The sequence below is a fragment of the Lonchura striata genome, chromosome 1 (assembly GCF_050655825.1).
Source record: "Lonchura striata isolate lonStrDom1 chromosome 1, ASM5065582v1, whole genome shotgun sequence".
Classification (NCBI taxonomy): domain Eukaryota; kingdom Metazoa; phylum Chordata; class Aves; order Passeriformes; family Estrildidae; genus Lonchura; species Lonchura striata.
Genome location: NC_140703.1, coordinates 44,052,655 through 44,106,664, shown reverse-complemented (window position 1 = coordinate 44,106,664; position 54,010 = coordinate 44,052,655). Strand labels below are relative to the sequence as shown.

Sequence of the window (54,010 nt, the reverse complement as noted above, 5' to 3'; positions counted from 1 at the left end):
GCTTTTTATTAAGTCAAGAAACATTTTGAAATTATGTTCCAAGGCAGTTTAATGTGTTAACTGTGGTATTTGATTACTTGAACTGGTATTCAAAATAAAAATATTCTTTGGTATGCAGGAGTAAAAGAGATGTAGAAAAACAATTACTTACTTTTAGCTTAGCATTTCCACAAATACACAATGACAGCACCTGCACTAGTCAGCATCTTCAAAGAAGTGATTTGAGATATTGACTAACCTTTTTTTTTTACAAGAGTTTAAATGAAATAAATATTTTTCATCTTTTAGACATACAATTAGTATTCAATCCTTTTGGCTTGTGTTTGGCAATTGCCCTCTGTTCTGTGGGTTCATGTCCTAGAATATCACTAAAACATTTAATTGTCAATTTCATTACAAAGCTGATAAATTAGACCCTGGTCTTCTATGCAAGCACCTAAAGATTTCCCTATTCATCCCATCGTTCAAAGACCTCCTTCTGCTAAGTGAAACCTTTGTGGGTGCAGGTTTGCTCAGAGCAGACACAGCTCCAAGGTGGGTATGGCCACTTTATTTTATTCATCAAAAAAGGAAAAATAAGGAAAGGATTGATTGCACAAATGATCTTGGTCTCCAGATAAAGAAGATAAGTAATGGAGGTAAAGCAAACGGTGCTCATGCTCTACTGGCAGCTACTTAAGGATCAACGCAGACCTCTACATAAAATGACTGCCAGTGGTTGATTACATAAGTCTCAAATGATGACCATGACATGTGAGAGCAGGATGGCAGACTGTTTCCTAGAATGCTTCCTCACTTTCCTTACTCAGGTCTTTTTATGGACAGAGAGCTCAAGGCAGTGTCTTTTTATTTTTTTTTTATGTATTGATAGTATGCTAGCTAAATATCTTAGGGCTTGCAAGACAAATTATAAAAGCTATCAGCTTTTTCCAGTCCACATCAAAAGGAATTTCAGAAAAGTTAGGAGATTCTTTACATGGCAAAGTTCCCTATCTTTTCCTAATATTTATTTCAAAGCATTGCAGTCAAGTTCATAAAAGTTCGTATTAGCATGAAATATTTTAACAATATGGCTAATGGACATAGCAAAGTCAAACAGTTTTTAAGAGATGGGATGAGCAACCACACATCAAAAATCATCTTCTGTGGATTTGTCTTCTGATCTACACAACTAAAAAACTACAATAGATCTTGAGTCTAAAAACCCATCACCTTAAGTAACAACCAGAGATCTGGCAGCTTATTCATATCCTTTATAAGAGAATAAGAATCATACAGGTCCTTGACCATAAAAGTCTGTGCATAGGAGGAGAGAGAAGTACAACATTTTACTGACCATCACCTTCAGAAGGAAAGGCAGAGGAAACAGTGAATTAATTGTGTATCACAACCACAGTGCTTCCTGTCACACCCATTGCTCAGGCCATGTCCAAATTCAGAGTATGACCCCAATACATTGCCACATATGAAATAAGGGTGCTATTATTTCCAGCTTTCATATTCCAGTTTAGTTCCTGCAACCCCCAGAGCTCTTGGGCATTGGATTCTGTCACATCTCTTATTCACTGATGGATAATGTAACACCAATGCAATCATTCTGTGACCTTGCCTTCTAAGCTACCAAGTCAGACATTACTGAGAGGAAATGACATGCAGCTTAAAAAACATGTTTATATACAAAATACAAATATGGAAGTGATTTAAGCTTTGTTATTGCTGATAATACTCAAGAATACAGATATCAAAAATATCTAAATTCCTGTTTAACTAAGATCAGCTATTGAGTCTACCTCTACATGCCATCTCTCAGTTTGCAATGGAACTTGGACAAAATGCTTAGATGAAGTAGAAAAGTCACAGATATTATTACTATTAGAAGGTGTATATTAGAAAAGCAGGATGAAGAGATTCCACTGATAAATGGAAGTACATGGATATACAGGAAAAAACATGGAATTCAAGTCAATACCTCTTTCAGACTCAGTTTCAATACTCCCAAAATACTATCTTGAAAGAGATTGAATGTATCATTTTCAGTAAGTATTTTCTGATTTTTCTGGGTCTTTTAATAGTAGACCTACATTTTTCCATGTCACAAATTTTCTGCTTGCCTACTTCCCCTGACCACTTACATGCTATGATTCAGCTGTTATTTCTTAAAGACTGGCTCATAATGTAAAGGGTTTGTGTCTTTTTCTTTTCAGTTATTGTTCCTAAAGTCTCAGAATCTCTTTGTATGAATTTATCTCCCAATTCCATTCAAGTGAAAGAAACCAGCATCTTCTTCCATGTCCAGGCATGTTCAACACTTTTATAACACATCTTGCTTCTTTAGCACAAGGAGGGAGAGTTTAGAAACAGCGTGAGTGAAGGGGAGGTGGAAAAACAGATATCTACAGATCCTGCTAAAAAGTTTAGGAGGTGAAATCATAGTGTGTGTGTGTGTGTGTGTGTGTGTGTGTGTATGTGTGCGTGTGTGTGTGGTTAGTTCAAGCTTCTTTTGACTTAATTTTCTGTTGTTTAAAGGGTTAATGATAATTGTTTACAAGACTGTGTTAAGTATCCTTAAGTATCCTTCCACTTCTTTCCTTAAGTCAAAAGTGCCAAGCACTTAAAAAAAAGAAAAAAAAAAAAAAAAAAAGAAATGGCAAAATTCCCAGGTAGAAGTTTGACAAATCCTCTAAAAACCCTGGCACTTGGACTAGACCCCACAGAATAACACAAATTGCACTGCCAAAGGACAAACAGTTCTGTGGTTGAAGAATATTAGCCTTGATGTTGGCAGGCTTTCTGTGAAATGCTCTGTCCTACTTCAGGGGTCTTCCTGGGAAAGCACCCACTCTTGTCCCTGGGTGCGTAGTTAATGTAGTTAACTGCTAGCAATGAGGGACGAATGAGTCTGAGTGCTGCTGAGCTGAGGGAAGAAATGAGCAGGATTCCTGGACCCATTCTGGCTGCTTCACTGGTGCTTGAGCTGGCAAGTCACCTCTGACGTCTACATGGTCTCCAACCCAGAGGAAGGACAACAATGACTTCAGGGCACATCAGGGATCAGTTTCACAGGACTGGGATGGGAATACCAGCATCTGTTTACCTATGGGATTAAGGCATGAAACAGGCATCTGACCTGCTTCATGCCTTGTCAAGGATTAAGTGATTCTGGGAATCCCTGAAGCAGAAGTCATCAACTAGTTGACCTATAGGTAAGCAAGAATGCCACGTAAGGTACCAGCTCAGTTCGCTCCATTCAAATTTAAGCTGCGTCTTTGCCAGTAAATCTTCACTGTGTCCCCTGGTAGTGTAATTTTCAAACAGTTTAAACTTCTGATTAAAGCCACAACACAGCTTCTGCTTTTATCCTGCAATACTTAAACACAAGACTGAATACTCAGGTTAGTTTGAACACTAAGACTGCTGTCTTAGGGTTCAGTATAAGAAGGCAAGTCACTTCTTGGATCCATATGTAAGTATCACAATTGCTCACACATCTCAGAGCCATGCAGACTGCTCAGCAGTGAATTTGCATCACTTGTGCTGCCAAGCACAAAGCAAGATACAGCTCTTCCTCCCAACACTCACCAGCCACTCCATAAATGTCAGCTTGAGCATGCAGGCAACAGTATCTGGAAAGGGAAACCAACAGCTGGAGCTGCAGCATGCCTATTGGCAGCCATGTTAAAGTCACTGAAAGAAAATAAAAGCTTCCTAAGTATCCAAAAGGCTCACTAAAATATTTTCCAACTGGGTGTGCTGCATCTCATGCTCTGACTGCTTCGCCCCCGGACACAGCAAACGAGGTGTTTACAAAACATTCAGCTGAAAGCAGAGGATAAGTGTCATATGCAAGCTGCTGCTGCCAGGCAGCAGTATTTAGAATGTCCCTGCTTTGTGTCTGGATTCCTATGTGGAAATGCAAACATCATAACCTACAAATGCAGCTTGGGATGCTGTTCCATGACCAGCAGAGAAACCCTGCCGCTGCCAAAGGAAAGGTCCTAGCTTCCCAGCCTTCCTGGCTGCCTTCCTGCATCACTGTTCCCATCCATGACATCCCACCCCTCCTTTGCACCCCTTAGGGTGCCAGTGCATTTTCTAACTTCAGAATCAAGCAATTTTTAGTGGGGTTAGGGTTATTTTTATGGGCTGTTTCCTGTACCTCCAGCCCTCTGAATTGGTTTATTGAAAACATACTTGGTAACAGAAGGGCACAGGAAAGCAGCAAGAGCACTGGCCAGGCTGGGAGGAGCAGGAGGACCCCGTTACAGCAGCAGAGGGCTATTGGCAAAGCAACCCTCATCCTGCTGCAGCCTTAGATGTAAACATTTGTACCACTTCACTCACTGGTTCAGGGCCCTGGTCTCTGACCTGGGTCACACACACAGTGTGACCTGACTCCAGCCAGGCAGTTCAACTCCAGTTTCCTTTGGAAGAAGGCCATGCCTTTCCCCAGGCCACCTTGCAGACTGCAGAGCTCAGCTGCTGTGGTGCTAGGATTGTTTTTATGAAGTTTCCAATATGTTTTTTCTCACTGGAGAAGCGGTTCCTTTTTTCATGTTTTTCTTATGTTCAAAGAGAAGTAGACTATTTTTAGCTCATATTTCTTCTTTTGAACTTGCATGTGGGTATTAAGTCAACACAGGAGAATTTTGTTTCAAAGGTGAATGTCTAGGAAATGACAGTCAATAGTCACCAAGTGACAGTCACCGGGTGACAGGAGTTCTGCAATCCCTCCATAAACTGCATTGCACCAGGTTCAGAGAAGGGCATAGGAACTGAAAGTAGGACTTCTGGCAAAATGGGAAGCTTGGAGTGTATGGCACAAATCCTCATTACCTTCCACCTGGTGTTGGAGAAGTTTATTAAAAGGTTCTGCTGAAGACCCTTTATCCCAAAGGCGCCTGTAGTTGTGTAGGGCAATTTCTGCTGTTTCTTCTTTAGTTGTGAAACCACCCTTGGCTAACAGGCCATGCAGACCAGGATATATGATCTCTGGTAGTCTACTGAGACTTTTGCTTTGTGGTGTGAGGGAGAAAGGGGATGAATTCATAGATCCATGATTACCTGTGCCAGGTAGCAGCACAAATAATGGTTCTATAACAATGCTGGGATTTCAGAGTCAAGAAAAGAAAAATGGGCTTTTTGTATAATTTACTATGTCACTAAAATTATCAGGTACAACATGGGTGAAAGGAAGAGATTTTTTTTCCTGGCATGCTGAGGTCCTGAATGCAAGCCACTTTGAGAAAACTAAAAACAGTTTCTGGAGGTCCCTTCTCAAGTGCTTTGAGGAATTACATATTGTTGACCCTCACAAAGAACCAGGTCATTTCAGCACCTCTGAAAAATGGAGTAGTTTTTGTCCAGCCCAATTTAGGAATAAAGAAAAAAAACAACATACTGTCCAGTAATATGATTGCAAAATCAGGGGGTTTTGGGCAAGGTAAACTGTCATGTGTTTGCTTGCCTCTAAACCCAAATTTGTTTTCTGCATTTCTGTGGAAAATCAGAGGATGTTATACGCTGAGTCATCCATTATTGACTTTAGTAAGCACAGCACTGATATAAATAGTGAAACACTGGTGCGTCTTAGACAGAGGAAAAAGAGATTGAGAGGTCTTCTAGCAAGGGCTGGTAGGACAGGGAGACAAAGATGAAGACAAAGATCCTTCTTCTCCTTGAGTTATTATATTTTATATGTTCCTCTGCTTTTCCAGTGGCTCCAGAAAAGGAAAAAAAAGATATGCAATTTGCCAAGGTAAGGACTATGGACAGAACCCATGAAATAATTTATTAAGAAAATGAACACAGTGATGTATTAGCAAAGTATTTTATTACCAGATCTCTGCACTTGAAAATAAAGTTTTATATTCTAAACTGTTGCTTTTTCTTCCCTATCAGAAGTATCTTGAAAACTTCTATGATTTTAAAGAAGAGAAACATTCTCTGTTTAAAGCAAAGGACCTCAACCACATGGCTGACAAAATACGAGAGATGCAGTCATTCTTTGGGCTGGAGGTGACTGGGGAGCTGAATCAGAAGACACTGGACATGATGAAGCAGCCTAGATGTGGAATACCAGACATCCGTTCATACAGCGCCTTCCCACGCAGCCCCACATGGATGAAAGAAGATGTGACCTATCGGTAACATACATTAGAGCAGGATTTTCTCCGCACCACTGGGAAGCTTTGTGAATGATAGGCAGAAGTAAAGTAAATGGTTTCTTTACTAATTATTTCTGTATTTATCCATATAAAAGCTTCATTCAGGATGAAAGGGAGAGGAATGTGGAAAATATTCAGGCTACCAAATAGTGATGAGAACTCCTACAAAATAGGAGTTTACATTAGTTAGTTAATAGCCTACTAAATAATAAACTCAGTGAATAGAAGGAATACAGCTGAGTATAAATGTTAGGCTTTCTGAAAGGTATAAAAGAAAGCTATGAAATCTTTATCTGTTATGTAAGCAAATATTTTGAAAATAAACCACTTGAGACACATAAATAATTGTAACAACTGATTACAATATTTGACCTTGATACCATGTGACCCAGTCACATGTGATCTGGTTGCCTTTAATTCCTTTTGTCTTTAATTCACAGGATTCTGAACTACACTCCAGACATGCTGCAAGCTGATGTAGAGGAAGCAATTGCAAGAGCCTTCCAGCTCTGGAGCAGTGTCACTCCTCTGAGGTTCACCAGAGTCTATGGTGGCCAAGCAGATATAATGATTTCCTTTGCAGCTAGATGTAAGGAAACTCTCTTGCCAGGGAATCATAGTACTTGTCACTTTTTCTTACCAAGATAATGAAAAGCATCCCTTTTTCCCCCTCCTTATTTTTAGTTCACGGTGACTTCTATTCCTTTGATGGTCCAGGAGGAACTCTGGCTCATGCCTACCCCCCTGGCAGTGGGATAGGAGGAGATGCCCATTTTGATGAAGATGAAAACTGGACCAAATTTACAACCTATAGTGGTAGGCAAACTTAAACATAATGTTGACTGTTATTTTATTAGAAAGTGTTGTCTTGAAGATGCTGTAAAGTCACATATCCCATGGCAGCAGTTCCAGTATTTACTGAGATGTAAAATGTCAGTGTAATTTAGTAAAACAGTTCTGCATATTTTGATCTGGGATGCAGTCACAACAGTCCCTTGAAGTTAATGCAGACTGCAGTTGCCCGTCCAGTGAAGGAAATGAAGTTAACATGGAATAGTTGAGTTATCATGAACATCAAAAGACAGGGAATTTTCACCCTCAAATAATGACCTTAAAAGCAATAATATAACCTCTCACATTTGTTTGTTTGCTTGAGTTTGGGTTTTTTTCTGATTTAAAGTCATGCTCATCTTTAACTTCTGGAAAGGAAAAAGCATCCTGAATTTATTGGCAAATAAAATTAAATATAATAGTGAATTGTTCTGGTTTCCAGCAATGTCCAGGGATTATGCTATATGTTCCTGGCTTTGTGAGGTCCTCAGGCAAATTCCATGTCATTTACTATTCCCAAAATCTGATCAGGTGACTAAAACCTTCTCACCTGCTTTTCAATTGTTATTAATGTTAAAGAAACCTTGATTTGTTGTTGGAAAATTTCTGCAACATGGGCAAAAATTGTTCCCAAAGTGGTTTTCCAGTAAGAAATCAATGCCTATGATTCAAAACTCATTTCTTCTCCAGGAGGCCAGAGAGCTCTTACTTGAGCATAGTTAGATTCTGCCTTTTTTTAAGACTGTAAGTGATATATCTTACACCAGAGAATGGCACCTGCATCCTGTTGTCATGCAAAAAAATTGTTTAGTGTTTGTTCTTTGTGCTGTATCTTTTTTAGGATACAACTTATTTCTCGTTGCTGCTCATGAATTGGGCCACTCACTAGGTCTCAGTCATTCCAACGTTTTTGGTGCTTTGATGTATCCCATATATATGGCTGTGGATACAAGGAACTACCAACTTCATCAGGATGACATTGATGGCATTCAAGCCCTCTATGGTAAGCAAGAAACATAATTTTCTGATGAACGATGGATAACAGTTTATAATTCATTTTACCTAACAGATGAGTCCACACTGCAAAATGGAATCTGTAGGCTATATTCATTCCAGTTAGTCAAAAGATCCAAGAGCCTTTCCCCAATGATACCAGAGGAACAGCCCATGTCTGTAGCATTAAACCCTCTTATTTTCCACAGAAGGGTAGTCATGTGCACAGCTGCCTAAAAACTTGGCTTCCCATGGTACAGCCTGAAATGCTGTGTCATTAACTACTCTGATTCACCTTCCATTTCCACACTTACTTATTTTCCAAAGGACCCCCCAAGGAATCTCCTGCACTTCCAACAAAAGCTTTTCCCCCACAAGAACCAACTGAAATGGTACTTGCAGAAGCATCAACTCCAATGTCTCCCAGGGAAGAACCAACAGAAGTGACACCCTCCATGCCACCCCAAAGACCAGACGACTGTGACCCTCATCTGACTTTTGATGCTGTCACTACTCTCCGTGGGGAAACACTGTTCTTCAAAGACAGGTAAACACTTTTATTTCCAGCAACATATTTTTGTGAGACTTACAAAGTCAAAGCATAAAGTTTAGTTCAAAGGATTTATCCTTGCTTGGTTACAAAAAAACTATTTCTTTCTGTAAGTGTTAAGGAAACTTTGAAAAAGTTTATTAGCCCACCTGCGCTGGGTGAGTAACATGGTTTACTAACAAGTGAGTATAATGTTTTAATCCATCATACATGATTGTCCTTGTCTATTAAAATTGTGCAAGGCTGAACAATTCCTGTGTCACTCCTCAGCCTGCAGCTGCTTCACATGCAGCACTGTCCTGATCACACCATCCTGTGTGTGGGCCAGGGAGCTGTAGAAAATGTCACTGGTGATTTTTAGTGTCACTCTGACCTAGGATTCTGCACTAGACCAGTAATGTCTACAGACACCCCCTGCTGTTACAGGGTGGCCTTGTTTTGGGCACACTCTGACACTCACTGTAGTGATTTCTAGCTGGGCGCATCCAACCTGGTGAGAGCAAACAGCAGGACTTCCCCCCGTTCTTGGCTTGGTAGTTGTGTTTTGATTGAACAATCTTCCTTTGATGATGTAGGTCTGATTTTCCTTCTAAAATGTATGAAGAATTGTAGCTTAATAGTTTTCAAGGAGAAGGGGGCAAGAACAATTCTTCCTTAAACTGTGCTTTAACATGTTTCTTAAGAATGGGTTGTGCCTACTTACGTGGGTCATGATGGAGAGAAAGCTGCAATTCTCAGCACTACCACAAATATCCTAAGTTGTCCTGGACAAACCATTATGGCACAAATGCAGAAGTCCACAGGGCCACTAGCTGTAGGTGACCCTGGTTGAACCAGGGGGTTGGACAAGATGAGCTTCAGAGGTCCCTTCCCAGCTCAACTATTCTGTAGCAAAGGGCACAGATCTGTGAGGGAGCAGGGCAGAGTGAAGGACTGCATCCCAAAAGGGGTGGTACCTCTGCCTCATTGGGAGCACTGGTTCCAGCGCCCAGACAGTAGGATTTTGAGTACATTTACAGGCCCTTGATCTCCTAATGAAGTACAGACAATGAAGCACTGCTGGTTTTGTTTCTATCAGCTATGTCTGGCGCAAAAGTCCGTATTTCTCAGAAATCGAGCATGACACCATCTTCTCCTTCTGGCCATCACTGACAGCTGGCTTTGATGCTGCCTATGAGGTTGACAAGAAGGATCGAGTGCTATTTTTTAAAGGTACTTATCTTACATTTCCAACAGTTTTTTATGCATACATGAAGTTACAGCAATACTACTAATGTTATTTAATCATAATGGAAGATATATTATGGTAATATTAATACTAACTCTAATACTAGTACTACCACTAAGAGAGAATATTCTTAATATTTAAATCCATTTAAATTTTGCAAATTACACTACTACCAGTAACTAATGCTGCTTCACAATGGTCCTACACAGACTTCTCTTGGTCAGTGAGAGCAAAGACCATAGCTGACAAATGTGGCAAAGACCAATGTAGCAAAATTGATTGCTACATTACATTATATTATCTAAATACATTTTTAAAGATGACAAACACACCTAAAAATATATTGACTTTTAATTATTGAGTATCTAATACTCTTAATGACTATAAAAAGTAGAAAATCCAGCAGCTGTGAGATATTCAAACTTCTCTGTGCCCTAAGTGGATAATGTTTTCAGCTGGACATCTGTGATGTTTGGTAGCATTTACTACACAGAAAGCTCTGGGGCTTTGACAAAAAGGAGATCAGACTCCTCAAGAATCCTTACAACGTTTCTGTTTTCCTGTAGATGGCCAGTACTGGGCTGTCAGTGGCTACAGAATAGAGTCAGGGTTCCCCAAGCCCATTCAGAACCTGGGCTTCCCCAGCAGTGTTGGGAAAATCGATGCAGCCGTCCATGACCAAAGTACCAAGAGAACCTATTTCTTTGTCGGCAACAAGTACTGGAGGTAAGGTTCTTCTCTCTTCTGTAGAAGAGATAATAAAAACAGCTTTTTTAATCAAGTGATGTGAGTATTTGAACAGGAAGTTCATGTCCTCTCTTTATCAGCCTTCTCAGCTGCTTAAAGCTGAAATGCAATTACTCAGGTGTTTTTATAAAACAAAGTCTTTTACACCTGAGTGTTCACTTACTCTTATCAGGTTGTGATTAAGGGGCAAATGAGTTTTGTTTATTGATTAGGAAGCAGTGTGAGCTAGTATAAAAATATAATGTAATATAATTAGCATAAAAATATAAATTGAGTGGACTTTGCCATCATGTCAGGTATTCATTCAGTAGTTACTAAGAAGCAGAAGTGCTTCATGAAATTTATAAATGATAAATCAAGAAAGTTATAGAAGAAGATTAAAATATTTGCTTCCTAAGAAACAGTTCAGCTAAGCAGTAATCTTAGCCTAATAATTAGTCTGTAATACTATCTTGAAAGAGTGTTATTACACCTGAAGTTTGCATTTCTCTTATGGGGTCACTTCATAGATTGTGTGCTGTAAAATTAAAATTATTATGCTTGATTAATTATTTAAGATTGTTACTCAGTATAAGCCCCATTCAGCCTTATTGTCAGTCTCAGGGAATAAAAGTAAATGTTCTAATCTGATATTCTGAAAACAGACTTACCGAGGGTACTAAAAATGTAAATACTCACACAGCCAGGATTTATACAACTCTGTGAGATCACAGGTGTTGGATTTTCAGCTGAGAGTAGCAATATTTGTAAAAAATCAATCCAGTTTCAACTTTGAATGTCACATGCTTGTTTTCTGTTTCCACAATTTCTTTATTTAGTTTCAATGAAAATAATCAATCAATGGAAAGAGGCTATCCAAGAAAAATATATGTGGACTTCCAAGGGATCGGCCATCCAATTGATGCTGCCCTTCAGAAAAATGGTAAAGAAATTAAAATGTAATTTAAAAAATCCCAAAGACCACCTGCCAAATGCAAAAAAAAAAAAAAAAAAAAAAAAGCATGTTTCAATACATATATTAAATTTTTGGTTTGATTTTTTTTAAGTCATCCAAGGAAATAGTGAGCTTGTAACAACAGATATACAAAAATTAAATACTAATTTTTCCATATTTTTCCTCCCAATTCTAGGATATTTCTACTTTTTCCATGGATCGAACCAGTATGAAGTTGACATCAAGAGGAAGAAACTCATCCGTATAATGAAAAGCAACAGCTGGTTTAATTGCTAGAAATTTTAAGTGATGGTGCAGGATTGTATTTGTACCAGAGAGAATTTTTCATGTTTCTTGATTTTAGACAGTGTTATTCACCTGTTCCTATGCAACTGAGTCTGAAATTATGGCCTTTGGCAATTCTAATTTAAAACTTTTAAAATGTAAAACCTAATGTACAGCTTTAATTTATTTTTGTCCTCCAATTATTTATTAATCAAGTTGTTTTTGAGTAATAAAGTATTTTGCTTGAGTTTGGCAGTTCTTGTGTTCTGACTCAGTCCACTGGAGACAAGGCATCTGCTACAACACGCAAGCTGAATGGCACCAAGACCCATCAGCATTTTCAGCAGGGCTCAGTGCCTGTGGGAGGAAAGTTAAAGAGAAGTAAAGGGGCAGTTCTTGCAGGCAATTAGAAATTATCCAGGTGACAAACGAGGGAAACAAGGCACTCAGGAACAATGTGGGAGAGGCATAAAAGGAGCTCCTTCACAAGAGTGTGTGAAGGGAGAGATTGGAGTCTATGGCCTCAGCTGCCATGGCCTCTGGCACAGGGACAGAGGGGTCAAGGCAGGCGTGGGGACAGGTAGATGGGAACGTGGCAGTAGCTGAGAGGACCAGTGTGCCAGCACCACTGAGCGTGGTTTTAATGGGCAGAGTCATCGGTACAGCAGGACATGAGCTACTAGAGAGAAGGGCAAGTGCCCAGTTTGGGGATGGAGGTGCCATGCAGGCAGGGTGGGAAATGATGGAGATATGATCACAGGGTCACAGGGACTCAGTGGATTAGCCCTCCTGAGCTATAACCATGTGCCATGGAAATGGAGTCAGGGCTGGCAGTCTACCACACAATCCTTGACAACAAACCAGAAACAAGAACATTTTTCCAGAGCACACAAGCCAAAATAATAAGAAAAAAAATCTAAGGATTTTTATGGAGCTACCACAGATGAATCCTCCAGAGGATGCATGGTGAAACATAGAGAAAAGCACACCTGCTTCCTCCTTGTTTGGGTCCTGCTCACAGGGCAATATCTCAGTGAGTTTAAATACCCCTTGGGTTTAAGAGAGCTTGGCTGTAGTCCATCCTCTATTTGAAGGAATTTGGTCCCATCTCTTGCAACACTGATGTGATGATGCGATTGTGCAAGGAAGTCAACTGGCTATTAATCTTTGTCTAACAGAACTGGCAAAGGCAAAAAGAGAGGACTGGAATGGCTGACAAGGACACTATTCCATTTAACACAGCTCAAACCCCATTAGGAAGAGGTAAAATTTGCTCCTCATCTTCTGCACAGGGCAATTGCCTCAGACATCTGATCAAAGACATACTATCACCTGTCCCCCCCATCCATCGGGGCCAGAGGAAGCCATGTGTCTCCCAGTGCACCCACAGGCCCACTGTGCTCACAGCCCAGATCTAAGAAAGGCAGCAGAGATGATGCTATGCCAGAGGGGGCTTTGAGCAACCTGGTCTAGTGGAAGGTGTCCAAGGCTGTCACAGGTGGGCTGGAACCAGATTGTCCTTTAAGTCCTTTCTACCCCAAAAAGCCTATAATTTTATGATCTTGGAAAATCTCATCTCTGCTGTGTTCTCCTCATTAATGTTTGATGCCATGCTAGATATGCTCTAAGTACCTCTAAAGCCAGGTTTAAAACCAACTTATATTACAAATCAGGCCATGCCTTAAAAGTTGTTTTTAACTTTAACAACAGTCCCTACTGTTGTGTCAAATAGGGACACAACAGCTCAGCATTGCCACAAGAGCAGTGGATCACTGTGGTGAAGTCATGGACTGAAAAGTGGGTGAGCTCACCTGGCAGCAGTCCAGGCAGGGCAGAGACATAGGAATGCTGGTGCTGCCCAAACATCTCCCAGTGTCTTTCTCAGTAGCTCTTGCTCTGTACATAGCCTATCCTGAACAAACTTCAATCTGAGGACTTTACATGCCTCCAGGCTTAGGCAGGGTGCTTGCGAGTACTGTTTGTGCATAACTAATGGAGTTATTTCTCTTTGTTTTTAAAAACACCTACATACTTTGATATCCTAAATAGATGCCTTCTTGTATGTGAAGGCTACCTTCAGAAATCAGGCCTTTAGGCTCTGTTTGCTGTCTGAGACTTGAAAGTGGTTTAGGAGGAACCAAAAGGAACATTTCAGCAACAGTGAAGCAGAACACTGTTGGTGTTTACACTGACTCACGCTAGATTAAAGTATCTCTCCTGCATAAAGTTAGTACTACTTTTTGAGCTATGACATCCAGGAAACAGCAAAATTAAAATACTCCCTCCACCTTGAGCATTAATTAGCTAAAACTCACAATATCTGAAAAATGAGTGATATTTACTTAGCTATGAAGAAAAATGTAGCCCAGAGCAGAAACGGATGACAACATGCCATGGATTTCACGTAGACAAGGGGACCAGTGAGATGTGCTAATCACGGAATTTCTGTCTGTATTTTTGCTTTGGTAATGTCTTAAACTTTGAAATGAAGCAGCACTACTTCATTTTAGGAAAAGCAATGAAATTCCTGGCAAATGGAAGATGTAGCTGAGATGACGTTGGAAACATTGAAAGTGGGAATGCTGGAGCTGTCTGTCTATACTCAGTGAACAAGGGAATATTTCCTGTAACCATGATTTTGTTATAACTCATAAATTATTGCTGGAATTAAAGGACTCTTGGGTGCCAACAGGGGAAATTTATCCACAAACAGAATTTCAAGTACTTGTCATGTATGAATAGAAACTTTCCTTGGAATCCAAAAGCAGGCATGCAAATTAGAGTCACAAAATATAACCTGTTACATCTAAAATTCTTGACTGCAACAACAGTTGACCTGGACCAAATCTCTCGCACATAAAATCTCAAAAATCCCTCAATGACTTCACTGACAGAGAGCAAGGGTGGTCTGTGCACAAGCTGACTGGAACTGGAACACTGAATGCTGCCAGGGAATCAGCATTACCATGCTAGAGACCCATAACTGTTATATAAAAGCCAGAAGTAGGTCACACATTCATCTTTGTCAGCAATAAGAAATTTTTGAGTCTAGGTTTGCGCTGCCAGGTCTGAGGGTTTGCAGCACAGCCAGGAAGGAGGTGCTGAAGGCACTGAGTTAAGCAATGTTCATGGCACTGAACATGGCACAGGTTAAAGCTGCAGTTTTACAGCTCAGAAGTTTCCCCTGCACAGATCTGATCCCCAGGGTTTAGCATGGGGTCCTACACTACCAGAGTTCAGCCTGGCCAGACACAGAGGCAGCAGAGAGGAGCAGTTTCAAGCTCTGAGTAATTAAGCCCTTGGCTTTGTGCAACAACCCAACTTAGTTTCATCCTATGAGGCTCTATGAGATATTATTTTCTTTTGTCTATACTACATTATTAGTTAGTTTTAAAATATGAATTAGCAATTTTTAAAATGTGAATTAGCAATAACTTTTGTGTTAAGGTTAATAATAATAATAACAATAAATATGTTGTGTTATACATTATATGTCTTCTGTTATATGTCTTAGGGTGGGGCGATGGGAATGCATCCAAGGCAGAAGATTAATTCAAGAAGAGGAAGAGATAAAGGCAATCCTAGGAGTTTACCCAGACGATTTCACAGGTTGTAAAAACAAGAACATAGTAGTTTTCACAATGGCTTTTTTAATATAAAACCAGAGATTGACATTATATATTGTGCCATTTGTGGGTAAAGTCACCTCAAAGAGGTGACAAACATCAAAGAAGGTCTATGTGATTATCTCTCAAGATAAATGGGGAATAGTATCAAGAAAAGTGAGAAAGCTTGACAGAGTAGCAAAAGTATGTACTTGAGAAAGCTGATAACCAGAAAACTATATAAATTTCATTCATATCTTCCTAGATGGTTTTGATGCCTTTTAGTAGCCCTCTTATTAGAAAGAAAGATGAGTAATGAAAATTTAAGTCCTGGAAAGTTACTTCTTCCTTCTAGTACAGATGGAGACACTGAGGGATGAGAAAAAAAGAGTTGGAAGGCTGTGGGGGCTGTAAGTTCCAGAAACTAGTTCTGCAGAGAGGTGCTGTCAGTGTGCAAACTGCACAGGAGAATGCTACACCAATTTTTTGGATCCATCTGGTACACCTCACATAACTCTGTGAATGAAGTCATTACCAAAATCTCCCTCAGGGGATTGCTTCCCCTTGACTCAGCTGGCCCATTTCTGGGTCATTCCCTGAGCCTGTCCATCTCCTTCCAGGACAAGGGAGGGGTTCTCTCCCTGGTGGAAATGCCTCAGGTAAATATCTGTTCTTAGGGTAAGAATTCAGTCCTCATTTATCAGATAATCCTTGTGGAATCCCATCAGCCTTGCTTCAGCTGCCCAGACCCAGCAATCCCTCATGTCCTGCCTGTGGAAGGCTACAGGGATGCTGTGCTCTGGAGATCCTTCTGGTACCAACACAGTGCTCTTCAGCAGGATATAATTTCAGCAAATACCTCAAGTGTACAATATATTGCTAAACTCTCCTTTCACATCTCTATTATCCTGGAAGGTCTGTGGAAGGGAGTTTATCTCCCTGCACATTCCAAGTCTCACCTGCTCCTCAGCGCTGCTGGCTTACCCAAAATCCTGTGTCAGCCCCACAGAGAAATCTCAGATATGTAAGAAAGAACATCTCTTTTCAGGACTCCCATCCCCACGGCTTTGTCCTTGTCTGTGGAAGTGCATGGAGGTTGTGACTGGGCATGGAGGAAAAGTGGGCCCAATGTAGAGTGGGTCTGCTGTTGAGTCTCAGCAGTTCTTACACCAATGGCAGGAAGGGACAACGTAGGAATCTCTCTCTGACAAGAACAGCCATCAAAGAGTTTGATCAGTGCTTTTTAAAACCTGAGTGCTTTTTAAAACCTTACGGTATGTATCAAAGGAAGACAATGTGAAATAAAGTGTTTTGGCAATAAGAATAGTGTAAAAACTGCTGAATAAAAATAGCATGAAAATATCTTGGCTCAATTTTTATAAGTTTTACATATGCTGGGGAAAGTGCTTTCATTTATTTGTGTTAATTTCACATTTTTCTGCAGAAAAAAAGGATCGTTTCATCCAAGTGCAAGCTGCTTTTAAAAAATTGCATAAACAAAGCATTGACTCATTAAGCAAGGAGTTATAGCACTGACAGGACTCTACCAAAGGGAACAATGGTGGCACAAAAATAGCCCCCCCCTCCCCCCACAAAAAAAAAAAGGTAGAAAACTAATTTCTGTTTGTAGTCTACAGTCCTGTAACATTCTGTGAATATTTATCCCTTTAGGCACATCAACAACCTTTCTGAAATCAATAATATCTTTGAATGGAAAGCATTAAAGAGATATGCTTTAAGTTTTGGAGAGTAAGATCACATTTTAACAATTAAAAGGTTAGTAAGCTCATTAAAAATATTTACAGGTCTATTATTTTCTCATTAATCATATTTCCATGTTGCAAAACCTGCACAAGGGTGGAACCGGATGAAAGACAGCACTGATCTGTTTTATGGTAAAACTCTTGTTTTGCATGTTCTGTTGCTAACTAGACATTGTGAGAATCAATGAGTCAGGGATTGGAAAGCTTTATAAAGCAAAAAAAAACACTATATAAAGGTGAACCAGGTGTGTGGCAGACTACAAAAAAGACTTCCATGAAGGCTAGTGGAAATGAAAGTGGGAAATCTCCCATTTCTCCTATTATCATGTGCAGCACTTTCTTGTGCTTTTCCTGCAAATAGAAGGCAGACAAAGGAAGAAGGCTTGCAGCTTATCCAGGTGAGGAAGGCAGAGCTCTGGGGAGATGTTTAGGTACTGTTGCACATCCATGGCAGTCTGTGTAACTGGTATCGAGCAGCCAAAGAGCAAGTAGAATAAATAACTGATTGAATATTTCTCAAAATAGGTGTGTGGTGAGAAAGACTACTTTAGCACCATGTTATTTTACTTTTTTTTAGTGACCAATTAAATTCGATGATGAATTCTTCTGTGTTAGTTTTACAAATAATTAAATTTCTGTGTCAGGGGTTGGTTTGTAGTTCAGGTAAAAATGTGGTTATTTATATGACTTGTGATATTATGAAACATATCTCCTCATGAGGTAAGTTTAGTATATTTTCCTGAACTAATACTGTCTAAAATGTGGGGAAACAGGATACAACTACTGAAAATTTATATTCAGTTATGTATTTCAAATTGCTTCCTTTAAAGGATTCCAGGTAACCTTGGGGGCAGGGTAAGTGAAGGACACACTATCAGAAAATAATCTATTAAACAAATGCTAATTTTAAATGTATTTTGATAACTACAAAATGTTTATAATGATAATACAATGGAAAAAAGCTACCATTAAGAGAAAAATATTCATGCAGGCTTTAACAAACTATTATCCATGCTGCCATAAAACAGAAAGATAAGTAGCAAAGAATACATGACTGACTGGTGTTAATTTAATGTCTTAAAAGCTTCAAAAGCAAACATCATTGATTGTTCTAAGCTTTGGGTTTGTTTGGGTTTTTTCCATTAGAATTACCTGGAAAATTATTATGGCTTTAAGAAAGATGGAGAACCTTTTGTTTGGAAAAGTAATAATGCAATGACCCAAAAACTAAAAGAAATGCAGGAATTCTTTGGACTGGAGGTGACAGGAAAATTGGATTCTGGCACTTTGGACTTGGTACAGAAACACCGCTGCGGAGTCCCTGATGTAGCTGGGTTCTCCACCTTTGCAGGAGAGCCAAAATGGACAAAACATGTCCTGACATACAGGTAATCACAATGGAATTCTTCATGTCAAGACAGTGTGAAGTACAGGGTGAGTGGCAACAACACAACTTGTTCTCTCCTGTATTTCAAAGGATAGTAAACTACACACCAGACCTGCGTCCAGCAGATGTCAACGCAGCGATCGAGAAAGCGTTACGTGTCTGGAGCAGAGTGACCCCGCTAAGATTCATCAAGAAGGACAGAGGAGATGCAGACATAATGATCTCCTTTGCAGCCAGAGGTAAATCTCTATGTGACCATTAGGAGTTATTGCCAAGTTACTGCCTACATGGAGCAGCTCACCTGGAATGATTTCTCCTGCACATAGCACATGTGGAGATCAATGTCCAGTTGAACAAGCAGACAGAAAAATACAGCCCTTGCTCAAGGTGCTATGGTTACAACTCTTGACAGGCTTTGGGGGAGGGCATAGAGGCAGATGAAGAGGAAGAGGAAGAAAATTTAGGGAGCTGCCAGTAGTTCACTGAGTCTATACCTGCTGTGTGCTGCTCAATGTGTGCACCTTAGTCAGCTGTGTTTGGGGTTTGCTTCTCAGGTCACAATGACTTCATCCCCTTTGATGGCCCAGGAGGCTCCCTGGCCCATGCCTATGCACCTGGCAAGGACTTTGGTGGAGATGCTCACTTTGATGAGGATGAAACATGGACCAAAAGCACAGAAGGTAGGTAATTCAGTTCTCCAAGCCCTTCCTGAAGCAAATTGCACATGGAATCAAGGGTGCAGTGTCTGTCTCCTCTCTTTCTTAAGAAGTGTTTAAATTGCCACTGATTTGAAGGAGCATATGGTTTGCATAGTTATAAAAAGCCTCTGAATCTCTGTTTTAAGAAGTTAAGGCCCCAGCTCAGCTTCTGCCATGCACTGGGGGGAGCTTTATTTGTAAGGGTGGCCCACTTTTTCCCACTCCTCAAACCTCTTCCTCCACAGTTACCTCACTTGCACTGGCCCAGGATCCTTCTTCTACATTGAGTTCTGCAGGATATACACACTATTTCCCCTATAATGATTCCATTATTTTTACTTCTGACCAGAATTTCATCTCCAACCAAATTTCCCACAATAAGTTTGTTTGCTTGGGCAAGCAGTTTTGAAAGCTTCTGCCCTACCTTATGCTCTTCATGTTTTTCAGGACAAATACAAAGACAGCTCTCCTGTTATGTGTTTTGTTTGATGTTTTCAGGCACGAACCTATTTTATGTTGCTGCGCATGAGTTTGGTCATTCACTGGGACTTTCCCATTCCAAAGACCCCAATGCTCTGATGTATCCAGTTTACAGGAAATTTGACCCATCAGTACTCCTTCTTAATCAGGATGATATTACTGGCATACAGTACCTCTATGGTAATTCAAAATTTTTCATCAACTTCTGCCTGTAATTTCAATGACTTCAGATACCTTTCTGTACTGGACATACGTCAATGAGTCCACACTATAATTTCTTCCATAAACTGCTTCTTTTAGGATCATCTCCCAACACAAACAATGATCAAACAGAATCTACTGGGATAAAAGACCCAGCTGAATCAAAAGATCCTGCATTGCCAAATAGCTGCAGCTCTAATTTGACGTTTGATGCTGTCACCAGTTTCCGTGGAGAAATAATGTTCTTTAAAGACAAGTAAGTCAGATTCTGAAAGTAAAATACCTGAGTGCCACTTTTTAAATTATGCCCCACAGCACAGAAGTATAACTTTAATTAGAATATCAGCCATTTCAGACAGGAAGACAAGACAAGGAATCAGAAAAAAAGATGGAAAATAAAAACAAAGATGGTGGTGGAGAAATGAAGAGAGATAAGTATAAGGAGGAGGATGACCTTTGGAACAGGGGATGCTATAAATAGAGTGGGAGAAAATGACTCCTCTGCAAACATGTGCTGTTTTCACTTCAGGCTATAAGCAAGTATCAAGTGTTCAGCATTTGGGAGAGTTCAGCTTTGGCAAAACACATCACAAACTCTGGGACACTTCAGAGCCTCTTTGCTGTCCTTGCTTTGAGAGACCTGAGGGCTTACCAGCCCTGATAAAACACCTGCTTGAAGAGCCCCTGTAGTGAGGATTTAGTATATGAATAAAAGCAAAGGAAAATTGGGGTTTTGTTACCCAAGTCATACCACGTATCAGCCTTGTGAAACAGGTCTTTCTAAGCTCCACTTCTGCATAAGGGGAAATAAATGTTTTGACAAAACAGTTCATCTGACCTATTTTAGATGTCTACATCAAGAAGAGAGCTATCCCACCATGGAAATAACAGTCTTTACATTAAGTTTACAGGGAATGTAGTGTGACTAACTCAGGCACATAGCTGGATTTGATCAGATAAAAATTGCCCTGGTTTCATCATGTGGTTTCATGCATTAGTGAGTGTGAACATCCAATTTTATTTAAAACCTGTTCTGTACTTACACAAGGCATATTTGGCGCAAACATCCAGCAGTCAGAACAGCTGATTTTGAGTTGATATCTTCATTCTGGCCACGGCTGCCACCTGGTGTTGATGCTGCATATGAAATTGCTGAAAAAGATGAAATGGTCATTTTTAAAGGTAAAATGTTGTCTTTTTATTTTCCTGTGTTGTCTTCCCCAGTAGCCTAGAGAGTTTGCGTCTGGCTTCAAAAACACTTAAGTTCTTTCTGTAGGATTCTGCAATCTTGGATTTAGTCCAATAAATTGGTGTGTTTCAATCACAGAAATAATAAAATTATTGTCCAAGTAAAAGAACACATATCTTATTTTTTAATATCCACATTGAAAATTTTCCCTGCCAAAATAAATTTCATTATTTTTTCTTCTGGTAAATTTTCCATTGAATTTAAGAATGATACTAGTATTAATATGAAGAAAGACTGAAATTTCAGTTTTCAGAAAAAGTAATGTGGAGGACTATTGCTTTTGTTTTTTTCTTTTTTGTCTCTAGAGCTATTTTCAGTTTCAAGTAACCATCAGTTTTCATGAAAAGATTGTGTCATTTTCAGAAGAAGATTCTCACAACATGTTACCAACTTTTGTTAATAGGGAATGAATTCTGGGTTGTGAGAGGAGATACCATACTTCCTGGATACCCCCAAAACCTCTACAACCTGGGTTTTTCAAAGGATGTTTCCAAAATTGATGCTGCTTTTCATAATGGAATTGAGGGGACAACATATTACTTCATAGCAGACAAATTTTGGAGGTAATATTTCCTCTGGTACTTTTCTAAATGGAAGCAAACATAATCACATAATCAATATCCTGTCATGATTTAGGATGCATTAGTCAGACACTTTGGGTGATCTCTTTCAGTGTCACAACTGCCTGTAGAAAAATATTTGAAAGGAGGTGGAGCAGTGCTTTTAGTTTTCCTTTTAGTTAATTTAACAGTTCATTTGTTTATTTGTTTGTTTGTTTTCATTTAGCTGTCTTGGTTAAAATGTCATTGTACAATTCCACAAATCATCTCAGGAAATCAGGCAGAAGTTCACTATTCACATACCAAATAAGTTCCTGTGGAGTACAAAGGAGAATGTCACCCACTTTCCAGTTACTAACAGAAAGTTCCATAAAGTTGCTGATAAATACCATGTACTGCAAAGAATTATGTGCTGTGCATGGTTATTATTCTTTTCTTTTCAATCCCATCCCTACTGCTCAAGTTTGTCTTACAGGACATACAGCCAAAGAAGGTGCTCCTGTAATGGAAACAGTAAACAACCTGAATTATTTTAGATTAACAACAAAACTTCTTTTACCTTCCACCACAATGTCCAAACAATTGTATATACAAAGATCACTCTAGAGAATCACTCTAGAGAATTATTCAGCCACATATCTGTACTTTAAGCAGAAGATCAGACTTCCCCATTTTAGGTCAAACTCTCGTAACTTGAATGATTAAGAGTTTGATCATTAAATCTCCTGTTAAGGAAATTATAGAAGGCAAAAGCTTTTACAAGCCTTCTTATTCCAGCACTGATAGATGAACCACATTTCACCAAAAATGTAATAGCTTGCTGTATATAACTTAAGTAAATTGACTTAAAATACCTTACAACTTCAGAAAAAGCCCAGATTTTTCCTGATAAACCTTTCTTACAGAAATATAATGTGAAAGAAATCTTTTTATAATATATTATATATCACACCTTTAGGCATGGTCTCTTAGAAAAATAAAAAACAGATTCATGGTGATAGTTGCAATATTAGGTATTCTTAGGTGGAGTAAAGAGAACCAATTCATCCATTGCAGCTAATAAAGTGATAACAAATTTATGGCCAATTGTGTCTCTTTCTACACTACCAAATGGCACTGAAAATCTTCAAGGAATTTGGTTAGCTGTTGATAGGTAGAAGATAATGAGCTGAGAGGAATTAATCATGAGTTGTTTGCAAGTTTCACTGACTTCTGTTTGTTCATCATTTTTCTCAGTTATGATGAAAGAAGTCAGTTTATGGATAGGAAGTCATTACTGATAAGAGATGCCTTTCCAGGAATCAATGGGAAGATCGATGCTGTTTTTCAACAAGAAAGTGAGTAACTATTCTTGCTAAAATCTATAAGAAATGCTCAATGGGATAGGGTGGACAGTGCTTAGGGAGATACAGGCACTTCTACATGCTGCTCAGAACCCATAGGATGACCAACAGGACCCTGAAGCAGTCACATAAAACTCCCATGCTTCACTTTACCCCCTTGAAAAATGGTGATGTCACCTTTGGTGACAGCTGCACATCTGGAAAGGCCAGCTCTAAGGGAGAGATGTGTCTGTATTCATGCTGATGTGCACATCACACCATGAAGTTCAACACTCCACACAGTGACATCTCAGTAACGAAAGGTGTACCACTCACAGCCTGTCCCTCTGACATAAAACAGTCAGCACCAGCTTCTCCTGCAGGAGGGTGAGTGTTACTTAGACATGGAAATGCTGGACTAGACTTGAGTATACATTCACACTGCCACATGTCGCAGCTTCCCAGTTGCCTCCTTGCTTCTCATCTGCTGCTCACCCAAACCCTTGCAAGTTAATTGTTTCATAGCAAATCTTACTTCTTCATCCTAAATGAGTCTCACACACAGTGCTGAGACACTCCACTGCCAAGAGGGCAGTGTGGACATGACTAGCCCAGGCTGGACCTCTCCTTCCCTGCACGGTATCTGGCAGCACCCATCAAACATCCTGCTCACACCTTGCTGTGCTCTGTGCCACACTGGTCTGTGTAATACCTAACCACAGGTGGCTAGAAATGCAGCCTGCTGAGGGGGTGCAGCACAGCTGGAGTGTAAGAGCAGATATTTTAAACTAAAGAAATGCACAGGATACATCCTTTGCAGACTGACCTTGTGGGGCTCATCAAGTACATGATGCAGCGCGTGCATGGCTGGTTTGCTGTGGAGTGTGTCTCCATGCTGCTGGGCCATGTGTTGCAGAGGTTACACCTGGGAGTAGATGCTGTTGGCAGCATAATTATATCCAAAGGTTGCTTTGAGCTCTTTGAGGATGTTGTTAAAGTGTACTAACCATTATATCTGCAATATCATAATTCATCTGGTATGGGTTTTTATTGTTTGTTTTTTTTTTTTTCTAGACTTCCTTTATTTCTTCAGTGGAAGAAAGCAATTTGAGTTTGACCTTAATAAGAAGAGAGTTACACGCTTCCTGAAGACAAACTTCTGGTTTCCATGCTAATAAAATGAAATCTGTAATGGTGTTGGAAAGAATGTACTGTTCTTGTGATAGAAAAGCTTTTCCTTTATAACTATGTAAAATGTAAAGGTACTTCAGCACCAGTCAGCAGGTATCAGTCCCTGCATAACCTGTGTTTCTTTAAATAACAGAACAGTATTTAACATATCGATGTGCGCATACATATGTAGTTAACATGAGCCTGGCTAGCTTACCAAAAAACAACACAGTTTCTACTTTTGATACAAAATTGTGATTGTGATTATTATTTCTGACATCTTCTTTTCACTCTTCTTGCCATACAACACCCTACACAGAGCCCTGCCTGGAGCCAGGAGTTCATGAGGAAGAGCATCTCTCTTCCTAAAGCTAGGATTACTTTCAACCTGTTTTAGATATTTCAAAGCTAAGCAAGAAGACTTAGTGCTCATAGTTACAGTGAGACATATAGGAGTTCCAGAGAGCAATCCCTCCCAGCATGAGGGGTGTTGAGAGGTAGAAGTTCTTTTCTTACAATGACTGGAGAGGCAGTTTATGTTGGACAACTGATTATACAAGGCTTAATTTAAGTGTGACGAATTCTACCCTAAACTATTCATTGATATATGCAATTTCCTGCACAGTGTGCTCTCAGGGAGGTTGGAGAAGATGACCCTACTGTTGTCCCTCCCAACCTTACCCATTCTGTGAGCAAATGCTCATTTCCACAGACATAGGAGCAGAGGGGCACACTGGCATGTAGGGAAAACCCAGGCACCACTGACCTGACTCTGTTCTCTCCAGTTTTCCCTGGGAAGTGCCCACTGGCAGGGGGACCCCCGTCATGTGTCAGTGAGAAGGTTCCCATCACCTCACCTTAGGGGTCGGGGCTGACAAGGATCAGTATCCCGGGTAAGAGTATTTGCACTTTTCCTACAATTTATTTTGTCATGCTCAAAGGGGACTATGGAAATGCTCAAAATTTATTGTAAGTTGGTTACTAGAAAGAAGAAAGGCAAGGAAATTAGAGGATCAAGATAGATTTGGGAGGGAAGGGAAAATAGGGGATAAGTGCATAAGAGGGATTGGTTCTGTGCAAACAGACTGTAGTCAGCTGCTTCTTTAGCCATGCCCTGCATGTTTGATCCTGTCTTCTCAGTAAATCATTCCTTGTGTGTGAATGAGATCTTTCTGTGTGAGCTTGGGTGAGGTTCAAGCTGGACTGGCTGCTAGGGAGCTTAAGAGAGCCAAATGCCAGCAGCTGTAGCATGTCTGCAAACTACAGGGCATGAATGCTCCTGGGGATACGGGAGGTGCAAGGCCAGCTGCTCTCCTGGGAGGGCTGTGTGTCTCACAGCAGCTCCTGAGGGTCTCCACACTGTGTTGGTATTTCCATATTGATGCTTCACCGTGGGAGAGAAGTTCTCATCAGAGGGAGGTGAGAAATGGGGTGGTACCACGACTCCTGTTCGTATTTGCCCAAGCGCTCCATGGTTTCTTTCTGTCATGGTCTCTGTGGCCAGTCTCATGGCTCTCTGGGCCCAGGGGGCAGACCTGAACCAGCTGCCAGCTCAATACTACAGACATAATCTACCTGATGCTGAAGCCACATATTGCTTGAGGCCCACAGTTATTCACATGGACAGCTAGTAAGATCTAAGGTATTAGAGAAGGTATCCTCTCTTTCAGGCATGTAAAAATATCTCTCCCAACACCCCATGTCCCTTCCTCATAAAACAACATCCCTCCAAAAAGGTTAACTACTGAGAAAAAATAATTATTCTATTTGATCCTGCTTCTCCATGAATCACAGAATCACCGAATGACTGAGGTTAGTTGGGCCACCAGATTTTATCATGTTCAACCCTCTCTGTTCAAGGCCACCTAGAGTGGGCTACTGAGTCTCTAGATGGCTTTTGGGGATGCTGCTTTTGCACAAAGGAGAGACTCCACCACCTCACTGGGCAACCTGTGACAACATTCTCTCACTCTCACAGTAAAATAAGTGTTTCCTGATGTTGAGAGGGACCCTCCCATGTTTCAGTTTGTGCCCATTATCTCCAGTCCTATTAGGACAAGGTGATTGTATTCTATTTATGCATAAAATTGTACTACAAGATTGCAATGAGATATTTCTACACACTTTATGCAGCCTTTTTTCTGATGCATTTTTAAAACCCCTGGTAGCAGGGCTACTCAAGTGGGGCACTCCAGTGACTGAGGAATCTTTATCTGAATTTTATTAGGGTCAAAAATGTATACTGGCATTGTCAGACTTGCAAGACAAATACTGCTGCCACACCTGCTGTAAAGGTGGCAAACAAGGCTTTGCTGTCCAAGCAGAACTAAAGGTAAATGATTAATTTTAATCACAACACCTCAAAAAAAGGAAATTAGTTAGTAGCTCTGGTCAGTGTCTGATATTGCTGAGGTCAGAGAAGTAGGTTCAAGCCTTGTAACTTGAAAGTTTCTATTGAATTGATCAGAAAATATTTCTGTGCTGTTTATTTATTTCTTATTAGACTCATTGTACTGTTCCTGTTTTCTAATTCTGTATTTCCTTCATGTGTCTGGTGTGGCTTTTTGATTGGTCTTGCAGCTGCAAGTTTTAATCAGTCCATGGTCTCAGCTACAACAATGAAAGTTAAAAAGATGCATGAACATCTCGGCTCACACTTTATAGTGTTTGTTTGGTTGTTTTTTGTTTTTTTGGGTTTTTTTTGGGTTGGGGTGTTTTTCTTTATTTGGTTTTAGTTTTTGTTCATTTACTTGTTTTGGCTTCTTCAAGAAGTTTCTAACTCTTCTGCTTTGAATAGTTTTCTTTTGTTGTTCCTACTGCTAATGTTCTTCTGTGGTGTCTGTGCTTTGCACATCACTTCCATTGTGGATATCAGCATGAGACCATGTTCTTTAAAATGGGATAATCTCTTCCAGTGCTGATCTATCCAACTTTCTTTTGGAAATATTGTCTTTCAGATGATATTATAGCTCTCAGAACAAAGCTGGCTGGTCCTAGACCTTTCATTATTGCTTTCTAGTTTTCTGGCTGTCACATATTTATCCAACTAGTTCTTCTTTGGGGGTTTTTGAATTATTTCTGATTAGTTGGAGCTCTTTCTTTATCTATTTCTGTGCACACAGATAGTCATACCAATTGTGAATATGAAGTCTTAGATCTGTGGTAGAAGTAGAACCTAGCTGACTTGAGTACTATCTGTCTTAATATAGTTTAGCTGGTTTAGTGTCATATATTGATATAATTTTTTCTCCACAGTTCTTACTTTAAAAATCTCCCATATCACTAACAAGACAGCCTGACCATTTGAGTGAAAACAGGCTTTTGAACTGAAGGTGATTGACATGTATTCAATATCCTGTGCTCTTCTAAAATACAGTTTGAGACCTAGGCTCAGAGTTAAATACATTCTTTGTCTGTGGTACACTTTGTCCAAGCAATCCAATTATAGTTTTCTCAATCTTCTAAACACATCAGATTTTCCATGTTCTAGCCAATTTCTACCCTATTTGCATAAAAACTTGCGTGAAGACAAAAGCATCTCTCACAAGAAACGTCACTCTCGAATTCAGATCACAAGAATTTCTCTGTTTTCTTCTGTGTTTTACATATACTGATCTTATTTGTTAGAGTTTCCACCCACTTGTCTTGGAGGGTATTTTGCCTACATCTGAATGTATATATTTGCCTTTTGCTTTTCAAGGACTCCATAGCACAACCATCAGACACAATTAAGAAGGTCCAACATGGATGTCCCAACACTATCTAACTAAGGGGAAAAACTGTTTGGCTTGCAAGTTCATTTTCTTGCTATTTATTGTTTTTCTTCAGTTTCATACATTCATCCCACCTAGAAGGGACAAATGACCTTTGATATTTTTCTTGGCAGGATTACAAATATATGATCAAACGAGGTGCTGACCAGAACTGAAAGACATTGTGTAGTGACTTAAACACGCAGACTAAGAGCAGAGAGTTTACCACCTCAGTAAACCAGACAAAGGTAACTGATAAGTCCTGGCAGAGCAGAGTAAGATTAAAATGAGTCCATTTAAATATTGTCTGCAATAACTTGTTCTAGTGAGATGTTTGGTTTGGTTAATGGAAAAGCTGTGGGGGGAAAAAAGCTTTCTCAGTAGCAGAAGCAGAGGGTTCAGAAGAGCTGCAACAATGCATGTCTTAGGTGCCATTGATACTATAGAGAAAATACTAAAACTGCCAAGGAGCAGACTTTGTTTCCAGATTATTCTCTGGCAGCCTCTGAATTTCCATCTGACTGCCAGGAGGAAAACTACCTTTGCAGGTTCACAAGCAGTAGCTGCCTCGTGGAGCGTTTTGGCATTTGTGCCATGTATCCAGCTGGGGGGCTGTGGACTTATAGGAGTTCCAGTATGTCCCAAATGGTGCAGAACCCCAAATATGCAGAAATATGCAGATTTCATTTGTAGATCAGTGTGGACACATTGATTTCATCTTGCTGCCTCTTTCGGGACAAATCTTTCATCTGCACAGCTTTCATGATAACCACTTAGTCTACAGGCAAAGGGCTTCAAGTTAATGCCAGTAATGCTGGCTCTGCAGAGGATCCCAAGGCCTATCTGCCATCAGGGAAATCAAGACTTGGGCACAGCAGACCAGATTCCCATCCCAGGTAACAGCCCAATTGCAAAGATGAAGAATGTAATTTGATTTTCCAGTCTTGAGGAAACAGGTGCTTGGCATGGAAAGTGGCACTCCTTCCCTTCTCCTTTTACTGAAGTCATTGATGATGCCATGTCTGAGACTGTGTCAGTCACTGAGGTGTAACACAGGTGCTGTTCCACTGTGGGACTGGTCACACTGAATGGCTTTTCTACAATAGGTTATTTAGAACTGATTCAGCACCTGTCATCCTGAGCCCTATCACAGTGGCCTTTGGACTTCCGAGTGATTTGAACTATAGAACTGTGCTCCTAACACTGCCCAGCACTGCACCCTGGTTTGTAAACCGAGTGACTGATCATTCTCTTGGAGCAGTACCAACAGCATTCTATCAAGGAAGTGTTTAACACTGGGTGATGTGAAGCCATGAGCTTGTGCAAACTTCAAGACAACTGATTTGGACGCTTGCCTTTGGCTGTTTCATCTCAGTATTAAAATGTACTTGGTTCATTCCTCAGGAACCCTCTAACTTCAAGCAAATATCTGGCAATCAGTAGAATATTGCTACACAGTGGCACGACTTACATTTTGACACACTGGACTTCACGTGAAAAGTGACATCCTCCAAAGAAAATAGCTTGTTTCAGGATAATACTGCAGAAAGATTTTTATTTTGTTGTTTCAAAATAGATTGGAAAGATGTTAGAAGATAAGGATATATATAAGAGCACAGAATGGGCAGAAAAACTTCCTGTGGGAATGATGATTATTTTGTAGTGCAACCTGCGATTGAGAAAGCACTTGCTAACATCATTGTGACAAATTGTAACAATAAACAATTCTTAGAATTATGTTTGGATTTTTGTAACATTAAAATTACATAACTACCAATCAATGTTCCCTTTTCTACAGTAATTTTGTAGTGAGAGACTTGATTTAGGGAAACCCCACAATGATTCACACTGTGACTTTATTTTTGCATTATTCAGTCAGGGGTGTGGGTGGAAGTCATTAGAACATGTTACCAGAGATAGCTAGGGGAAAGGAGAAATAGCTTCAAGAGTGAAATCCAAGCCCTAGGTAAGTGAGGTACAAAGTAAATCAATATCACTGAGACAGAAAATTGTTCAGGGCTGGGAAATTATTCTGGGGAAATGTCTCTTCTTAATGCCTCTACTGAAATATCTTTTTTAGTTAATGCTGAAAAGGGAAATAATGCTGGGTAGACCTCTGGCAGTTCTTACATTCCTGTGAAGACCTTGAGAGTGAAGAGCAGTCAGTGGAGTACCTAGAAAAGGGACATTTTTGCAGTCTCTTGTCTCAACACAAGGAACAAGGGCATAGTTTTGTGGAAGAGGAAGTGTAAAAATAAAGCGGGATTATTGCTAATACAGGGAGACACAAATCTGTACTGCTTGAGTGTACACTGGAAAAACCCTTTAAAGCATTGGCTTAACATCTGTGCCACCTCCTCTTCCTTAGCAGTAGCTTAGTAAATGGGTACCAGATCTAGCAGGGTAATTCAGGGTGAGTGAGGCACTGATCATTTTGGTCCAGACAAGAGCTGCCTCTGAAGAGCTGTTGAGGATAGGTAAGTGTAAAGCCTCCATCTCTTGGATTGCATGGAGATTTTCCATGTAAGCACCTCTGGAAGAGCTCTGCTATGAAGACAGACTGAGAAAGCTGGGAAGAGAAGGAACATATTATAGTGGACTTCCAGTACTTAAGAGTACTTAAAGAGGTTTAGGGTCTTTTTACAGGGGTAGGTAGTGAAAGGACAAGGGCAAGTGGTTTCCAGATTAAAATACAAGAGATTTAGGTTAAATCTTGGGAAGAGGTTCTTTACTTGGAGTGTGGTAAGGCCCTGGAACAGTTGCCACAGAAGTTGTGGATGTCCCATCCCTGGAAGTGTCCAAGACCAGGTTGGATGGAGCTTTGAGTAACCTGGTCTAGTGGAAGGTATTCCTACCTATGGTAAAGGGGTTGGAACTAGATGACCATTAAGGTTTCTTCCAATCCAAACCATTCTATGATTCTAAATTTCTATGATTTTAAACAAACTCCAAGCAGGGACAGTGTGTTTGGAGTTGTCCAGATCTGGTACCCTGACATACTGAGGCTGCTGCAGCTCCCTGACCCCAAGTCCAGCAGTGAGGCTGTGCTTGTATCCCAGCAGGTACATATACATGTGCATATGTACCCAAAGGACTTGTGTGCACTCTGGTGTCTTTCCAGTCACACCATCACTGACAGAGGGGCCTCCAGGCCCAGCCCCACCCCAGAGGCCCTCACTGAGATCCCCCAGAAAAGATAGAGCCACTCACATAGGAAAATAATTGGAAATGCAGTTTAGTGAGAGGCCAAGCAGTGCCAGTCAAATGTAGGTGCAACACAATGGTCCTGTGAGAAAAAATAGGAACTGTGCAGACATTAATTGTCACTCAGTAACAACTCTCATGAGACTTTCTCCTCTGATGAGGTCTCAGTTTTTTGGCATTTGGTCTCCTTGGTCTCCTTCTGTTGGGATTTGAGCCTTTGTCAGAAGGCAAGTGCTTGAGAAGGAGAAGGTGGTGCTGTGCTAGCTGACACACCATGGCAAAACAGATGACTGAAACTTGTCCTTCCCTTGTGTGGCTTCAAGGGAGCTCGAAGGGGGTTCTGAAGAACATGCAGTAGGAAGTCAGTGCAGATGGTGAAATGGGAGATGACTTTGTAGCCCAACACCATGGAAATTCCCAAGACAGGAGCATGACACTGCTTCTGTTTCCTCTTCCTGATGCTGCTTAAAATTTTTCACTCCTCAAATGCACAGAGCTCCCACAGCTAGTGCTGAAGTCCAGGATTTTCTAGTCCTTCCACTGTCTGCCTTGGAAAATACTTTTCCCAGGAGCAATGTAAGCTCTGCTGAACCTAGATGTAATTAGGGGCTGATACACTACAGTGAGTATGCACTCTCATGTACATCTCATATTAAATAGATTCTTTTTCATATTTGGGAAAGCAAGTAAAGAATCTCCCAGTATAATTGAAATAATGACATTTATTTGTATTTCTCCCTCTCACACTAACATTTACTGTTTCTCATTTAAGGTTTACAGGGAAGGTCTTTACTTCCAATAAGGACAGAAACATCAAAACCATCCTGAAAGATATTCAGCCTGTACCTGACAGCCTGCAGTGTTAGCAAACACACAATCCCTTCAGGCCAATTACTCTGATGCTTGCAGTTAGAAATGTTTCCCTCAGTTTAGGGGTCTACACTGTCCAGGTTATTTGAACTTCTCTTATCACTGCTAAGGACCTGGCCAATACAGTCAATGTCATAAGAGAAATTCTTCTCATTTAGAAGTCCATGTAATGTGGTCAGTTGAATCACTCTAGAATTCATTGTCCAAAATGGGAACTTGGAGACCCAAATAAATTACAGATATCAACACAACAAAACACTTAAAGCAGATTTCACGGGATTATTAATTTGTCTGTATTTCAGACATCCACCCAGGGCTGGCTGCCATGGCACACGAGCTATGGAGACCTGCATCATTCCAGGGCAAATGCAGATAATTTGTGATTCCCTAGAGAATTTCAGATAACACTAATGTTAAGGCAGCTGAATCCCAGTCTAAACTTAATCACTGTTGTTTAAGACCACATTAGGGTCTTGGAGACTGGAGGCTGCTAAATTTTGTTAAAATGCTTCCTTATATTTACCAGCTTTTATCATGGCTCATCTCACTCTTCCTTCCATGAAATAATGATCACATGTTAACAAATGGTTACTTTAATCTTCTTCTTCCACACTGATGAAAATTCCTATTGTCTTTCATGATGTCTTTTCCTCTCATGATCTCACTCTGCCTGAATCAAAACACACTATTACAGCAGAGACCTTATCCTTGCTGGAAAGAGTAGAAATGATACTTACTATACAAATGGGAACCTAGATTACACATGCCAGTATGATGACCAAAATTGTTAATATCGGGAAAAACTGTTTAATCATTTTAGCACTCACTTTTACTATCGTAAGATTGTTTTAGATAGAACTGGTAGATAACTATTAGATGATAGTCTTTTATTTTGATATTATGTTTTGCTACATAATATTATATAGTATGCTAAAGATTAAATCATATGTAGCATAATTTGATTAATTATCACGCAATTTATTATGTTGCTCTTAAATCTTATTTCTCATTATTTCTCCAGTTTGTCAAAACCTGGTGCCATAAATAGTCTAAATTCATGATTCAAAAAAGCCATATGAAATGTAACTCAACATTTTACCTGAAAAACATTTCCTTATTTGTTAAGCATGCTATAAAATTAGCCAAACCAGAAGACTTGGGCAAAATGAGGATAGTAATATTAGTTAAACACCTTGCGTCACTACCTGATGATGAAACTGTTGTGCATCATTTTTACTAATCAGAGGATATTATACAGCATGAGTCAGGCTGTCAGTGATTTACTATCAGCTATATAAACACAGCTGAGAAGTGTTGCTCAGTAGCTCAAGAGTGAAACTGAGGCACACAACCTTAGATGAGGATGAAGACCTTTGCAATTCTCCTGTCACTATATGTGGCTATCTCCTCTGCATTTCCTGTGGCTCCAGAAGCAGAAGATGAAAGAAAAACCCTACAGCTTGTAGAGGTAAGTATTTTTTCAGTGCATATCTAAGGGAAACATAAAGTATTCTGAGTGATAACTATATTTGCAATTCACAGAATATGGATGGAAACTAAAGATGTGCCATTTTGCAGAGGTTTTAGGAGAAAGTTTTTCCTATCAGCTAGAAAATGTGTTAAAATTATGAGGAACTTATTTACTCAAAAGTCATCTGAATATTCTATATTTCACTTTTGGTGTTGCCAGTAAAGTAATAACAAAACTACTGAGGCATGAGTTCTAGCAGGAACAGTCAAACTCAGCAACAATTTACATTTCAAAATGTGCTTTGAAACTTGTGATATGGCTGATCTTAATAATATAAGGAAGGAAACTTGTTTGAAGCAGGCAGGTTTTTCTGTGTTTTGGCTGAAGAGATCTCTTGCAGCATATTTTGGAAAAAGGGAACACACATAGACACAATATAATTTGTTGTAGACAAAATTCTTGAAATTCAGTAGGAAGGCCTGAGTTTCTAGTATCATATTCTGTAGCTAAAAATAAAAGGCATGATTTGCCAAGTCTGACTCTGTAGCAGTAGTCACCTTCTTTGGTGGGAGTCCCAGCTGTGTGGACTGCCAGCCTCACTGCCAGCCTCAATTTCCTTGCATGAGACCAGTTATAAGCTTCCTTGTAGGCTTTGTTGTTAGAGTAATTGAGTACAGTAAATAATGTAGAATTAATTATTAATAGTAAATATTAGATTTTTCAAGACATTTCTTGATATATTTCATCAGTGAAACAGCAAATTCAGAAAACCATAGGAAAATTGTACTGAAGAAAAGAGGTTATTGTTGGTCCTGGTAAACACAGGGCATGTCAATATGAGAATAGGTTAAGATTACATAGTAAATGTTAAGTGTGACCAAAGACAGTACTGATAAGTCACAATGCTCTTTTTTTTTTTTTTTTTTTTAACTATGCTTCAGAGTTATCTACAGAATTTCTATGACCTTCAAAAGGATCGCCATCCCCATTTAAGAAGTGGTGGTGAAAACCCTCTTGCTGCGAAACTCAAGGAAATGCAGTCATTCTTCGGACTAGAAGTGACTGGAAAACCTGATCTTGACACATTGGAGGTGATGAAAAAACCCAGATGTGGTGTACCTGATGTGGAGCAATATGCATTCACACCAGGGAATCCCAAATGGAAAAGAAATAATCTGACATACAGGTAATCTTTCCTAATCTGGTTCAAAAAGGTATAAATCTAGCACATTGACTTTGCAGTGGGGGGGTCTGAAGGAATCATATTATGCCATATATGGACATGCAGAGTGGTTTAGTGATCTCTGGAAGAATACAAATACTTTAGAAGGCAGTATCTAAAACAAAGCCCTTATTAATTTTCATTCATGAAAGATACGTCTTAGTTTTTTTTATAAACAATAGGAATATTTTTCTAAACAATGTGTTGGGTTTTCTTTGAAGGATTTTGAATTACACCCCAAAGATGAGACGAGCTGATGTAGATGAAGCAGTCAGAAGAGCTCTCAATGTCTGGAGCAACGTGACACCATTGACATTCCAAAAGGTTGAGGGCGAAATAGCAGATATAATGATCTCTTTTGCATATAGAGGTAATAATGATAGTGCAGCATATTAAATACCCATCTGAAGTTATAGAAGTAACTTAGTAATTAGTAATTAACTATTTTTTTACCTCTTCATTTTAGACCACCGTGACAATTCTCCTTTTGATGGTCCCAATGGACAGCTGGCTCATGCATTCCAGCCTGGTGAAGGTCTTGGTGGAGATGTGCATATGGATGAGGAGGAAGCTTGGACAAAAGATGGAAGAGGTAACTTTTGTAGCTGAATCTGTATTGTTTTAACCTCATATGGTCTTACCTCATGTGATGTTAACTATTTATTGAGCCTGGCTACAGGTAGAAAAGTGACCAAAAGAGACAGAACTTTTAATTTATAATTGCTTGCCCTTTCTTTGTTATTGTTTTTTACTGTCACTTTTAGGCATGAACTTGCAGAAAATATATTTTTTTAGATCATAGTGGCATTTATAATGTCATATAAATATTTATGTCATAAATACTTATAATGATTTAGGTTTATAGTGATTTTAGGGTCAGCACTTTAAAATACTTTTCTTGTTCAGAAGCAATACTACTTGTTCAGAAGAAAGCTAAAACTTGGATACAGGGAAATCTGTTGGTAGACTTCTGAAGACAAATTCTTTCTTTTTCTTAACCTAACACTTCAAAGTTTAGTGCTAACTAGGTTGTTCCAATTGTCACCAAAACTGTAATCTCATTGTTTGTTTTTAAGTTCTTTTTTCTTTTGGATCACTGCCAACAATCTCTCATCATGGGCATGATCCTAGATGTGAGCAGTTTATGGGATAGCGAGCAAAACAACTCATGTTTAAGCCAAAAGGACACTAGAGAAATGACAATGAGAACACAATAAAGGCCAAACATTCTTCACATACTCATACAGGTCTTCTGTAAAAATGTTTTTTTGTTTTTATGATGATAGAATTACTTACAGTACCTCTAGTGTATATTCGTTTCCCATTTAGTCAGTCATGCCGAGTATTTTATGCTGTTTCATATATTTTTCATCCTACAGGCTACAATTTGTTCATTGTTCTTGCCCATGAGCTCGGCCATTCGCTGGGTCTGTCTCATTCAAATGATCCTGGAGCACTGATGTATCCAACTTACTCCTACACCGACCCCAGTGAATTCCGTCTTCCTCAGGATGACATTGATGGAATTCAGGCCATCTATGGTAAGAAATAATATATTTATTTAATATTTCTACTTGGGAGGCTGGTAAATGGCAAAATTAAGGTATTTTATATTCCACCAAAATGAGTTTATCAGTTTCTGAAAAATGGATAACAAAAGGCAGAAAATTCCTGGAAGCTAACTTCAGCTGAAGTCCAGTTCTGCAAAAATCTCATTTTGAAAAGGTGAACACAACTGGTTTTATCGACATTAGAATTCTGCATTTAATGACAGACTCTTACTTTAAAATTGTGTCCTTTTTCTTTCTGTATAAAACATGTTTTCTGGGTCCTCAGAGACCTTCTGAACACTCCTTATATTTCTCCATACTAAATGATAAATACTTATCCTACAGGACGGGCTAATGCTGCTGTGCAGCCAACAGGACCCATAACTCCAGAAGCTTGTGACCCAAATCTGACATTTGATTCTATTACTACCCTACGTGGAGAAATATTCTTCTTCAAGGGCAGGTAAAAACAATGAGCATATATATTATTTCTTTAAAATATTCACTAGTTTAAAAAAATCCATGAGGGAAAACTGTTAGAAGAGCCCTGTTTGACAAGAGCAGGGAAGGTGGCAGGAGCTTGCAGGTTGTTTTCCAGCTTTCCTATGACTGTGCCCACCACTTATCTCTGAAATAAATTTTAAAAAACAGCAAAGCAAGAGCACCCATGTATCTGTTAGCAATGTGCCCATGGGTCCCACACTCATCCTCAGTACAGGAGCAGGGACAGAAGTGAAAACACTTCCAGGGAGGACATCTGAGACTTACTGCCCTAAGAGAAGTAGAAAGTCTTATATTCAATTTTTAGCACATAATTGAGGTGCTGAAATTACCGATGTCTTTGCTCTAGATTTCTTTAACACTCAGTGGACAGGGGTATTCACATCTCCTCTCTGTTGTACTCCAGGAGCTGTAATAATTATTTTGAATTTTTGATAGGAGTGGAATTATTTTATGACTTAAATTTTGTTTAAAACAGATACATGCTGCGCAAACATCCTGAAAGGACAGAGACAGAGCTCAATTTTATCTCACTGTTCTGGCCAAGGTTACCATCAGGAATTCAAGCTGCTTATGAAAATGTTGAGACTGATGAAATTTCAATTTTTAAAGGTAATTGAATCAGAAGGTCTCCACTTTTTCTGACCTGTTATTTCCTGCTCCTTATAAACTATGTAGTTACAGAAGTTAAAGTGTTTTTAAGGAAGTTGAACAGATAATCTTACAATTCTGAAAATAATTACCAGAGAATCATATTGCTGGAACGGATCTCAAGAGGTCATAGTCTAGAAAAATTTCCCCTCTGTTATAGTTAATGCCCTGAAAAAACAAGTTATGAAAAGAGCTGCCCTTCTTCAGGTCTAGTTCTCTTCAGGTAACAGCACTTCATTTTGTGCAGAAGGATTTTTACTGATTCAATTGACAAATACAGGCCTTTTTATGCTACACTTGCTGATATGCTTATTAGTATTTGTTGTATTTTGAAAAAAAATGAAAAAAAAATTGTAGTGTGAGAGGGAAATTGTTCACTGAAAAATCAGTCCTTCTTTTTCAAGATCTCAAATACCCTTGAAATATCTCAAATAAATTCATTATGCGCATACTATAGTATATGACTTATTACCATATATAAGTATGTTCATGGCATCTAAAATTACCAAAGCATTTTGCTTAGACATGTGCTTTCCTTAATAGTTTAATTTTATATATATTGCCGAGTTTTCAAAATATTATATGGCTCTATAATCAAATAGCATATTACAGGAATTTAACAAATTCAGTATCCCAATCCATGGTCAATGGTTTAACTCATCAACCTCTAGCCCTCCCCAGGTTGTTATCCAGAAATATGCCTTATATTAATTTTATTTTTAATTCTGGGAAAAGTTCTGTCCAACACACTTCATGATTCTAATGTTTTATTTATAAAAAGAAAAGCTATTTTCCTTGTCTTCATTATTTAGTCCCACTGTAAGAATTAGAAACATTTTCTAAAGTAGTGAACTGAAAAGAATAATATGACATCTAGATACATTGTCTTCCAGACATCTAAAACACAGGTAAATTATTTTATAAATAGCAAAAACAAATGAAACTTGCTTGTATTTTTCAGAGGATAAATATTGGGTCATCAGGGGATATGATGTTCTACCTGGCTATCCCAAACCAATCTATCGCTTTGGGTTCCCAAAGACTGTTAAAAGAGTTAATGCAGCTTACAATGATGAAGCCACAGGGAAAACATACTTCTTTGTAGCTGACAGATACTGGAGGTAAGACTTAATGTTAATTTACCAGAACAAATGTTTTCATTTCCCTGGGACTGATCTATCACTATACAGTTTGAGTGGATCAATGTTTAAACAGGCATATTCCAGAAATATAAATTTGTTTCTTTGGAGTTTAAAAAAAAATTAGGCATTTCCTAGAAAATGTCACCCCTTCATCAGAATTTTTTTTTTCCCAAATATTAGATTCCTGTAGCATGTGAATGAAAAGTTGCCCAATAAAAAAGAGTCAATTTCTATTACATTACTCACTTTTGCTCCACAACAGTGCTGCTTTTTTGTGCTATGCTGTCATAGCATCCACTTTTAATTCACTTTTCAAACAAAATGAACCATCAGTGCAAAGTGCTGTAATTTAATTCCTCTATGAAGTAATTATAAGTATTCTCCAATTTTAAAGTTGCTTGTGTTTTTAATGGAAGCTCTTGACAAATTTCAGAGAGCAATTTTGTTTAAGTCCATTACTGGCACTAATTCAACTATAGTTTAAGACTGTGCTACTGTCTTCTCTGAAGTTTTATGTTTTGTTTTTATGTTTGACTGGATATTCAGTGCCTTGAAATGGAAATTCATTTTATGGCTAGGGTTCTGATACTCCATAACACATAATTTCAGACAAACATATATAAATTTCTGAGATTTCACAAAACCTGTGTTTCCTGGGTCCCTGAGAACATTGTGACAAACTTTACTACAGATAAGATTTCCAAATTTCTGAGAAATCTCTAAGAGAAACTTAATAAGAAGAATCAAAAGCTACTTAAGTTAATCTCTATGAGACTTCTTAGTAACAATAGAGTTGCATGTAAGAATTTGCTTTTGACTTTCACAATAATGTCTGTTCCTCATAAATTGTAATGATATGTCTTCTTCTAAGATATGATGAAAACAAAAAATCCATGGATCATGGTTATCCCAGGAAAATAGTCTCTGACTTTGGAAACATTGGCAGGGTTGATGCTGCTTTCCAGAAAGATGGTGAGTGAAACTTACCTTTAACCTGTGTTTATGTGAATGTTTCTGCTTCTACAGATAGAATAATTTTTTCAAAAAGCTACTATTAACCTTAATGAAAAGGAAATTAAAAATATCAAGTATACATGGACTGTCTAGAGTGGGGATTTTTTTTTCCAAAACAGTGGAAAAAGTCAACTATTAAATAACTGGATAAAATTTTACTTCTAGGCTATGTGTACTTCTTCCATGGAACAACCCAGTTCCAGTTTGATCCTCGTGCCAAACGGATTGTTCGACAAATGAAGAGCACCAGCTGGTTTAATTGTTAATTGCAATGGTTTTTTCATATGTACACTGAATGTTTTTATCTGCTGCATTTTTCAGCATTTCATGATTCTCAGGTCAGAACAGTTTTCTGTTCAAATTCTATAGCAGTATAGTATTAATAATTATTTATTTTAAGCCAAATAAATTTATATAATTTATCACAACTTCTCCTGTAATGGTCAGGTTTCCTAATAAATTATGTTTCTTATATAATTTTGTTCTTGATGTCTTTTCTGCTCTGATGCTCAAGAGCCAGATCTAGCTTTCAAACACTAAAAAATGTATTCTGGCAGGAAATGTCAGGTTTTTTCACAATGACAGAGAAAGGAGGATACACTTGTCTCTGAACCCCCCACTCTTCAAAAACCCTGGTGAAAATCTGATATTAATTAGTTGGGGCTCATTATCATCGGTGTACAGATCTACTTCCACTTTTTCCCCGCTTCCCCTCTTAGACTACTCTCCAAGGTGTACATATTTACAACTGTAGGCAGATGGGTGGGGGGCAGGGGAGAAGGAATATTCTCATGTTTTTGGGTTTAGGAACTGGTTCTAAGTCCAGAAATGCAGAAATATAGATTAGAAAGGACCCCTGAGATAACAAACAAGTCACTTGCTCTCAAAGGTAGCCACATCATATAACAAACAATTAGACTTCTTTAATCAAGGCTCTTTCTACTCTCTTACTACTCTAGTAGTTACTAAATCCCACCTAATTCCAGTGGGTTAGAGAATCAAGGAGTTTGTTTAAAAGATTAAAATTCTTGGCCAATAAAACCTCTGATTCAAAGATTCATAAAAAGGACAGCTTGATTTCCAGCTTAACCACATTTTCTGCAAAAATCCTCAATTAAAATGGCATTTGAAGAGTTATTCACTTTCTCTTTAGTCTTTGTAGCTCAGCTGATAACATTAGAAGCCATATGAACAGAACAAAAATTATTATATTTTATATCTGTATAATTCAACAGACTTCAGATGAAGGTTTAAGCTTAGGGGAATAAAAGTTATTGTATTTTGAGGAAATAAGGTATAGTCTCATAAAAACATATCTGTTTCATTTTTTTCATTTCTTATCTGTCTGTATTAGAAGGCTATTAAATTTTATCATTCATAAATACAGAACAGACTTGGTAGTTCTTATTTTTATTAAATGCAGTATAGATCAGACTTAATACTATTGAAAGATAAGAAATTGTATAATTGAAAATTAATTTCATCATATACTTCATAAAACCTAAGAAAATATTACAAAATAATACAAAATAAATTGCAGCAAATCAAAAGCTTTAATTAAGAAGTTCATTTATTGAATCCTGTTTTCACAAGGTGTTATAGGTACTAGTTCTTTAATATGAATGACAATTAAACCAAAAATTGTTTTTGAGGAATATAAATCTAAATTGATTTTGTTGTGTTCTGCTTTTTCAGCAGAAATGGTCTACAAATATAACACAAGATTTACAAGTAAAGATAATATTTCTTACTAGAACAATTTATATTAAAAAATAAAAACTGGGGGCATATGTTCCCTGCACATATGAAGTAAAAGCATAGGATCTCAAGGTGATGTCAAAAGAGCTTCTCAGATTTAGTGCAGAATGCTAGTCCCTCAAATATTGGTAAGCATTCATGGGGCAGTGAAAATGTTACATGAGAGATGAGGGTTAAGGAGGTGGTTATATTTTAGAGGAAAGAGAGATAAAGGGTGATTTACAGACCATGGATGATGTAGTTAAAAATAGGATGAAGTTTCTAATACACTAATACACAGACTATTTTTAGCCTTTGCCTTTTTGCATCCTGTCCAAATTTTAGTTGCCAGACACTGTTTTGAAATTTACTTTGTGAATTTCCCATGAGCAGGAAGACAAGAGCTCAACATGAAGTGATTCCTTTGTGAGAAATCTGTCCCGTGCTTATGTGAGAGCACATTTCCTCTGCCTGCGGGAGCGCAGTGGTTGCTCCATCCCAGCCACGCCATGAAGAGGAGGGCACATCTGGTGCCAGCTGTTCTCGTCTTCATTCAGGCACAAAGCAGCTTTCAGGAATTAGGAATTAGGGTGCTTTGTCCATAAAATTGCCTGTCGTTTTCTTTTTCCCTTTTAATAAGTTTTCCTCTCTTTGCTAGTTACTGTACTATGTTAAAATACTGTACCTCTCACCAGGGCCTTGCTACAGGTGTGGTGTGTAATTGTAGCCCTCGTAGCCTAGTCCTAATGGCATCAGGAAGGCAGATTTGCCCAGCCAGGAATTCGATTTCCTAAGCGTGTTTAGTGCATTAGTGGCTCTGTAAGGTCTCCTAGTAACCCATGCATGTATGAAACAGGACTCCTGGGAGCCCATCACTTCCTAAAGGCCCACAGAGGTCACACTGTCCCTAGGGACCATGGTTGAGTCCTGCCCTCACACACTGCAGTCTGCTAAAAGTCCATGAGGAGTCAAAGACATACATGGACCATTTGCCTTTGCCCCCTGTTTTTCACTCAGGATGAGTAAAAATTTAATTTTATTGGCTCTGTGGAAGGACTGAGCCTGAAGAGTAGTGGTGCAACTCTTCTGCCTGAGCAGTTCTCTAGTGCCATTAAGGTGCCTAAAAGTTTCCAACTGGCTTCCAACTACAGGTCTAGAAGCCACAGGTCCCCTCTAGGTTATGGATCACAGCCACCAGCATTACTTTCTTTTTAGAGATCTGTCTTATGTTTTTAAATTGATATATTGGTTTGTCTCAAAGTTTTCAAAGCTAGAGGGAATGACCGCGGTGCTACAGTCTGATTGTGTTCATGCATATGTCACAAAAGACACTGTTCAGGGCTTTTGTACAAAGCATATTTTCCCATGGCACTAGAATACCTTTTTGAAAAACATGTTTCAGCTGATATTAGTTTAATTTGATAGAAAAATCAAGAACTATGGGGAGATTTGATATTAACAGGGAGAAGTGTTTTCTTTGCTTTCCACTGTAGCTATCAGATCCCCACAGCTGTCTGCTATGTTGCATTGAAGGACAGAGACAATAAGAGCAGCTAGGTTAAGATCAGCTGCATCTAACTCTATGTATTTATTAATTAAGCTTTCTTCTACAGAAAACAGAGAAATACTTTTCTCTGGAGAGTGATTCAACCAACTTAGAATCATGTCATCTGACCGCTACAATGTCTTCATTCAATGTAGAGAAGTTGAAACCTCTAATTTAAACTACATTTTTAATTTCAGCTAATATTATTGTTTGTTCAGAAGACATTTGAGTGACAAATGATGGAGATCTACATCACAGAAAACACCACCAGGGTTTCGCAACATGTCCATCTACATAACACAGCAGCCAGTTCCCACTGCCCAAGGTAGAGAGACCGGAAAAGGTTCACAAGCGATGTTTCACAAGTATGTCTATAGCTGGCCTTGGGGTCTGGGAAAAGAAGAAGCTGTACAAGCAGCTTCTGCTTATGGTTTCTGAATGCTTATCTTTGACATTTATTAGAGCTGGTGGATGTTGAACTACCCCATGACTTCTTTTCTCCTCAGCAATGTGAAGAGGACTGCAGCAATGTGACCCCTGTTTTGACCTAGAAAGTTGACTGCCTATCACATCAGTAATACTGAAGATGTTACACAGAGAATCCCAGGAACCAGAAATAGTGCTGCAGCATGGTCATGACCGTAACACTATAACAGCAGGGACTCAACATTCCTAATTGTTCCCAACATGGGAGTCTGTTAGGTAGCTGTATAAATGTTCATTATATCAACAAAAATCTGATCAGTATGGTCACATACATGTAGAACTGAATGGGACCCATACAATGTAATGATAATAATCAAGAGAGGGGCTTGTTGGGGTTTTTTTTAAGTAGCTGAGAAATGCCTTTAACAACAAGTTTAACAACGAAGACATCAGGATGAAAATATTCACCATTAATGCCTCCAGCTGGAGAAAAATTGGCTGGAAGGGACAGCAAAAAAGCCAGAAAGCAGAAGCACAGATTTCCTGAAAAAGCCACAGTCCAATGTGAAGGCATTTTTTTCAACAGTTTTATAAAATTTGAGTACGTGATGTGAGAGCTCCTCTGAGGTGCCAAACACCTTCATCTCCATTTGCTGCCAGTGGAAGAGGAAGGTGCTTGGCTGAAACAGGGTGAAATCCCATAATTTGTCACAGCCTGTGTGACTCTTGAAACTTCTCTTATTCTGAATTACTTAAGACAGGAAATAATCATATGCCCTGTGGCTAATGTGGTTAAACTGAAAAAAACCTTTAGTGATGAAGTAGCAGATAGATAGATAGAGGAGATAGATAGATAGATAGATAGATAGATAGATAGATAGATAGACAGACAGATGAAGACAGATGCAGACATATGTAATATTATTCACATTCTTTAGGCTCAATTTATAAGCCTAAATTAATTTATATTTATTTATAAGGTAAAATCAATCTTATTTATGCATATCTTGGATTCCACCAGAATAATTTTAAAGAAACGCACTGCTTTAAAAAATTGCCAGAAAGAGGTAAGGAATTAGCATGTTCATCATAAATCAATTTGAAAAAAACCCAATCTGCTTACAGTCATTTCTCCCGAAGTCTATTTTGTTTTATTTTTTATGGGATTCATACCTCATGCACAATTCCCATTTTCTAGGTGGAGAATGTAGAGTACCTCTATATTTGGTGGTCCCACTTCACACAGGTGTGTTGGGACAACTTGCAAGGTTTTGCATTTGTCCATCACCTAATCTGGCATGAAATTGCTCAGGTTTGTAAAAGTCAGTGTAAAATAACTGAAACTGAGTGCCAGTTTGAAAGGGTAGCCAAGCTGCTTAGACAGATTCAAATCCCAACTGACTTCAGATGACTGTGAAGTCGGATGGGTTCAATTAAGTTTTATTGTGTTAGCCTGCACAGTGTTATAACTTGTGTGGAGAGAATCAGAGCATGATGAGCCCTGAGTCAGTCTACAGCTGACTCTCCAAAGCACCCCATAACCATACGGACTGAGATGTGAGAAAGGAGGCACATGGAGCAGAAAGCAGACAGCTCTCCTGCCAAGACAGGGATGAGAGTTAAAATGAAGGCTCTTTCACTTTGGCTTGTAACATGTACAGCTGTTTTTGGAGCTCTTCCCATCCACCCAGAGAAATACAATGAAGAAGATGCAAAGCTTGTACAGGTAACTGCATTGTCCATATCTGGGATCTATTGAACCCTCTGTTTTTAGACCTATTCTGTGTGTTCCAGTAGCACAGCAAATTGCTGCCTTTCTGAGACAATACTATTGCATAGAACTCTGTTGCCCAAACTTTACTAAAGTAGGTTAAATCTGTACAGACTGACAATGTCAGGTTAATAAGTCAGGACAATGTTGTCTGTTTCTGTTTAGCTATGATTCTCAGGGAAACATCTGTTGTGCTCCAAAATCACAGGAAGAAGGTTTTGCCAGCAACCTACACAAACATCAGTCCTAAGGTATTTATTTGTTCAAGAAACAGATAAAAATGTGAAATGTGTCACTTTTCTTTTTTCACCAGAACTATTTGAATAAATTTTATGCTGTTGAGCCAGTTCCAAATGAACTTGGATGGAAAATAAATGCTGAATCCGCAGCTGAAAAACTTCAGAAAATGCAACGATTTTTTGGTTTGAAAGTGACTGAAAAACTGGATAATGAGACATTGGAAATGATGAAGAAACCCAGGTGTGGAGTTCCAGATGTGGGTCTCTATGGCTTCACCCTGCCCGGATGGAAAAAAACCAAACTGACATACAGGTAGTATTTTTGAGTTTAACTTTAAGGTTTGTGGATATCCAAATTTGTTATATTTAAATATAACTTCTATAGCAATTGTTTCCTGTTGAGAATACAAAAATGTTTCTCTCTCCACATCTGTCAGCTATACATGCTAACTATTCTTATGAAAAAGACATATTGGACAGTTATCACATATTCAGACATACTCAGTTTTCACATATAAAACTCACTCAGCCCAAGATGAACCTTGAGAACTATTTGTTTACAGATTACATTGTTTCTTATATTTTCTGTTCATTTTCTTAACCATATTAGGGATTTTCTCTTTTCTGCAAATACTAAATATTATGTTTGAATTCTCATAACTACAGAATTGTAAACTACACACCAGATATGAGCAAGGAGGATGTGGATAAAGCAGTTGAGAAGGCATTTAAAGTGTGGAGTGCTGTCACCCCACTGATTTTCACTCGAATTCATAAGGGAATAGCAGATATAATGATTGCTTTTGGGACCAAAGGTAAAATGAATACTGCACACAGTGATAAAATTAATTAATAGATTTTTCAATAGTCATAACAAAAGCTTAGAGTTGTTTCAACTTCATATTATTTAGTTCATGGACATTGCCCTCGCTATTTTGATGGCCCCCTTGGCGTTCTTGCTCATGCCTTTCCACCTGGCACTGGTTTAGGCGGTGATGTGCACTTTGACGAGGATGAAGACTGGACCACAGGCTCAGCTGGTAAGTTAAAAAAAGGTTTCTAAGGTGTTATACAGATGAATAAATTTCATTCTGGTTTAATTTAAATGAAGGAAGAGACTGAGATGAAACACTGCATCAACTACAAGAGCAGTTTGAGGAGATCTAAGGCTGTCCTCCAACAGGGATACTTACAACATAGACATAAACTCACCTTGATCTACTTTAGTCCTTAATTAGGCCAATAAAAATACCAAGAGGACAATCCTTCTCAGGTAGGAATGCCACAGACACAGCCACTCTTACCTGGGGGCTGGTAGTGGCCCAGAGTTTCCCAACCCTTGATAAAAGCTTTCTCTTTTCCCCTCCTGGTGCACACCAGGCCTGGCACTGCCATGTCCTGTGCTTTGTAGCAGCCTTCAAAGGACATCCCCACCACCTAAAAAGAAATACAGCCACCATGGATAATGAAGAGTCTTCACTAAAAATTCCAGGGAAGGTTCAACAATAGGCAGCAGAGAGGGGAGCACTGAGTGCCCAGCCTCCATCTGTCGGGGAAGGTCTGCTCTGCTCAGCCTCCAGGCTGGCTGCACAGCATGTACTGCCTCTGACAGGTCTGTCAGCACACAGGCACAATACCCTCTGCTACTTTAGACCCTTTTCTCGTCCACTTTTTGTGGTGGAAATCTGCAACAAGAGGACTGAGGTCAGGAAGAGCAAGAGGCTAATGAACAGAAAAGTGCTGCAAAACAGCTGCACAGGGAGGAGACTGTGGGTTTATTGTGGTGGGAAAAAAAAGAGAGGGATGAGTGCTGGACATATCACATTATTAAATGTAATGTTTTCCCCATACTGGGACTGAATAGGTCAACCACAGTTTTTCTGCTGTTCCTCAGCAGCACAGCTCCAGCAGCCAGACATTGCAGAACTTGGAGCACTCAGAAGACTCGTGAGAGGGGAGGACTGACTGGAAATATGTGTGGAAAAAATGAGGCTTTATTTTGTTTGGGTTTTTGAGAAATGAATGTCTTGGCTTCAGCCAGCCTTTCTTGGGCAATCAATGACCAGTCCTCTCCTCTGCCACAGACTTGTGATCTTTATTAAATCTGTTGATATTTCTGGATCTTGGTCTGCAGGGCAGATGATCATCTTCAGAAAGGCATATTACTTGGAGGGACGTGTGTTGAAGGAAAAGAAATTCCATTTTTATTTCTTTATTGTGTTAACATATTTCATTAGGAATAAGCATGCAGAAGCATAATATTTTAAAATTTATTTTGTTTGATAAATCTCTAAAGAAACCATATGCTTTAGAGTCCCAATGGTAGAAAGGTAAAGCATTCTGCTAACATTTTATTTTTCCTTATCTATTCATGATCTCACCTTTATTTCTCAGGTTTGTAGGAGGGAGAGTGACACACAGAGTGACACTTTGATACCTGTGGTGAGCACAGAGTGTGTCCTTCTGCCTTGCCCTGGAGAGCTGTTAGTTTGATCTGACTCACTATCTAATCTGTCCTACTTCAGCCAGGAAACCCTGCCAGGACATTCCAAAGAGCTGCACCCACACTCATCCCCATACATCTGCTCATGACACACACACAATTTCAGTAGCTAACAGAAAACAAAAGGGTCAAAAGTCTCTACCTTCTAGTGGGGGAAGACCACAGTCTTGTTGTACAGAAAAATATGTTCACCTAGATGCATTCCCCAGTGAACACCAATATATTGTATGAAAACTGCTACTGCACAATAGCCTGATGCTGTGATTGTATCAGCCATGTACTGACTAAAATTTGACTGATCTCTTCTCTCTATCCTTTTCATAAGGGTTCAACTTGTTCCTTGTTGCTGCTCATGAGTTTGGCCATGCCCTGGGTCTCTCCCATTCTAATGATCAGAGGGCTCTCATGTTCCCCAATTATGCCTATGTCAGCCCCAGTGAATTTCCCCTCTCTCCAGATGATATAAGTGGCATTCAGTCTATTTATGGTGAGTAAAATCCATGGCTTTAGAAAAAAAAGGCAAGCAGGGAAGAAATAATATATTTCATAAAGTTTCATCATAAATTTAATCATATTAGCATTATATTTAAAAAAGAGCAAGGTGTGGAAACCTGAATATTTCTACAATTTGGTGTATTCTTTCCAAAATATCTCCCTCAGGACCCCCACCAAATGCCCCAGATAAAAGGCCAGCCACCCCTACCTCACCTAAAATCTGTGGCTCCCAGATATCTTTCGATGCTATAACTACACTCCGACAAGAAGTCATTTTTCTAAAGGGCAGGTAAATATTGATATCATATTTGTCTGCATGGAGTTTAATTTTTCTTGATTTATACAAAGACTGAATACTTTTGTGGTTCACATGTTTACAGCATTTACAATGAGACCAATGGATTTCAATTCATGGAAATAAAAGTTTTAGCAGATATTAATTGTATTAATACTTTTACAGGATCCCCTGAAAAAACATGCTTCATTTTTTTCCAGAAAACACCTCAATCCCAATGAGGCCTTATTCCCAAATGTATAAATGGTTATACTGAGTAGTGACTTGACTTAATGATGCAAAATTTTCCAGACAATCACATAAAGGTTTAGTTTGGAAGGTACCTTTAAGATCATCTAGTTCCAAGCAGGGACACTTCCCAGTAGTCCAGGTTGCTCAGATCCCCATCCAACCTGGCCTTGCACATTTAATTAAGTGTTCAATTAATTTTACTAATCTGAGTAACTAGCAAACTAAGAAATAAGCATGTTTGACAATACACTTGAGCCAATCTCTCCTCCATTCCTCTCTGCAAGCCCAAATTCATCTGGGGAATTTATCTGCTCAAAAGGTTACAGTAAGTCTTACCTGGCCTTCTATAACCCTCTTACTATACAGTACAGGACCATTTTGAAATATTCAGCTGCTTATAAGTGATTGTTTATCAATCAGTATCAATGAAATGCCAGAATGAAGATAGAATGAAAAAACCAAACACTTCTCAGTGCAGGGAGTTATTTCCTTTCTGACACATCAAGACAGGTAGCTCCACTGACAAGAAAGAGCTTGTAAGTCACAATGTTGCTCACATTCTTTTGCACATACAGAAGTTTCTGTGGTTTTTTATGTACTACAAATCTGTTTCATATTTAAATCAGGCACTTATGGAGGGTATATCCCGATAACTCACAAGCTGAACGTGAATTAATTTCTGCCTTCTGGCCAAATCTGCCTCCTGGCATTGAAGCTGCATATGAGAACACAAAAGACCAGATCCTACTTTTCAAAGGTGAAGTATGAGATTTTCTCTTTTTTTTTTATTAATTTACTTATGTGAGCAGAAGGCATGTGCACATAAAATACATTTTTCAAACAAGTAAAATAAAACCTCGGAATATTTCATCTAGTTTTCCTACAACCTACAATAAAGGAGTACATTTTATAATTTACTGTCTGAAAATGACTGGCAAAACTGAATATTTTAATTTGTCTTAACAGGCAACAAATTCTGGGTTATCAGTGGATATCAGGTGTTGTTTGGTTATCCAAAGAATATCAACACACTGGGCTTCCCTAAAGGTGTCAAGAAAGTTGACGCAGCTGCTTGTAATAGAAATACAGGGAAAACATACTTTTTCATAGGTGACAAGTACTGGAGGTAAGAAGACTTGACAAATGTTTTCCTATTAATAACTTCAATAAAATCTGAATAAAAATTAAAAATAAACATGTGATAAAATAGAAAGTAGACCTTTTAGGTAACTGTAGGTTCCCTCTAAATCCTATTCCCAAACTGGAATGATACCCAAAGTCTTGATACTCAAAGAACAGTCAGGGGAAGAAAGAAGTCAGCTTTGGGAAACTGAAAGATTCCTTCTGTGTGCAAGGACAGTGGCTGCAAAGGTCTTCCTCAGGCAACCAGGGAAAACATGGTTCACACAGACTTTATTGTGACTAACTGTGGGGTTCCTCAGTGACACATACAGTGTCATCTGGATTTTGAGATTCCTGTGGTTTCCTGTTTTTTGGTTTTGATTAATTTGGGTAGAGTATTTACAATATTTTGCATTCTTATTTTACTGCCTTGGTCACAAGACAATAGCATGCAAGTAAACCACAACAGGCATGTCTTACCTAGTAACTCATTCTCTCAGCCTCACATGCCTGTGAAAAATATTTCTTGTATCCAAGGAGAAGTGAAATATAGGCTTTGTTTCCTTGGTTTGTTTTGGTTGGTTTTTGTTTTGTTTTTGTTTTTGTTTTTTTTTCCCTGAGAGGGTTCCTCAAATCTGGATGAACATTTTATGTTCTTCTTTCAACTCCCTTAATTTAGCCCTATCTCATAAAAATTGTCATGGCTTAGTTAGGAAGAACTTGATGTATTAGAAATAAGCCAGCTTCCTTGCCTCCATCTAAATCTGTCAGCTAGTAGAGGACTATGTACAATATATTATAAAAGTCTGAGAGGAGTCAAAATTCATGCTATAAATATGTGCTATAGCAGGAATTAATCTGCCCAGTGTCCATGCACTGTCTGTCACACTGTTCCCATCCCTGGAATCAAAAGTGTGAGTCTTCCTTCAGTTTTTCTCACTTAGGATGCTTCTTTGGAGGTGTCTACCTTTATCAGCAAACAAGAAAAAACATCATGGAAAGCGCAATGGTCAGCACCCTCAGCCATGTGTGCAAGTAAATAATACAACTTTCTCTTGCAACCCCATTGAAACCAACTAAATTGCAGATGATGGGCTCCTTTTAAAAGCTGCTTAATTCTATGCAGAATTGAAGTCCAAACTCTGGAAAATTGCATGTCTCCCTTTATATGATTTAGGTTTGATGAAAACAGCCAGTCCATGGAGAAGGGATATCCTAGACCAACAGTCGATGAATTTCCAGGAATTAATCAGAGGGTTGATGCTGTTTTTCAACAGAAAGGTAAATTAAATGAGCTTCTAAGTAAAATCAGTTTAGTTCTAAAGATCTTAAGTTCTGAAATTATGATGATCATTATTGCTGTATCCTGCAAAAGACAGAAATTAAGAGATGCTCTGCTTTATACACAAAGGGGATTTGTCAGAATGAAGATATTTCTTGTATCCATAACATAATTCTTCACTTTTTCATTTCCAGGATTGTTCTACTTCTTCCATGGATCAAAACAGTGGGAGTTTGACCCTATTGCTAAAAAAGTTATCAGAGAAATGAAGAGTAACAGCTGGTTTAACTGTTAGTATCATTAAACTTGCTACATTCAGCAAAAGACAATAAATACCATTCCAGAGATCTCAGAAATTGTTTGTATGCTCACTGCACTACAGAATAGGCAACAGGACTAGTTTTTATAAATGCTCCCCAGTTCTCACATATCTGTCTGTTTTACACACCTCCTGCATGCTTTACTAAAATGTTTCTTTTTGCTGTGTATTTTTATAACAATGCAATGACCCCAGCATGAAACTTGCCCACATGACTTGTAAGCAGCAGCAGCATCACCGTGCTATTGATGTGAGAAACCCACTGGCTTTGCTCCTGCCAGGAAATCAAAGTAAAGGATTGAATGTGATGTTTCACTAATCTACAAGTCTAATCATGGTGAACACCATCATCATTTAGATCCCTAAGAAAATGTAAGCCTAAAGTGAGGTGGTATGGTAGATATTCGAGGGACATTAATCTGCTTCAGCTTTCTGTCTAGATATATGAGTTAGGGAAGATGCCTGCACTGAAAGAAGAGGAAGTAATTTTCCACAACTTTACTCATCTCATCTCATCTCATCTCATCTCATCTCATCTCATCTCATCTCATCTCATCTCATCTCATCATCTCATCTCATCTCATCTCATCTCATCTCATCTCATCTCATCTCATCTCATCTCATCTCATCTCAATCTCATCTCTCATCCCATCCCATCCCATCCCATCCCATCCCATCCCATCCCATCCCATCCCATCCCATCCCATCCCATCCCATCCCATCCCATCCCATCCCATCCCATCTTGCCCAAAGACTATGCTGGGGCAAACCAGTGTCTTCAGCCTCCAGAGAAAACATCTCTTAGCAGGAGAAGTGCGGTGGTGTGTTTTTCTTTCATTTAATATTAGTTTAATATCTGTTTCCCCCCCCCCAACCCCCCTTTCCCTGCCCCTTTCCCTAGAACCTTCCCTGTCATTCATTCTAGCCCCCTCCTCAGCTTCCAGATGTTAGTTCTGCCCTAAACTCCTCCCCTGCTATTCCCTCATTGGTTGCTGTTCCTACACCCGTCCTCCTGAGTTCTGTATAAAACCTTTGCCCCCCCGCCTGCCGGGGTCTTGGGGCTCAGTGAATAAAACCATCCCGTTCACCCCCAAGTCCCGTGTCGCCTTCGTCTGTCCCCACGCGCCACGAACTGAACTGCAGAGCTTGCAGGGGGAAAGCGGCCGCCCGTTTCTCTTCCCTCACCGCCCAGCCCAGCACGGCTCGGAGTGCCGCGGCGAGAGGAGCGCGTACCGCGCCACAACATATGGTAGCAGAGGATGGTTCCCTCCTTCGTCTTGTAAAAAAAACGGGCAAATTCGTGGGGGCGCCCGCCTCACAGAAGAAGAAGGAGGGAAGAGGAACATCTACGGCCGTAAAAGCTCTGCCTGATGCTAAGAGGAGCTGAGCGCCGAGCGAAAAACTGACACTCCGGGACCCTCTTTGTTCTCGCCATCTTCCCGCCCGGGAGCAGCCGCGCTGCACGGGCAGCCGGGCTGCAGAGCTTTTTGGCAGGCAGACTTACCCGAGAACAGAGAGAGCGGTTTTGGCAGCGGCTCGGGGGAGCCTGAAGAGGGACTGACCGAGAAGAGGTTCGTTCCTCGGTCAGCATCTGCAGCGAGACCACCGGAGGCTGATAGTGGCCGAAACCAAGGCTTCGGGGACGAGTCTTGGTTTAACGGGAACACCCAGGCTTCCGGAAGGGCCAAACCGAAAGAGAAGGAACGTCCCCAGTTTTCAGCGCGACTTTTCCATTGAGTCGAGGAGAAGATTCAAGCCATCTCCGTCCGAGCCTGCAAGGTAAGGTAGGCTACACGGGGTGGGGATCGCCCCGACGGGCGGCTGGGTCTGCCACCTTTTTTTTTCTCGCGTTTTAACCCCCGTCTGCGCCCAAACTGGGGTTGTAGCCGTGCATGTCCCTGGCAAGCGGGTGGGTTTTCTTTTTCTGGGGGAAGCTAGCACTGAGTGCTATCCTTCGCCTAGTCTTCTGTGGGGACCTAGATTAGATCGCTTTTTCTTCTCCTCGAAAAAGTTGTCTTCTCTATCCTCCCCTCCCCATTCTGGGCTGGACGGAGGGGGTAGAAAAGACACCAGTAGGGAACAGCTAAGAGGGCGACACGTTAGCTATAGGAGCGTTGTTAAAAGGGGCCCTTTACACCCACGCATTGCACCGACATCCAGCTGCGTCGGGCGGCCCCCCCCCCCCCTATAAATTTCCCCTTTTTGCTTCTGTGAAGCTCCCTATATCCCCATCCCCTCGGACTTTCCTAAAACCCTTTCCTATCCTCCCTTGGGGATTGCTGTGGCCGAGCCGCCCCAAGTGCCCTGCCGGACACTGCTCAGGCCAAGTGCAGTGTGCCCGGCACCCCCTCCCAAGATGGCGCTGGCCACGCCGCTCGGGACCCATTTCCCACCTTGACCCTTCTTTTCCGCCCCTGGCTTCCCGCCAGTCCCATCTCTCTCCCAATAGCCCTGCACCGTCCCTGCACGAGGCTAGTCCCTGTTGGGGGAGGTGGGATTG

General features: G+C 39.5%; 4 protein-coding genes across 4 annotated transcripts; all 4 read left to right on the top strand.

The window, feature by feature from the left end:
• Positions 1-5,558: 5,558 nt before the first annotated feature.
• Positions 5,559-11,979, top strand: LOC110470055 (interstitial collagenase-like). The gene is made up of 10 exons (XM_021529405.4): positions 5,559-5,755; positions 5,899-6,143; positions 6,605-6,753; positions 6,849-6,980; positions 7,837-7,998; positions 8,316-8,535; positions 9,617-9,750; positions 10,333-10,492; positions 11,332-11,435; positions 11,644-11,979. Exons 1-10 carry the CDS (start codon positions 5,651-5,653, stop codon positions 11,742-11,744), a joined length of 1,512 nt encoding a protein of 503 aa, XP_021385080.3. The 5' UTR covers positions 5,559-5,650; the 3' UTR covers positions 11,745-11,979.
• A 4,058-nt stretch (positions 11,980-16,037) lies between these two features.
• On the top strand, positions 16,038-28,318 carry LOC110470043 (stromelysin-1-like). Its single transcript, XM_077790865.2, has 10 exons — positions 16,038-17,498; positions 18,247-18,488; positions 18,578-18,726; positions 19,042-19,167; positions 19,684-19,845; positions 19,966-20,122; positions 20,915-21,048; positions 21,519-21,678; positions 22,912-23,012; positions 24,072-28,318. The coding sequence occupies exons 1-10, from the start codon at positions 17,391-17,393 to the stop codon at positions 24,170-24,172; spliced, it is 1,440 nt and encodes a 479-aa protein (XP_077646991.1). The 5' UTR covers positions 16,038-17,390; the 3' UTR covers positions 24,173-28,318.
• A 30-nt stretch (positions 28,319-28,348) lies between these two features.
• Positions 28,349-43,898, top strand: LOC110470054 (interstitial collagenase-like). Its single transcript, XM_021529404.4, has 10 exons — positions 28,349-33,461; positions 34,406-34,650; positions 34,908-35,056; positions 35,153-35,278; positions 36,066-36,227; positions 36,582-36,699; positions 37,216-37,349; positions 38,350-38,509; positions 39,402-39,502; positions 39,710-43,898. The coding sequence occupies exons 1-10, from the start codon at positions 33,351-33,353 to the stop codon at positions 39,808-39,810; spliced, it is 1,407 nt and encodes a 468-aa protein (XP_021385079.3). The 5' UTR covers positions 28,349-33,350; the 3' UTR covers positions 39,811-43,898.
• LOC110470053 (matrix metalloproteinase-27-like) lies at positions 43,898-53,590 on the top strand. Its single transcript, XM_021529403.3, has 10 exons — positions 43,898-44,979; positions 45,338-45,576; positions 45,930-46,078; positions 46,175-46,303; positions 48,092-48,253; positions 48,427-48,550; positions 49,414-49,544; positions 49,754-49,913; positions 51,087-51,190; positions 51,386-53,590. Exons 1-10 carry the CDS (start codon positions 44,827-44,829, stop codon positions 51,484-51,486), a joined length of 1,452 nt encoding a protein of 483 aa, XP_021385078.3. The 5' UTR covers positions 43,898-44,826; the 3' UTR covers positions 51,487-53,590.
• Positions 53,591-54,010: the final 420 nt, after the last annotated feature.

Coding starts and splice junctions, on each gene's coding strand:
- LOC110470043 (XM_077790865.2), top strand. CDS start 17,391: ATGAAAGTGGGAAATCTCCCATTTCTCCTATTATCATGTGCAGCACTT. Junction 18,489..18,577: donor AAACATGTCCTGACATACAG/GTAATCACAATG, acceptor TGTATTTCAAAG/GATAGTAAACTACACACCAG. Junction 23,013..24,071: donor TGCTGTTTTTCAACAAGAAA/GTGAGTAACTAT, acceptor TTTTTTTTCTAG/ACTTCCTTTATTTCTTCAGT.
- LOC110470053 (XM_021529403.3), top strand. CDS start 44,827: ATGGAGCAGAAAGCAGACAGCTCTCCTGCCAAGACAGGGATGAGAGTT. Junction 45,577..45,929: donor AAAACCAAACTGACATACAG/GTAGTATTTTTG, acceptor TCATAACTACAG/AATTGTAAACTACACACCAG. Junction 48,551..49,413: donor GTCATTTTTCTAAAGGGCAG/GTAAATATTGAT, acceptor TATTTAAATCAG/GCACTTATGGAGGGTATATC.
- LOC110470054 (XM_021529404.4), top strand. CDS start 33,351: ATGAGGATGAAGACCTTTGCAATTCTCCTGTCACTATATGTGGCTATC. Junction 35,279..36,065: donor TTGGACAAAAGATGGAAGAG/GTAACTTTTGTA, acceptor TTCATCCTACAG/GCTACAATTTGTTCATTGTT. Junction 37,350..38,349: donor TGAAATTTCAATTTTTAAAG/GTAATTGAATCA, acceptor TGTATTTTTCAG/AGGATAAATATTGGGTCATC.
- LOC110470055 (XM_021529405.4), top strand. CDS start 5,651: ATGAAGACAAAGATCCTTCTTCTCCTTGAGTTATTATATTTTATATGT. Junction 6,144..6,604: donor AAAGAAGATGTGACCTATCG/GTAACATACATT, acceptor TTTAATTCACAG/GATTCTGAACTACACTCCAG. Junction 10,493..11,331: donor GTCGGCAACAAGTACTGGAG/GTAAGGTTCTTC, acceptor TTCTTTATTTAG/TTTCAATGAAAATAATCAAT.